The sequence below is a fragment of the Triplophysa rosa genome, linkage group LG24 (assembly GCF_024868665.1).
Source record: "Triplophysa rosa linkage group LG24, Trosa_1v2, whole genome shotgun sequence".
In the NCBI taxonomy this organism is placed as follows: Eukaryota; Metazoa; Chordata; class Actinopteri; order Cypriniformes; family Nemacheilidae; genus Triplophysa; species Triplophysa rosa.
In genome coordinates, this window is record NC_079913.1 from 12,653,604 (window position 1) to 12,725,692 (window position 72,089).

Genomic DNA, 72,089 nt, shown 5'->3' on the forward strand with positions numbered 1-72,089 from the left:
AGAATCGAAATACCAGTGTACACTATTATAGTTTCCATTAAAACAAATACTGTACAACTCCCATTGTAACTCTTAAGGGTACAATGCGGGATGTTTTGTATGATCTATTAACAGAAATGCAATATAACATAAAAAACTGTGTCTTTACATGTGTATAAAAACCTTACGTAATGAAAAGTTATGTTTTTATTACCTTAGAATAAACCAGTTGTATCTACATAGGGAGCGGGCCTATCTACATGGAATTTGTTATGTTGCGCAGCCATGTTTTGTACAGTAAGCTCTAACGGACAAACAGCTCTACAGAGCGCGTTTCGTATATGTTGGTCTTCTTCGTGTGTTTTTTTAGACGCAGCTTGCGTCATCACTGAGTTGAAGACGCACAAAGTAGTAAGTCGTAGTACAGAGAGGAGGAGGAGTAGTAGTCTAGCTGAAGCAATTGATTTTTCTGTCTTAGAAGTTTTGATAAAATGGAGGACCATGCGTATTGTGCCAAAGAGCCGACAGAGCGTGAATCTCCGTCATCAAAGAAGCGCAAACGTGATGCTGCCAGACGAATTAGAGACAAACGGCGGCAGAAATCCAGGATAAACATCGGTGTATCTATTACCAGATGGAAGGAACTGTTGAAAGACAAATGTTTTCAAGGCGACGCCGAAGTTGCCTGTTTTCTGCTAGACTGGTAAGATAATTCAACATTTTCAATATTTCCACTTTTTCAATGTTTACCAAACAACTGTTTTGTTGAAACGGTAATGTTAGCATTTTATACAAATGGCCATATAACCTCCGAATAATAATGTTTTTCCGTCCCTGCGGTACGTACTCCGGTTGTTCCTGACTTTACAAAGGGGGAGACAAACGTCTACTAACTTACACCTAACTGCCTATGTCGCTGTCAGATCAAACGCTTTGAACAGCGTTGCTATTTACGATTAGCTAACTTTAGTTACTTCACTACTCTCAGCGTGTACTAGATAGCACGCAAGAAATATATCTAATTATAGAATTGTAACAGTAACTTTCGCAATAGAATATATGTTAAATGATTAATTACGTTAATATATTGCCTTACCTTTGTAAAGAAACATCGCTGCTTGTATCACTGCTATCCGCTGTCTCAGTAGACGACATCTTTTTTTACTGTTGCGGCCACCGTCGTATTTTGAAAGGGAGGGGTGAGCAAATGACTCAGAGATTCGTTGCAAAACTCGTTGCAAAACTGCGCCTTTAAATCCATAACATTTTCTATTGTGTTATTGAATTATTAAAATAGTTCATAGGTTACATAGGCTGAGTTATTCATTTTTAAGTATGTGGGATTTTTTAAAACATTTAGAAAATGTGCTGAATGTTTAATTTCATCCAAGTGAAATTAGCAAAACAGTTCAATAGAATTTACATTTGTTTGAAACGCGGAGCCAGGCGTGAGTTGACACAGGGTGCGCGCGTGCGTCAAGCGTCGTCCGTATTGCCAGATGCCCCTGTGGAGACTTGCGGAGTGGAGTCGGACTCAAGTACTATAAACGTCATTACGAAACAGGCTGTGTGTGCGCGTCAAGTTTAAACGGCTCGTCCGCGAGATGCGCAACGTGGGGCAGAGACACGCGAGTATGACACAATTCTTCTGAATTGGACGGTTATTTTAGTATTTATTTGCCTAATATGATCGGTCTGACTCTGCAGATGCCATAATAACACACACACTCTCTCTCCTGCTTTCTGTTTGTTTGTTTTTTTAATGACGGACATTTACGCAGTTGGTTAGGGCAGTGCTGATTAGGCATAACGTTAACGGAGGTGTGCTCACTCAGTTGGTTAGCAAGAATGCCACTCAAAGCGGGCTTGGAACAGACGCGTTTCATATTTTTCACATCGCAGCCTCTTGCGATTAGCAAATCGCAATGTCTTACATCTCGCTTGCGATTCGATTAATCGCTCAGCCCTAAAATAGATACCGCTTAAAGCGATGGATTAGACCTATGAGCTCTAAATGGCAGGCGGACTCTTAATATCATGGGCGCAGTGAGTGACATGCGGATGGTGTGGCCTGTAATTAGAGCGTGCGCCGTGTGTTTGGCTAAAGATGAGTAATTACTCATCACTTGAAGTGGCTTGCCTCTGATAAAGCACTCATTCTCTATGGCTTATCAAGAGGTCAAAAGAAAATGGTGTGCATGAGGGGGGCTGCAAAGAGAGGGTGGAGAAAGATAAAATGGGATTGACAGCCAGCTAGTCCTGCTAAATGCTAATGCACCTGGTGACATTTAGCAGTGTCATTAAATGCCCTCCCCACCAACCGCCACCCTATCACATGCACACATTTATTTAGCCTTTATTTAGCCAGGAAAATCCCATTGAGACCAGGGAGACCTGGAAGAACATGCACACACACAGACGCATTAAGATTATGTCCTTAGTCGTGTTAGGAAAGCTACTTATATAAGTTAGTTCAACTACTGTCAAGCAACTCTTTTGAAAAGGTTGTTGGCTACTTCATGTTAGCAGATTGCTAACGGGTTGCTAACGGGTATCCTTATAAATACACAGCAAGAGTTTGTCTGTACAATTTAGTTTTACCCAAATTCCGTTTGCAGACATTGTGCCACTCGGCGGCCATGTTTCAACCACCTACGGTCATACTTGAAGGAGGGAAGACAAATATTTCTGAAATCGCTAAAACTCACAATTAAATAGCATATGTCTGACCAACCATTAAACCTGATATTAAATGTACCATAAAGCCGCGTGTCCACCGAAGCGTTTACGCCTGCGGCCGGCATGTTTTTTCAATTATTTTCAACGGTAACGCTGCGCTTTTAAAAAAGCCATCAGTTGACGTTTTTTTCCGCTCAGCGCTGGTGCTATTCGTTTTTCCCACGATCAGCGCCGGCGTTCGACTGGGCGCCCAGAGTTGAAAAATGCTCAACTTTAGGCAGAACGTTGCGCCTGCAGCAGGCGTTTTCAACCGAGCTCCTGCCGTTTTCAGCCCAAAGGTGGACACAGCCCATAACTTTGTACTAAAAACGGATTTTTCGATGTCGCTTCAGCAACTGCGTATGACAACAGGTTGGCAAGCAGCGCAAGTTGCTAAATGTCACTAGATGATGTCACATGCTAATAAACATATTAGCTTCAGGTCTGCTTCACTTCTCTACTCTCTGAGCTGTCACATATAGTAGTTTTTAGGGATGTAACGATTCACTCAGCTCATGATGCGATGCGATTCACGATTCTGATCTCACAATGAGATTTATTCACGGTTTATTTTTACAAAATGAGTTGAAACAAATTAGAAATGAACAACTTCCCTTGCATTATTTCTTAAATGCTTCACGTTTCTTTGTATAATTTTAATTTTTAATAGAAAAAGTATCTTTAATATAAACAAACTAATACTGTCTGTGCTTTTCTTGGATTTTTTTGCATTTAAGAAATACCAGCATGTCCACGTTTAAGTTTGCAGTGAACATGGCAGCCCCTGCTGTTCAAAAAATGTATTGCGATTCAGTTCACACTTCAACCGATTTGAATCGTCACACATTATAATCGATTTTCAACCGGCTCACGGTGAATCGTTACGTAGTTTTTAAACATAATACAGTCAAATGCACAATAAACATGTTCTTAATTACTTATTTTTCTGTTTCTGTTTGCAGACAACAAAAAAGTAATAGTAATTGAGTGAACTTGACTACTTAAAACTATACAACAGCAGTCACTTAACTGCTAAAATCTGTCTGTGTTCATGTTTATATATCAATACAAAATATGTATACAGATGTGAAGCTAAGGTTGTTTTTTTAAGTCGTTAAAATTTGTCGCTTTTTGGAAAATATGTCGCTAAAGGGGTCTGAAAAGTTGCTAAATCTAATGTCAAAGTCACTAAGTTGGCAACACTGTTGGCAAGCACCTCACAAGATTCTGTGTAGAGCCCCACCGGAAAGAATCATCAGTCTTTACCGATTGATGATTGGCTCTATTGGCGGGATATCATTCACTAGGAGTGGCCATTTTGAGCGTGGCAATCCCCCTGCATTCACAGTAATGTTAGTGGGACATCTTGTTAATATCTATTATCTCTGGTTTTACTAGCTGAACTACTGTTAGACTGAAAAACTATTAGTTAAAAAAGTTTGTAGCATCACCGCAATATCAGATTTTCACCACATGATTATTGTGGCCTGAAGAGTCCGTGATATTATAATTGCAATATCCATTTTTTTTCAATAATGCTATCAAATTCATCTTTAATTTGTTCCATTTATCTTTTTCAGTCACCAAATCACACTCAAAATATGAATGTAGTGAGGAAGAGAGAGAGAGTCTGTATTCATTGTTGGCCTGAGACAAAACTTTAAATGTGTGCTGAATATTTGAATACTATATGTGTAGTATTAACAATATATCAATAAACATGATTTTTAATAGCACAGTTATTATCAAAACCTGTATATTGTGACATCCCTAGTTACAGTACTTCCCAACATTGGTCCTTAATTGTTAAAGGGGCAAGTCAAAGTAGATTCACACAAACACCCATTCTTTAAAGAGTGATCCAAGTACAGATTAACGCCTGACTAATGTCTACCTGAGTTTAACAAGTGATCACTTGCTTTCTTCCCTATTTGCGCAGAGCATCTGCCATTTGAAGGTTTTTTTCTGTTTGCCTTAATAACAATGCCTCAGTAACAAGGCCTCACTTTAAAGTCGACTTTGATGTTTCAAGACTAGCAATTGTAGAAGGACTGAAAGCTTTAAAGACGTTGTGAGAAGAGCAGATTACAAGGTTGAGGGCTTCTGCTTTTCTTCACTGAGCTGATGGAACTCCCTTGCAATGGGGTTCAGGTAGGACTGTGTGTTGAAATAACGTAGAAACTGTGAATTTCAGAATGGTTTCAGGGAACTTGGGCCAACCGTTAAGAACAGAGGAATTCTGCAATGGCTGTACTGTACATGGTCATTCCTGTTATGCAGTACATCTTAATTTCTGTATTAAAACCATTACAAATGAATTTGATTGCATTAAAATAAAAATATTTTTGATACATATACTGCCGTTGTTCGGTTACGAACATTCTTCAAAATATCTTCTGTTGTGTTCTGCAGAAGGAAGAAAGTCATACACGTTTGAAATGACACGAGGGTGACTAAATGATGACATCATTTTCATTTCTGGGTGAACTATCCCTTTAAATATTCTACTCCGTATGTTAGGACAATAACGCTAGCAGGCATAAAAAATAACTGCATAGAAAGAGTGACCCTATTATCAATAGCGTGTTTTTGGCCCTGCCAGATTTGCTTTGCAGATTGTAATTCAGTAGAGAAATTTCAGTACAGAATCAGCAGAGAAAGTTACTTGCATAATAAAAGATGAAATAGCATTTCACACCTGAGAGAGACATCAGACGTCCTGTTTTTGATCATGTGTGACTGACTTGCGGCTTAATTGTGTTATTTTTACCTCACCGGTGCCGGAGGAAGCACCTGGTCGCTAATGTCACTCTTAATGGACTTTAATTAGTGAGGTATAGGGTAAGAAACAGAGAAAGAGAGACGTATTAGAGGTTGAATACAAAGATTGTGTTTATCGTCTGTCCAGCACTGGCTAATTGCTACTTTGCACGTTTACGCTGTCTTGCAGAAAGCAGGCAAATTGGTGTGTGTAGGTACTTTTTTGGAGCATCAAAGTCTCCCTTATTCCTTATAATGAGGCAAAAAGTAATCTCTGTGACCTTCATTTGCATTTTCCTGCGCAAATATTGAGGAAAATCTAAAGATTTCTGTGGAATGGATGAACACATAGTAAATTCCATTAAAAAGAAATAGTTTTACCACACTGTAAAAATGTAAATTTACATAGCAAAACCACAGTCAGAAGTATTCCGTCAAATATTTTTTTAGTTTCCTGTAAAATGACACGTTTCCCATCTTTCTAGTAAATCTGCAGTCTTTTTCTATCATTTGAAATTTTCGACTATGTTTAATTTATTTTTATTTTTGGGGGCACCAGAACTGGGGCACATATACCGTAAAAACAACAGTTTTTTCCCATAAAACTATGTTTTCTAGTAAATTTGCAGTCTTCTTCTGTAATTTCAAAATTACTGTTTTTTGGACATTATACATACAATTCTGTATAAAATAACAGTAAAATTACGTTTTTTTTTACAGTGCATGATTACAAGCCTGTGTGACTCCCCCCTTCCCCCTGTTGATAAATAAAGGGAGACTTTTTAAACAACTTTACGAGCATTTTTTCTTCAGTTGTTAAAAAAAGTTTTAAAAAATTGAACCTCTTAAAGGACCCTAATTCTTTAAATCTTATCTTAACCATTAAATCTCGCTGGTGGGTAAATATATTAAAAAAGCAGATTTTCCAGTGAGGTTTGGTTACAAAAGATGAAACAAATTATGTTTGACATGATGTTTATGATTGTCAATAAGAGCAATAATAAGCATTTTTTTCAGCTGAGATTGCCAAACTGTATTTGTTAAAGGTGCTATGTGTAATATTTACAAACCCGATTCCAAAAAAGTTGGGACACTGTACAAATTGTGAATAAAAAAGGAATGCAATAATTTACTAATCTCATAAACTTATATTTTATTCACAATAGAATATAGATAACATATCAAATGTTGAAAGTGAGACATTTTGAAATGTCATGCCAAATATTGGCTCATTTTGGATTTCATGAGAGCTACACATTCCAAAAAAGTTGGGACAGGTAGCAATAAGAGGCCGGAAAAGTTAAATGTACATATAAGGAACAGCTGGAGGACCAATTTGCAACTTATTAGGTCAATTGGCAACATGATTGGGTATAAAAAGAGCCTCTCAGAGTGGCAGTGTCTCTCAGAAGTCAAGATGGGCAGAGGATCACCAATTCCCCCAATGCTGCGGCGAAAAATAGTGGAGCAATATCAGAAAGGAGTTTCTCAGAGAAAAATTGCAAAGAGTTTGAAGTTATCATCATCTACAGTGCATAATATCATCCAAAGATTCAGAGAATCTGGAACAATCTCTGTGCGTAAGGGTCAAGGCCGGAAAACCATACTGGATGCCCGTGATCTTCGGGCCCTTAGACGGCACTGCATCACATACAGGAATGCTACTGTAATAGAAATCACAACATGGGCTCAGGAATACTTCCAGAAAACATTGTCGGTGAACACAATCCACCGTGCCATTCGCCGTTGCCGGCTAAAACTCTATAGGTCAAAAAAGAAGCCATATCTAAACATGATCCAGAAGCGCAGGCGTTTTCTCTGGGCCAAGGCTCATTTAAAATGGACTGTGGCAAAGTGGAAAACTGTTCTGTGGTCAGACGAATCAAAATTTGAAGTTCTTTTTGGAAAACTGGGACGCCATGTCATCCGGACTAAAGAGGACAAGGACAACCCAAGTTGTTATCAGAGCTCAGTTCAGAAGCATGCATCTCTGATGGTATGGGGTTGCATGAGTGCGTGTGGCATGGGCAGCTTACACATCTGGAAAGGCACCATCAATGCTGAAAGGTATATCCAAGTTCTAGAACAACATATGCTCCCATCCAGACGTCGTCTCTTTCAGGGAAGACCTTGCATTTTCCAACATGACAATGCCAGACCACATACTGCATCAATTACAACATCATGGCTGCGTAGAAGAAGGATCCGGGTACTGAAATGGCCAGCCTGCAGTCCAGATCTTTCACCCATAGAAAACATTTGGCGCATCATAAAGAGGAAGATGCGACAAAGAAGACCTAAGACAGTCGAGCAACTAGAAGCCTGTATTAGACAAGAATGGGACAACATTCCTATTCCTAAACTTGAGCAACTTGTCTCCTCAGTCCCCAGACGTTTGCAGACTGTTATAAAAAGAAGAGGGGATGCCACACAGTGGTAAACATGGCCTTGTCCCAACTTTTTTGAGATGTGTTGATGCCATGAAATTTAAAATCAACTTATTTTTCCCTTAAAATGATACATTCTCTCAGTTTAAACATTTGATATGTCATCTATGTTGTATTCTGAATAAAATATTGAAATTTGAAACTTCCACATCATTGCATTCTGTTTTTATTCACAATTTGTACAGTGTCCCAACTTTTTTGGAATCGGGTTTGTAGAAGGATGTACAGAAATAGAATACAATGTACAAAAATATACAAAATGTTTTGAGAGGTATATGAAGACCTTACATAATGAGGCGTTATGTTTTTTATTAGCTAAGAATGAGCTATTTCTATTTACATAAACGCAGGTCCCCTTACATTGAAGTCGCCATGTTTCTACAGAGCACATTTCCTCACTATGTTGCGTTTCTTACTGTGTTGCTCACCGTACTGCTTCGAAAAGGAGGAGTGGGCAGTGGACTGAACTGTTAGTTGCGATTCGCAACCTCACCGCTAGATGCCCCTAAAATTGACACATTGCTCTTTTAAGTGTGAATGACATTATCACATACTCAGAAATTACATAATTGTCAGCTGGCTGACCCGTGTTTGAGTTCGATCTGGGTCGTGTTCCAATTTCATACTTCCTCTCTGCCTCCTTATTAGGGCTGTCGCGATAAACCGACGATAAATATCACGTGATTTATGCACAGCTTTTGAGTGAAGTACGGTAAAATGCTGCTGCATCCGAAAGCCAGAGGGCGCTCTCGTGCGGAAACTCCAAATACGCACTGCAGAAGAAGACCATAATGGTCTAGAATCTAGGAAATGCCTATGGACATCTTTTTATCACCGTTACTCAAGCCTCCTCAGGTATTTTTATGATAATAAAGTATATTTATCATGATCATGTTTGACGGGTGTTGCTTTTTCAAATGCACATTATAAGCGAGTCAAACTCGCACTGCTTTTAGATCGAGCAGCATTTCCTACTGATCCCAGAGCCGTGCTTCACGGACAAGCTACGCATTAAAAAGAAAATAGACACAGCCAGCTTGATTTCAATGGGATTTAGTGGTATCGCAATAAATTATCGTGTAGCCCTACTCCTTATTCTGGGCCTGAAAACCCAGAAACCAATTTATATAGAATTATCATCTGAACAGAGAAATCAGACCTGACAGCTCAAATTATACAGTAGATAATTGTTCATTTTTCAGTGATCAAGTTTATCATTACAAATCGAGGTAAGGTGAGTAGACAGCGTTTACGTTTTTATACTATCTTAATAACTGATTGTTGTTAACTTTTAACCACAAATAAACTAATAGTCACATATGGGCGTATGTAAAACTTTTCAAATGATGGTTCTTTAAATTCCGTGGAATTACGCAAAGCTTCCTATTGAGTTCTCTGTGGGCTCGCAACTATAATCCTTCCATGCTCAGTGTTCTGCATCCTTTTGTGTCCGTTCTCTTCTGGTCTGTTCCTGAACATCTCTCTCCATAAAAGCCAGTCTTGCAGACACTGAGTGATGGCCAGCATCTATTCCCCTGTCTGGTGCTGACTGCCCCTGTAATTGACGAGGGAGGTACGTGTCCTGCAGAGGACATACACCTGCCCTACAGACAACAGATTTACAAACCATTTAACAGCCATTCTGTTACTCTTCAATGGTCAATCTGGCCTCAGGAGGTGACTTGATCTACACATGCAACAGTAGACGTATGTCAATGGTAGATTAAGGCCTACAGTTATTGATCCGATTCTCACGTTTGTGTGCGCTTGACAGTACCACGTTTTGTCTTGTCATGTTGTCATGCATGGCACACTGCAAAATCCCATTTAAACCTGCAAAGTTTTATGAAGACTCTAACTGTATAATTGCATTACCCCTGACTTTTAAAGCAACTGTGGTCCCATAGATTCAATTAACACTAAATGTACTAAATAATGTCTGACTACCTGTGTTTAAATTTGTAGCTTTTCACTGTTAATAAAACAGAAATTTGCTGTCTGAAGCACCAAAATCGAATTTATCCGTAGCCTTAAGCACTAGTACAGACTGCTCTGATTCTATCAATGTGTCCACACACAGGTATTAGTTCCAGAGACATGATTCTCCAGTAATAACACACATTAATGTTACTCCCACAAACATGTTCAAAATGTAAATTATTAAATCATTGCATGTCTTATAAAAAGTACAACCCCAAACTTTGCAGAGACATGTCTACCACCAGACAGAAAAAGCAATGTTAAACTGTTTAAAAGGCAACCTTGTGAAATGTTCCCATGGCCCCATAATATGATTTTTTTTATGGTCTTCTCACTCTTTTCGGTCTCTCTATCTCTCACTGTCAGTTAGGGGAGGATGGTTTAAGCTGATAACACTATGGGTCACTTGCAGTGTTATAGCCATCATCGATCTTGGCTCGGCGTCTCGCCAGCCACTGCTGATATGTGTGTGTGTGGTCTGTGTTTTGTCTGGAAACTGTGAATGTGTTGCACGTACAGCAGCGTTTTAAAACAAAACAGGCAAGAGAAATAATCGACCATACCTAAAAAAAATTAAGAAATGCTACAAAATATGAGCGTAAGCCACTCATTTTTAAGCCCTGTAGTCAGTGCTGGACTCGGAAGAAAAATCGGCCCTGGCTTTTTTGGCCCACATTGGCCCTCCACCATTTCTGTCAACGGGGGGGGGGGGGGTTGCGGGGGGGCTGCATGGTTAAGTCTGTCGACCGGGGGGGTGGCATGCATACGTGTCTTCTGCATTCGCATTGCGTGCATTCGCATTTATAATACGTCCGTCTGAGAGGCCCAAGCATCCGTTCCGGCCCCATACGTTAGTGGCCCACCGGGAAAACTCCCGGAATGCCAGATGGCCAGTCCGCCCCTCCCTGTAGTGATGCTGTTCAGTGATACAAAAGTATAAGGTTTCACAGCTCTCATAAGATCGGTTCATCATATTCACAGCTGGTCAGCACCGGGGTGTATACCAGGGCCTGAATGAGTCCAAGTGGTGGAAATGGATAGACTAACTGCAAAATAACACATGTAGTTGGATAACTGAATTTGTCCACCAGACATCACTGATGTACAGTGCATTGTTGAAGAGGTCTAGTTGTCAAAAGACAATAGTCTCGCGTAGCCAAACTTCATACAGGTCTAGGAACTTTGGCCGCGTTCTTTGGCTGGAGATCCTGTAAAATTCAACCAATCAGATGACAAATTCGAACGTGCTGAAGTGTTTCCAGAAAAGTGTGCCTTATGCATCAGACGTTTAGCCAACGGTCTGTGGGCGTGACATCTGAGGCTGAGCCTATAAGACAATAACTCAACCCATCACTTTGACATGAACATAATAAATGTGTGTGCATGCCTCTGAATTTAAAAGCAACGTGACCTCCATCCTTATTTAAAAGGAGCCATTCTTTTGCTGTTTTTGAGGCTTTGATTATGTTTTTTGGGTGTTTAACAATGGATGTTCATGTTTCTAATTTCAAAAAACGCTTTATATTTCATATATTTCAAGTCTATTGTTCACCTCTTCTCACAAAACGACTGGATTTCTTCCGGTCTATATAAAGTCCCTCCTTCCGAAACGCTCTGATTGGTAAAGCTGACCAGGCCTGTCGTGATTGGTTCCCCGCTCAGAGTGTGTGGGTGTGAAGATGTCCCACCCATACCATATCAGCGAGCTTCCGCTTCTCAAGCTGTTGTGATTGGTCGGTGCCCCTCTCAGTGCACGTGTATTCATAAACTTTGGCTTTTAGCAATAAACAGTAACAATCGCGTCAACTTCACTGTATCAGTTAAAAATATGCGCATCGATCGAAGTGTAACGTAGGTCTGCTAGTGTATGTGCAAGCGCCAATCATTGTTTGAGATTGCAAATTTTTTTCCTACTATGGCGAAGGAAATTACACCGGACCAAATGGCGTCAGACCGTATATATTAATTAACACTAATAACAGAATATGTTGGACCCGAAAACAAGCAGATTGACTAGAAGACTTTTGCAAGCAGGACATCAAAGGACGTTTCATAGAAGTGTTTTAGAGGTATGCGCACACACACACAATATCAGTGTATTACACAGAACAGCTTTCACAGCCGATGTTAAAGTCATGGAAGCTGTTATTTGACCGTTGGTTATCTTAGAATGTGTGTAGCTGAATTATTATTACCAGCTGTAGGACTGTGATGAAAGTGAAAGTAGTTTAGCGCGCAGCTCAGTCAAATGTTTACAATCTCTGATAAGCGGAGGTTATTTTGAGGAACTTTGAGCTCTATCATTTTGCAGGTATTGTTTATGCTCTAACAACAACATTACTCACTAACTAAAGGTTGAAAAATGCGATCGCGGGGAATGGGACCTTTAAAACTTACAACATAAACGTTACTGTGCATGCGTTCGTGAACTGCCCTTAACTTCCGGTACACATTCACAAATAATAGAGTGCCTGTAGGTTATTTCTGATAACAAGCGAAAGACACCGAGAAGAGCCTTCATTTGGCCAACTTGCCTCTTCAATATTTTCAATTTAAACTGCGATACAAAGCTAAACATGTCAATGTCCCATAATTTAATAATTTAATTTAATGCATCAAAACCCATTCAACAAATGGTTTATTTAATAAAATTAACATACAACCAAATTCAACAAATCATTTATTTAATATATAATTAATATATTATACAATAAAATAAAAATATAAATTAATGTTAACATAAATTAAATTAAATATAGACAGTTATATTATTAGGCACTAGCCAAACATAGACCGGAAGTTAACTGCAGTCGAGGCGCGCGTCCACGTCACTGTAAAAAATGATTCAGTGTCGTAGTATATTTCATGAATGAATTGAGTAGACTTTACTTAATACAATTGCATTCTTGTTATTTTAAACAAAATTTAAGTTAAAATTATAGCAAAAATCCCGTAATTCTAAATGCACAAATTATTGTGTGAATTCAACTTAATTTGATCATGTTCAACCCACTTAAACTTGTATAAAGGATCTTTACTTAATTATTTTGTGGTGGGACTACACTAATTCTTGTTGTTAATTTCACTAACTGAGCAGGGAATTTAGAGTTCCCAGCATGCAGCAGCATTAGAAGAGTCATTTTTGTGAAAAAGTGCTATTTTCAATAAAATTCAGTTGTCTTTAAGATTTAGAAGAGATTCTGTTTGTATTTTTGAGTTTCGTGGTTACCATCGTTCAGTAGAGTGGAGCTTGTGCTTAGGTTATGGGACTGGTTGCCCACTGGAGCTAAGCAGGGTTGAGCCTGGTTAGTACCTGGATGGGAGACCTGCTGGGAAAACTAGGTTGCTGCTGGAAGAGGTGTTAGTGAGGCCCGCAGGGGGTACTCTCCCTGTGGTCTGTGTGGGTCCTAATGCCCCAGTATAGTGACGGGGACACTATACTGTCAAAAAGCACCGTCCTTCAGATGAGACGTTAAACCGAGGTCCTGACTCTCTGTGGTCATTAAAAACCTTAGGATGTCCTTCGAATAAGAGTAGAGGTGTAACCACGGCATCCTGGCCCATTCGCCTCTATACATCATGGCCTCCTAATTATCCCCATATGTACTAATTGGCTTCGTAACTCTGTCTCCTCTCCACCAATAAGCTGGTGTGTGGTGGGCGTTCTGGCACAATATGGCTGCCGTCGCATCATCCAGGTGCTGCACATTGGTGGTGGTTGAGGAGATTCCCCCTTCAATGTAAAGCGCTTTGAGTGCCCAGAAAGCGCTATTTAAATGTAACAAATTATTATTATTATTAAATTAGTATTTCTTCTTCATTTTTTTTAAGTTTATCATGTGACGTGCTTAAATAATAATTCATGGAATATTGCATTACAAATAAGCTTTAAAGTACTTTAAAATATTTTGTGTAATATTGATACCATAATTTTTTAAGTAAATGTCTGTGTTATTTTTTACAGTGTATATGCAAAGTGCATTCATTTGTACCGTTATGTAGTCTCTGAACCCTCCCAGAAGTCCAGTGGCCTGTGTGTGTGCCTGTGCACACACGTGTTAAACTACAGTGACACTCTAACTCCAAGAGGCATGTTATGCGACTAGACTCTCCCAAGCCTTTAGCTACACATGTCTGTCTACTTCCATCTGATCAGTTGACAACCTAAATAAAAAACTCCCTCCCCCCAGTATGGCATGTCCAGGCCAGTATCCCGCTCCAGGATTACTTCTGCAAAGCCGGGCCACATAGAGCACAGAGATGGACCATTGGACGTTGACCGGACTTGCCATGACTAACAGGTCGACACATTATGTGCATGTAGCTCAGAGCTTGTTTTTAATGGGCTTTAATGGGTTTTACATGTTAGTCGTTACTGCTAAGTGGACTAATGTTGTCCAATGGGAGTTTTTAGTGCTTTTAGAAATATCTTTGACCCTCCTTAGCTTGTGGTACTATTTAAAGTTATAGTTCACCCAAACGTGATAATTGTATCATCATTTACTCACACTCTTATCATTTCAAACCTGTTTGACTGTCTTTCTTCCGCAGAACACAAAAGAAGATATTTTGAAAAATGTTAGTAACCGAACAACAGTGGTACCAATTCACTTCTATTGTACAGTATGGACACAAAACCAATGCAAGTCAATGTGTACCGCCGTTGTTTGGTTACCAACGTTCTTCAAAATATCTTCTGTGGAAGAAAGAAAGCCATACATGTTTGATATGACAAGAGGGCAAGGAAATGATGACAGAATTTTTATTTGTGGGTGAACTATTCCTTTAAGCAGTTACCTACTCATGTTGCCAGATCTTGCAAAAAAAAAAAACAAGGCCATAATCAACTGAAATGAATGTAAATGTTTATTTTAAAAATAAGACTTCATCATGACCACAACTCTGCCCACTTTTATAACTCCATAAACCTTTATAACTCAATAAGCGCTTTATGAGAAAAGGCCAAAAAAGTGAAACATGGCAACACTCTTACAGTTAAGTCTTTTATTGCAGCGCTAAAATGTCATTGTACCGAAAATGTACAACTTGTCTGTTTTTAGAAGGCTTTGTATCTGGCTGGTTTAGAGCTGTACTCCAGACTCCGATCAGACACATTTTTTTAGTTACACGAATTCGGAGCTCTGATAACTGTCAGATACTTTTAAAAAAAGGCTAAATAACTATACATTTTATTGCTTAAAGCTTACTTAAAAAGAGAACTATTATGCATAAAATGGGAACATTGCTCACAGCAGGCAATTTGATGTCGGACAGTAATTGTCTCGAAATGTATTGTTGAATTCAGTGAATGTGTTACATAAGCTGTGTTTTATTGGCTGTAGCAACATTGCTGTAAAGGGGATGAATTTAAAATACAGCTTTTCCAGAATGTCTTACTGTGCTGTTAGTTACTAACAGACTATTAGCATACTAAAGCACTTGTTAGTACTTTAAAGGGGATGAAATGGGTTTCAAAGCACTGACACTAATATTAACAAACGTAAGAAATGACAAAACCTACATATACTCATGACCTCAACTTATTAGCTAATTCCTTACAATACTGTATACCTATTCAACATTGTCTTTTTATTTTTAAAAATAAATCCACCTTTACGTCTCGCAGAACAGCGATTTGATTGATTATAACCCCAGATCACAGGGACATGTACCTATTAATCAACTTTGACTAACCCACTTAAACAAAAGAACTCTTTATTGTTATGAAGTTAACGCATATTTTTAGCCCTCATGTTTAATTCAATACACACATTTTATTTTTTATTTAGCCACTGTGTGCGACATAAACAAAATGAAATCATCGGAAAGTTTCCGGCTAACAAAATTTGCACATTTAATAAGCAAATTATTTTAATGAAAACCCCTCATGCCAAACCAATTAGTAATGAATTATAATCTTATGATAAACGATCCTCTGTTGACAGCCGGGGGGAATTGTGCAATCAAACATTAATTATTCATTTGATAATTAAGTTCATAGGTGTTTGGAGTGGAGGATTGGATGAGCAGAGAGGACGGGCCAGCGGTGGCAGACCTCTTTCAGCGCTGACCTGTTTTGTTCGCAGCACTGCCTGCTGGGATACGTTCTGCTGGCTATTTTTGGGAAGTTGGTTCTTGCTCTGACATGTTTAACGTTGCTGCATTTTAAGATGCAGATGCTTTTTTGTATATTACAAGTGGGATCTGCTTGTGATCTCTCTAATCGTGTTCATGTCATTTCATTGGGAAAGAAATGTTTAATGCACTAAAGTAGAAAGTTTACTGGCATTGGCATTATTATAATAATTAAATAATAACTAATATCTTTTTACTTTAGCACAAACTTCAAATGTAATTAATGTAATTATTATTTACATTATTTATGTAATGTATTATTATTTATTATTATGTAATTAATGCTAATATAATTTGTATTGTTATTTTATGGTCTAATAAGTGTATTAAATAAATGATTTGTTGAATTTTGTTGTATGTTCATTTTCTTAAATAAACAATTTGTTGAATGGGTCCTGTAGTTCGGTCGCATTTAAACAAACCGTATGGTACATTGACATCTAGTGGTTGAGCTTGGTATTGCAGTCTAAATTCAAAATATTGAAGAGACGAGTTTAGCCAAGTAACGGTTCCTGTCGGTTTCTTTTGCTTATTATCAGAAATAATCTACATGCACTCTATTGTTTGTGAATGTGTACCGGAAGTTCAGTTGGGGTCACAAAAGTGCCCATGAGCAGTAACTTTGTTTATGTTGTTAAGATGCAACCATCTATAGGAGGCACGCCTCAGATTCCTGGAGTCTTTCTTCCAAAAGCAAGAGCTGAAATTCTCCATTTGCTTTTAAAGGGAAACTCCACCCAAAAATGAAAATTCTGTCATGAATTACTTCCCCCAAGTTATTCCAAACTTGTATAAATGTCTTTGTCCTGCTGAACACAAAGAAAGATATTTGGAAAAATGTTAGCAACTGACATTTCTGGGACATCATTGACTACCATAGTAAGAACAATTAAAATGGGGGTCAAAGGTGCCCCAGAACTCGTTTTGCTTGAAATCTTCAAAATAGCTAATTTTGTGTTCAATAGAACGACGACGACAAAAAAAAAAAGACAACGTCCCCCCGATGGTAGTCAATGATGTCCCAGAAATGTCAGTTGTTAACATTGTAGCAAATATTTTTACATTTCAAGGAAATGTACACAGGTTTGGAACAACTGGAGGGTGAGTAAATGATGACAGAATTTTCGTTTTTGGGTGGAGTATCCCTTTAATATCAAGTGTTGTATGTTGAATTAATCTTTTACTTGTCACAATTTATAAATCTCTGTTTCCTTGCAATCCTCAATTATTCATTTTCCCTTTTCCACAATGACGCATCGTGCACCAATCTTGCGTGTTTATACAATCTGCGCTGTGATCCTTCGCGATCCATACTCAAAGCATGGCTCACCGGTGAACCAGTCAGACAGAAACTCATCCCCCATTAAAAAATAAAGGCGCTATAAATAAAATCAGCACGTCCCAGAACTGTCAGAGTGGGGTGAAAGGGCAGCCCATCCAACAAACACTATCACGCCTCACTATTGAACCTGTGTTGATCACACACCCAGCTGAAGGCAATGAGGAAAAAAATGAGATCACGCCAGATAATGGTGCTTTGGTGATCTGGGACAAAACAGGAAAGGGATATGAAAAGTAGACCACTGCATCATTTCTCTTCTCCTATGACCTTTATTTTGTAAATAATACCCCAACTGATCTCAACAAGCTGCAATATTTGAGTTATCATTTAGGTTTGTCGCACGAAATTTAATTTAAGGACAAGGGTTTGTTAAACCCCCAAGTATGTGCTGTGGTAAAAATGATGGTTGCAAACATCCCTAAGATAAGCAGTTGCCTCTAGTTTTCTCACATTACCTTATTAAAGAAATCAAAAATCTCTGTAATACTCCAGTCCCTTCTACGCAGGTTTGTGTGAAAACGCTATGATTTGGTCTTTCAAAGCCAGAAACTGCCATGCTTGCAAAGCTGGCAATTTCTTGACTGACTGTTATCCTCTGTTAAGCATCCATCTGCTGGTTGTTTCTCTCTCTTCCCATTTCTCACAGCGCAGAAGGGGGATCATCCAACATTATGAGGTCACAGCCCGAAAGATTTCCCTGCAGAAGGACTGGATACTTGTTTCTGAGCGAGTAGAAGAGCTAAAAGACTGCCGGAAAGAAAAAACATCCACTGGCTGTACATTTGCTCTATTGCGTGGTTGCTACATACTGAGCTGCAATGAGAACTCGAACGCGAACATGAATGTTGACCTTTCAGTGGGACACCAGGAAGCAGTGCCTTGCCCATGTAATCTGTCACATCCATTAACATCTACATAGACTACAACAGCAGAGCACCTGGAAACATTGATGCTTGCCTGCTACACCAAGCACTTTAACAACAGAATAATGTACAAATGCAAATGGACGCCAAGAAAACACCAGGAAGAAAAGTTCAAACTTTATGACTTGGTGTGGTGCAGTGCTTGAAGTGGGGAAAAAAGTGTTCGGATACTTTCTTGTGCATGTTGCTATATGCAAATTATTACCACATTTGAAATATCTAGAACGAAAAACTGCTGGTACAACATATTTATTTACTAAAGGAACCATTTGCCAAACAACTGATGTTAAATACAAATGTAACCAAACAAAAACAGTCAGTTCATTACCTGTGATAAAAGTTCGGCAGTGCAGTCTATTGAATTTGAATGATAATTGAATTCATCATATTTTATGCCGTACTTGCTATAAATTTATGTTACGTCTTAAGGCTTGTCAAGTCGAATACACATTACATTATGTGACAAACCACCAACGTTTTCCTTTAAAACACCCGAATTTGCAAAAGATAAGTAGTCTGCATCCAGTGTTGGGTAAGTTACTCTGAAAAAGTAATTAATTACTAGTTACTAATTACACATTCGATAATGTAATTAGATTACTGTACAAGTTACTCTCTTCAAAAAGTATTTAATTACTTATTACTAATTACTTTCATTATCCTACATCACCCTTGATGAGTTAAATGATTCAAGGATAGACATGAAACGGCTCTTTTAATTCATTCAAATAAATAATATAAAACTACATAACGTATTATTATTAATTACAAATGTGAGAATTATACATTAAAGCATGGATTTTAAAGTTAGATTTTGAATTTTGATGTCAATTCCTCTTCGGCACACACATATTACACGAAGTATTTAGTTTAATTACATCAGAAGTAACTAATTAAATTACAGAAAAAATAAGAGTAATCCCTTACTTTACTTTTTCAAGGGAAAAGTAGTTTAATTACAGTAACTAATTACTTAGTAATTAGTTACACCCAACACTGTCTGCATCTCTGAAATCGTACCATTTATCATTTTTATTGTAAAACCGTAGGCTTCGTTATGTTTGCCTTCTCACATATCACTACACAGTCACAGTCATTAGCGCCGGCTTGCAGACTGTCTTCTTCAATTTGATTGGCTGAACGTTCTACCTATGTTATTTGATTTGCTGGAATTCCGTAAACCCTGCTTGATTAGCCGATATGTTGAAATTGGGTAGCTCCACGCCAAAGACACTAGACGGAAAGTCTGCGATCTTTAGCCATAAAAACGTATCGGCTCATGCTAACGCTGTGGCTCTAGCGAGTCACCCATGCAATGACGCTTTGACTCGGAGTGGCAAAGTACCGGCAACATGTGAGAAATGCAGGTACGGAAGAAGTGAAGGTACGCTAAAGATTACTGCGTGCCAGTGCGTACGGGCCCACTTCAAGCACTGGTGTGGTGTAATGCTAAAAAACATGAAACTACTCGACAAGCACGTTTTTTTTGTGTGTGTGTTTACTGTTAATTTGGTATTGACATAGAAAAGTGTGGTAAAATGGATAAAAGTTCATTCAAAGCTAACAGACATAAACTAGGCTGCAAAACTCAAATAAAGCAATAAGTCCCAAGAAACCATTTACAGTGAACAGCTAGGGGCTAGGAGGCATGACGCAAAGCAATTATTTCATATATGCAGTAAGGGTTCATCAAATAAAACAGCAAAAAAATGATATTAATAAAAATAATATTGCTCCCATAGATGTATATCCAGATGCCGTACTCGAGTGCTCCAGGCACATAGACATGTCCGCCATTTTGAACTGTTGCTAGAATGCCACATGGCTGTGAAAACCACTGGGATTAAAATTCCCGAAAATGAGATACCCTTTCGTAGTTGTCATGTGTTAGTTTAGCAAATATAATGTTTTAGTTTACACAAACGTAATACGTTTTCATAAGCGTATAACTATTGTTGCAAACCGGCTCACACCATTCCAATATGGCGGACGACCTACATATAGCAGCCCATACTGTATGAACAGCTGATAGAGCAGCATCTAGTTATATATCTATGATTGCTCTGCCAACCATAAATGTAGTTCCTCCGAAACAAAAACAACAAAGCGGTTGTCAAACCACATAAACGCAGCAACATTCAGTACAATGGCACAGTGATACTTATGTAATGCGGTCAGATGTATGTTTTTAGGAATTTTACAACGGCTTATAACAAGGCACAATCAGAATCAAGCACCAGAACTAACAGTTTTATCATTTTAATTTCATGAGGTCTTAAGGGTTCAGGGCTGGTACTGGGGTGTAACTGGAGGGTTTTAGGTAAAACCACTACAAAAAGGGAATAAAGCACCACCAACATTGTGACCTTAAGCAAGATGTGTGACGCTAGATCATAAAAACAGTCCTGTATACAGAATAGGGACTGAATATATGTTCTGAAAGAAAGAATGAGGGATAGAATGAAAGAACATTTTATACACATACACCGGTTTTGTGCTGAACGTTGGAATGGAGATCTCTCAGTATGTTTAAACTTAGATAAGGTTAATAGTTTTTAGAGAACCACTTCTAACCACCAGACCTCAAGCACTGGAATCTCAAAAATGTGTGTTTTCAATAAACATCTCCACAAGCGAGATATACAGTATAAAGAACATACCGCTATTAACGGCCATGAAGGACGTACAGAGAAACAGCAAGAGGATGCCATTGGAAGAGCTGACTATAAAATATTTGCTCGGTGTTATTTTGTTTTATTCCGCTATGTATGCCACCCCTCGAGACAAGATTACTTCAAACCTGCTGGTAACCTTCAGCATTACAATGTAAATATTAATACAGCTCTTGGATTAACAGCGAAGGGTGAAGTCGTATTGTCCCTTTATAATTTGGTGATTTTAAGCCTCAGCATGCGCCATTTTTTAGACTTGTGGGATAGGAATTAGTGGCTCTCCTAAGTGAAATCAACAAAGCACAAAGACAAAAAACAAACAGTTGTGTACACAGTGCCCCACTTGTTTACTTATACCAGTATTTCAACTTGGGTCTAAGAATAATGCACATGGACCACAACAAAATGTAACCAGATATATTCAAAAACCTTTAGAAAGTGGACATGCCTAATGAACGTCTGCACCAGAAGCACTCACTTCCGACTATTCTCAAATTGTTATTTAATAAAAGGCAGCAGATAGTAGGAAATATGGGAAAAGAAGAAAAAGTATACACTGATATTTAGTATGATTTAATACAAAAACACTGTTCCTAGATCAGTTTATTCAAGTTACTATGCTGCGAGGGATGTCAAAAGCTTCGAAACCGGTAAAGGCGCTGCAACGGGGTAACAAGATTGTTCAAAGGGTCTGTGTGTTGCCATGTCGATATTACTATAAGCAGCCGACTAAAGAAGCACTGGTAGCTGTTGCTAGGCGCCTGGGAACTTTCACAGTACAGACTGTCTCAGTATGCCTCCAGTATAAGAACATTATGATCTCACGACAGCAAGATGAAAAGTACAGTAGAGGCAGATGAAAATCTGCATTGTGAGGCGGGCCTAATGCGAAATAAAGAATACGTGTTATTCTGAGAAAACCTTCATTTCATGACGCTCTCGAATACTCAAATCTGATTGGTCAGTCGCAAGGTTATTTTACTCGACTAAAATTACAACTTTGAAAACGCTTCCGTTCATTAAAATCAAATCAAATATCGATCGAAAAACGATTGAAAAAACTTTAACTAAATGAAAAATTGAAATGTGTTGCCTCAAAAATAAACTGAAATAAGTTTGAAGCACTAAAATTATAATAATGAACAAAAACTAAAATAACACCAAAATAAAAAATAATTAACCTTATATAGCAACACGAAAAAGGAACAAATGAATCATAAAATGAAAAAAGCATACACCAAAATTGCTAAAACTTTAACTAAAATGAACATAAAAATGAAAAATAAACGCTAATTGAAAATATTCCTAAAAAAAAAGAAACCACAATCAAATATATAATAACTCTGCCGTGACTTTCCAAAGTATGTTATTCCCCGATAACAACCTTACGACAATTAATAATTAATAACATCTGAAATACGCCTTATTTACGTTGTATAAATGTGATTTTCCTCACTGAAGGTTTGTATTAATTACATACGAGCTAAAAAAAATGTGGCAAGTGGCTGTGTAATATGCGGGATAACGTACATCGGTCAGGCTGTTATCACAGAGTAAACAGCAATAAATCCGGCGAATAAAAAATTGTTTCGGATTTTGGGTTCTAATGGTCAACGATGCACTTTAGGCAAGAAACAAGAATGAATTGCATTCTGAACACAGCATGCTCGACCGAATGTCATGTGGGTTGCAAAGAAACGAATGTCCGTCCCCCTTGTATCCCTGCTTTGGCCGAGGAGAAATCCAGGCATAAATGCTTACATGCCGTCATAAATCCCCAAACCTTTGATACTTTTGTCTCATTACTGAGAATCTATATGACCCTGGTGTAATGGGAGCATTCCGCGACACCGTCCTGACCCTTAAACGCGCACACGCAACCTCGTCCCCATTAAAGGTGCGACTGCTTATTGACAGCAGGGTGCAATCAGGCCTCCGAGATCTATGTGTAGCCGGGCGCCCATTACGGCTCAAACGCGGCTCACCCGTTGAGCAGTCAGTGAGGTACAAGCTGCAATCGCATTAGGGCCAGTGAAACCAATCAGTCTGGCCACCTCATGCTCACTCTTCCAGGCACTGCCACAGTAATTGCCGGCCAGCCAATTGGAGCTTATTAGAGAGTTTTGGACACTTAATTGCCTGGTGGTGGGAGTTGGATCAATAGCTCACTTATTAAAGGCATTCTTCCTGCGTGCGCATATATCCATAGGCACTTCCGTGAGACACGGAGAACGGGCCTGTGGAAGGTCTCAAAGGAGCGGGTGGCTTTAAAGAGCGCATGCTTGTTAATGCTCCTCGGACTTTCCTCGTTTACACCTCCCAGATTCCGTTGCCTTCGCTCGGGCTTTTCTTCCCTCCACCACCTTCTCCCCGACCTCGACTCTTGCCGAGGTGTTGAACAATCAACTGCAGGGCTGTTGAATTGTTGCGCTGAGCTGGAGAGATTTCGGCATGGCTGTAGGAGAACGGGGTAGTGAAGACAAAATTAATATCACTTTAAGAGTGGATTTTTCAGACAGCCGCCGGTCGCCGTGGTCAAATCAAAATTTTCGGATGAATTAGTCCTTATTAAGACTCCGTTACCTCTTTGCTTATTTAAAAATGTGAATTGGGTATCAGGAAATGAGCCCTTATTAAATCTACATGATCCACCAGTTCGGCTGAGCTGGTAAGAGGTTCAATGAATTCAGATGACTGATTTGAATATGAAATGTAGTGAGTTCAAACCAACACAGGCTATAATAAGAAGAGGCATTGGCATTTACATGAGACATTTCTTGTAATATACTGACATCTAGTGTTTGGAATGAAATAATACATACAACAGAAAGGCTGCTACAGAGGTTTATTCATATTTTGTAAATATTTCAAAGTATTACTGTGAATCCTTAGATTAGTGGAGTTGCAGAACGGTAGATAAAGAATTTTGTTTTAATAAATGGTATCAAAAAGTACTCTTAAAAGGAGAGTTCATCCAAAAATGAAAATTCTGTCATCATAGTACCCCCTTGTCATTTCAAACCTGTATTGCTTTCTCCTGCAGAACACAAAATAAGGTATTTGGAAGAATGTTGGTAACCCAACAACGACGGTACCCATTGACTTGCATTGCTTTTGTATCCATACAATTAAAGTAAATGGGTACCACTGTTGTTCAGTTACCAACATTATTAAAAATATCGTTTTATGTGTTCTGCAGAATAAAGTCAAGAGGGTGACTACGATGACAGAACTTTAATTTCTGGGTGAACTATCCCTTTATTTATTATTAGGTATTTTGAGGAGTTCTGTTTTCATTTGTTGTTTCAAAGCTGGATGCTCCAGTCATTTTATTTTAGGTTGTGACAGATGATACTAACAGGCACAGCTAAATGACTGAGGAGGGACTTGTTGAGGAGTTTTAAGGAATATATATGTACGTATGCCACATTCAACCACTTAAGATACATAGAAGTGTCCGCCATATTGGAACTGATCACCGATGTCACACAGTTTGCCAAGATGCCACAACCTCTAATAACATTTGATAATCATACATGCATATTGCTCTTGAATGCTCTGTATATATACATATATATGAAGAGTTTGGTTCCAAAATGAGATAAATCAAAAAGTCATGTCTTTTATTATGTTATCATGTTTTTATTGTGTTTTATTGTGTTAGTTAGCTGTATTTTTTTAGTTATTATAGCTTAAATCAAAACAAACCAACTGCAGTTTGATCGATATCAACTGGAATGCACAATAAAAAAATCATAATTTTTAAAAAATTGTCATCGCATTTTGGAACCAAACTCTTCATATATACAGGTGCTGGTCATATAATTAGAATATCATCAAAAAGTTGATTTATTTCACTAATTCCATTCAAAAAGTGAAACTTGTAATATTATATTCATTCATTACACACAGACTGATATATTTCAAATGTTTATTTCTTTTAATTTGATGATTATAACTGACAACTAATGAAAATCCCAAATTCAGTATCTCAGAAAATTAGAATATTACTTAAGACCAATACAAAGAAAGGATTTTTAGAAATCTTGGCCAACTGAAAAGTATGAACATGAAAAGTATGAGCATGTACAGCACTCAATACTTAGTTGGGGCTCCTTTTGCCTGAATTACTGCAGCAATGCGGCGTGGCATGGAGTCGATCAGTCTGTGGCACTGCTCAGGTGTTATGAGAGGCCAGGTTGCTCTGATAGTGGCCTTCAGCTCTTCTGCATTGTTGGGTCTGGCATATCGCATCTTCCTCTTCACAATACCCCATAGATTTTCTATGGGGTTAAGGTCAGGCGAGTTTGCTGGCCAATTAAGAACAGGGATACCATGGTCCTTAAACCAGGTACTGGTAGCTTTGGCACTGTGTGCAGGTGCCAAGTCCTGTTGGAAAATGAAATCTGCATCTCCATAAAGTTGGTCAGCAGCAGGAAGCATGAAGTGCTCTAAAACTTCCTGGTATACGGCTGCGTTGACCTTGGACCTCAGAAAACACAGTGGACCAACACCAGCAGATGACATGGCACCCCAAACCATCACTGACTGTGGAAACTTTACACTGGACCTCAAGCAACGTGGATTCTGTGCCTCTCCTCTCTTCCTCCAGACTCTGGGACCCTGATTTCCAAAGGAAATGCAAAATTTACTTTCATCAGAGAACATAACTTTGGACCACTCAGCAGCAGTCCAGTCCTTTTTGTCTTTAGCCCGGCGAGACGCTTCTGATGCTTCCTGCTGCTGACCAACTTTATGGAGATGCAGATTTCATTTTCCAACAGGACTTGGCACCTGCACACAGTGCCAAGCTACCAGTACCTGGTTTAAGGACCATGGTATCCCTGTTCTTAATTGGCAGCAAACTCGCCTGACCTTAACCCCATAGAAAATCTATGGGGTATTGTGAAGAGGAAGATGCGATATGCCAGACCCAACAATGCAGAAGAGCTGAAGGCCACTATCAGAGCAACCTGGCCTCTCATAACACCTGAGCAGTGCCACAGACTGATCGACTCCATGCCACGCCGCATTGCTGCAGTAATTCGGCAAAAGGAGCCCCAACTAAGTATTGAGTGCTGTACATGCTCATACTTTTCATGTTCATACTTTTCAGTTGGCCAAGATTTCTAAAATCCTTTCTTTGTATTGGTCTTAAGTAATATTCTAATTTTCTGAGATACTGAATTTGGGATTTTCATTAGTTGTCAGTTATAATCATCAAATTAAAAGAAATAAACATTTGAAATATATCAGTCTGTGTGTAATGAATGAATATAATATACAGTTTCACTTTTTGAATGGAATTAGTGAAATAAATCAACTTTTTGAGATATTCTAATTATATGACCAGCACCTGTATACTTAGTTAGAAATCAAGTAGTTAGTCTGTGTAAATTTCTATTCAGATTTTCAAAAAATCCAAATTACCATTTCGTTGCCACATATTGTGATGGGTTAAACTAAACTCAATAAACTAAGCTGATGAATGCCCAAAGTGAAATGCAGTCAGCATTGAAGTGTAATACGCACAGTCATAACGTGTTTTGCAGAGTTTATTAATTAATATTGAGTATTAATAGGGCTCTGACACATGCGACTAATTCTCGAATGATGCGCTACAAAAAATCAAGGTGAAAAATTCACATGAACGTCTGATGTGTCGTTTCACTGAAGTTGGGAAATAATTTTATACCCATTCCGAATCGTTACACAATTAAATGCAATGGAAAGTAATTTCTGTGCATATGTTTATTCGTTTTTAACAGCTTCATTGTTGTTAATTTGAATTTTCTATGAATATGAAGCATACTGACTGAAAGAACTAGCCGCCAAAACGCAATAGAAATTTTTTACTGGTAGAGACGTATAGCTGCAAACACGCAGTGTTATGGAGGACTAAACCTGCAAAAATTATAAATAAATAATGTATAAATAAATAAATATATAAACGAATAAATGTAATAATATGAAAATAAATACAGGAATGAATGGTTTGATAAAACAAAATAATTCGTTTTAGCTATTATTGATCTTAGCTTTAACTTTTCTTTTCATTTTTTAAATTGATTTATTATTTTTTGTGTCCATTTTTAATTATTTTTAATTATTATTATTTTTTATTTTTAGATTATTTTATTTATCATTTCCTTTTATTTTTACATTTATTTATTTATACGTTTATTTATTTTTATATTTATTTATTATCGCATGTATTTATTTCCACTTTTATTTATTTATTCTTGTATTTATTCTTACTTTTCTGTGTCTTGTATGATAATTAGATGGGTTGGTCTTGCCTACTATTGGTTCAGCGTAGATTGAAGCGTTTGATCGATTACTCTTGACTTGTTTTGGACTAACGTCACGTCACTCACTGATCGTTTGCTTCGTGTATAACGTTAAGTAACTATGCGGGCGCACAATTAGCTAGAGAGTTACAGCATTTAGCCAATGAAGTCGATAACCATGCATCAAATGACGTGTGTCATTCAGATTAGATGCACTTATTGATGATTTATTACAGATGACGGCGAGATAAATGACAAAGTTCTCCCTCGGTTGTTAGCCTCTTTGCAGCACATTCAAAGTCTGTGCGAGTCAGAGGGTGCTATGGTGGTGTTACAGTTCAACTGGTGAAAATCATAAAGCACAAAATGTAATAAGGTTTAACTACACAGATGAGCTTGTAAACCGAAGTCGCAAGCTAACGCTTTGTCAAAGTGATAGTTATAAGCAGCCTTTCGGTTAGAAAAAGCGTAAAGATTTAATGTAACATAATGTAAATGAATTGAGACATAGTGAACTTAAGTCACAAGTTAACACGGTAGTAATGAGCATCGTTCTTTCACTACAGGGGCCATCAAATGGAAACCATTCCTTCTAAAAAGACGTGGTTACTAAACGGTACTCGTAAACTACATTCCATAAGAGATAAATAACACAGAGGTCACAAGTTAAAACGGGCATATTCCCTTGATTCATCCAGCTGCATATTGTTGTGTGACATCTTGATATTATTGCAAAGATCCGCAGCAGCTAGCATTGCGAAATAGCTTAGTGTATTGTTACCGTAGTGACACGCTGCCTCCTTTATTGTATGGGTACGAATCCCGTGTCAAATCGCTTTATTTATTTTTTCACCTCGCTTCAGCCGTTACGGGCGATCATACCAATAATTTGCAACTTAACAAGAATGTCAAAATCATGTAACAAGAAAGTCTGTGTTTATTAGACATCTTAATATCAAGTCGTCTTGTGCTTTCAGAATCGACGAATCTGCTGAGGTCGTTCATGCACCTCTTTGGCAGAGGACCTGTAACCGGAACTTGGTCACCACCTTAGCACCCCCTGACTCGCACAGATTTTGAAGAACTTTGTCATTTATCTCTCCGTCAATCTGTAATAAATCCTCAATAAATGCATCTAATCTGAATGACACATAGTCATTTGATGCATGGTTATCGACTTCATTGGCTAAATGCTGTAACTCTCTAGCTAATTGTGCGCACGCCATAAACGTTATACACGAAGCAAACGATCAGTGAGTGACGTGACGTTAGTCCAAAACAAGTCAAGAGTAATCGATCAAACGCTTCAATCTACGCTGAACCAATAGTAGGCAAGACCAACCCATCTAATTATCATACAAGACACAGAAAAGTAAGAATAAATACAAGAATAAATAAATAAAAGTGGAAATAAATACATGCGATAATAAATAAATATAAAAATAAATAAACGTATAAATAAATAAATGTAAAAATAAAAGGAAATGATAAATAAAATAATCTAAAAATAAAAAATAATAATAATTAAAAATAATTAAAAATGGACACAAAAAATAATAAATCAATTTAAAAAATGAAAAGAAAAGTTAAAGCTAAGATCAATAATAGCTAAAACGAATAATTTTGTTTTATCAAACCATTCATTCCTGTATTTATTTTCATATTATTACATTTATTCGTTTATATATTTATTTATTTATACATTCATTTATTTATAATTTTTGCAGGTTTAGTCCTCCATAGATGTTGAGTTGTGGGCAGTTTAAAATATGTATTTATTAATCCTTATTGACTTAAAGTACAGTTTACAAGCATATAAATACATATTAGGCTGTTATTCATGACGAAGGAGCTATTTAAAGAAAACATATTTTTATGTTTTATTTGATATTTTATTTTGATTATTATTTATTATTTGACGTAAAAGTCCGAATTTGAGGATAAACTGAAATTCCCAGAATTTCAACATCTGTTTCTGTTTACAAATGCAAAGGCTGCAATTGGATTATTTAAGGTAAACGAATACGCCCTTTTCACATGACGTCACGCATCTTCCGTTCTGCCGCGAAGCAGTGTATCATTACTTCCGCTAGCACTCCAGTTCATAAGGTGGCGATAATGCACCTATAAGCTGGTTTGCCAACTGCCAGTAAAACTCAAGAAGAAGAAGTTACTTCCGCTAGCGCCTCAGAATGGAGTTTACCAAGTCCCTTGCACATCTGCCACAAATACGGCTAGATGATGTACAACGTTGTGACAAGCAGAGTGGGACGAGAGCGATGCTCGACAAGATCAAAGCTAGAGAAAGGATACAAATTCTTCGTTGAACAGTACCTGCTTGATTATGAAGGTGTTTTCTTTTCTTTTTGTGTTAGCGAAGGTGCTAGGATAAGTAGGAATACGTGTTCTGTCAGTTTTTTTCTCACTATTGTTAAATTCCAGCACGACGGCAAAACGGAAGTTCTTCTTCTTGTTGTTGTTGTTTGTTGCAAGACGGATGTTATGATGCACTGCTTTGCGAAAAGGCGGAAGTTAAGTGACGTCATTGTGAAAAGGGCTTATTGAAGGTGGTTGCCAGTGAAGGGAACTGCACGTTCTTATACTGCCATATTCATTATGTTATTTTTTATTCTTAATTCTACCAATGAAAGTTTCATAGTGTACTGCAAAGTGTAGCATCTTAATGTTTTTTTAAGATATGCTTGAGGGTCCCTGGGTTGACTGTGTAAACACCAGATTACTTACCATTTGATACATTGAAGAGACAAAGACCCCTAGTGTGGCAAAGACCATCCCCAGGAGATTAAACTTCATGTCGTATAAATCCAGAGTGATTGGTACCTGTTTATTAGAAAAACAACCACATGTGAAAAAGTGTAAAACTAGAGCTTCACATAGTGACTCATAATCTTGCAAATACAAATCTACATTCAACCAAGACTTTCTTTAATTAACACGTGAATTTAGTGTGAACACAGTTCATGATGCGCGCACGTGAATACTATAAAAGCAAGTCGTGACGTAATATTTAACAAAAAGTGATACACTTTATAATAATATTATTAACAAACATTATTCTAGTACATATAGCAAAACTTTAGTTAAAAAACATTCGAAACAGAAATGCCAAGCAGTTTTGTACATTTCAGTGAACATTTGTTCAATAAGCAGCATCATGGCCTGATACAAAATAAACCGAATCTGCACTTACTAGTGTGCGTTTAATCTTTGTGGAGAACGTCTTCGTCTGGATTGCTATAATCACTGGTGTTGTCATGGCCTTGGCCAGCAGATATAGTGTCGTTCTGCAGGGACAGATTAGTAAATACAACAGAGCCACAGAAAGTCAAAAAACAGGATGATTTTAGAGGGTCTCACAGTCACACTCTTGGGAGAAAATATATCCACCTTTGTCATTAAAAGCGACGCTCGTTACGCAGGTGTGACGCTACACGTAACTCACTGCAACTGCTCGCCATCTGCTGGAAGAAAAACGCACGCCAGGTGCCATATTGAACAAATTAAGAGTTTATTTGCAAAAAATTATGTTTTTATTAAGTTATGATTTTATTGTGTTGGCTTTATTTTTTAGTTATTATAAGTTAATCAAAACAACCCAATTGCAGTTTAATTGATATTAGCCTATTGGAATGGATGTAAAAAACGGAGTTATCTGTTTTTGAAAATTAACTTTTCAAATACAGAACAACACATTTAATAAGAAAACATCTGTTAAGTTCATATAAACTAAAAATAATTATTGACATAAAACATTTAAATAGCCTATTTTTGTGCCTTTTATAGAAAACCTATAATGCTCTGTAGAATTGACAGGGTATTATACATAAGTATTGCTTAAATGTATAAAAAGAAAGCCAAAAATAAATGAATGAATAATGTACTGAAGCTGAGAGTTTTTTTTATTATTCTTAAAAACCGGAGGACAACCAGGAATACGAGCGTGATATTATTTGGTCACATTTCACTTGGGGACCAATTTGGCCACAGTGTAGGTCTTATGCAAAACATTATGTATGTAACATATGTTAATTAGCTAATAAATATAACGTATTTCGTCGCGACTAAATGATGCTGTAAGCGACCCTTTGTCGTCAACATAAAATTTATGAAACGAAACATAAAACACATTAAATAGGCTAACTCAAGCATAAGAGTTCTATATAATTTGCACATCTTAAAATGTATTTGAACAATATGTGAATAGATTAACAAATCCAGAAAAACCTGTGATTTTATTGACCAAAAAGAGATTTTTTATGTAGGCTACATTTAGCAGAGAAAATCTCTACAGCATTTCTTTTTCATTTAAGACTTCCAGTGGATTTTATGGGTCTTTAAAAAGCTTTACCTCTTTTTATTGTCCATTTATAAAAAAATAATTAGCCAAGGCAAAAAATAAAGTCAGACAGTTGACAGTTTATTGGTTTCCATGACAACAAATATCATAACGAAAAGTTTGCCAGGGGTCCATCAGTCTTAAGTTTTTTGTCGTAAATTAGACCGATCTAAGATTTTAAGCAACTGACTGAAAACAGATTTACGCAACCGGCCCCAGAATTCGACGTTAGACATACTGTTGACGGAAATAGAAACGTTTTTTTATGGTAAGGTCAATGAACATGTTCCTGTCGAACAACATAAACGTTATTGCCATCCGAACAACTGAAGAATAAAAAGGCAAAGCTTCAAATTTGTCTTCACACACAAAAAAATGGCAAGACACGCTCTCAATGGCTGTGATCGATAAGAATCTAAAAGAAAGCAATAAGCCCCAAGCAGCAGTGGGTTACAGTGCATTTTAAAACAGCTAAGGGCGCTGTGGCAGGACGCCAAGCGGGCTTGGAACCTGCTCAACCAATCAGAATCAAGCACCAGAAGTGACCGTTTTATAATGCTCTTTAGAACTCTGCTCAGCCAATCAGAATCTAGGACCAGATCTGGACGTTTGATAAACACCATTATGACTCAGGGAATTACTCACTGAAAAGACGTGACGAAGGTTGTGAGAGTAGCTACGAGATGGCGGCGTTTTGCTTTTCTCTGGTTCTTTGTACTTTGTTTTTCTTGCTGAAACTGAAAATGGGTAAGAGGAAGAGAGCGTACAGCGTGTCTTTGGGCCGCTCGAGGCTTTGTGCTGAGCCCGAGACCGAAAACATGCACTTGGAGGCGAAGGTCGAGCGGCAGCAGACGTGCGGGAAGTCATCGTTTCCAGCTCCTGTGCCCAACCTCGGCTGTGATATTGAAGAGCCCATGGATTGGACAGACAGCAGTGGAGCAACACGGAGGAGTACCTTGATGTCGCTCGCTAATGCAGACTTATATACCCGCCAGATCCCTACGCTCTGCAAACGGACGACGTCTTGTGGTGCCATCCCAAAAAGGTAAAAAATCTCTCTCAGGCACCTTCTCGGGATCGGTTCCACATTTATGGAATGATCTGCCCGCTGCTACAAGATCAGCAGATTCTGTAGCCATCTTTAAGAACCGCCTGAAAGCACATCTCTTCCGTCAACACCTGACTGATCAGTTCTGACTTCTATCTCTTTCCTACTCTTTCAAAAAAAAAACTTAGCTCTGTATACTGTGGTAGGCTATATGAGACCAATTTTCTTTTTTTGCAGTTATGCTTTTTGTTGTCCTTATGTTGTTCCAATTGCTTCCATTGTTTATCTCATCTGTAAGTCACTTTGGATAAAAGCGTCTGCTAAATGACTAAATGTAAATGTGATGTCCACCACCAGCAAGTCAAAAGCTTCATCGTCCAGAGCGATTCCGAGACCACACACCTACATTTACAGGAGCACCGTGATGTCCACCAAGATCAGGTCAAACGCTTCATCGTCCAGAGGGATTTTAGGATGTACCTTAGTTCGCAAGAGCCCAAGAACCTGACCCATGGATCCCTGGCTCTTGGATTGAACAGACAGCAGTGGAGGAACACAGCTGAGCGCCTTGATGTCCACCAACAACCAGTCAAAAGCTTAATCGTCCAGAGCGATTTTAAGATGTAGCCTAATTCACAAGAGTCAGAGAACCTGGCCCATGGAATGGACAGACAGCAGTGGAGGAACACGACTGAACACGGCTCCACCAACATCAAGTCATCGCATGATGGCACGTTGTTGGACGACCAGCTAGTGTAAGTGGATCTCGGTTGTACTTCTTGTACTTTGTCTTGTCTAATCGTATAGAGTTGAGCTCATTTGGTTTGTGTTTTAAAGGTCCATTGGCCACTTTAAAACCTTGAAGAGCGTCACGTTGAGCCGAAGGTCATGGCTCAGGACATTGAGAGGCACTACCCGGTATCCAAACCCTTTTAACACTTAACAAATCTTTAGTGAATGCTGAAATGTTCTTGTGTAACTGACTGGATCTTGTCTGTTAAACAGGGGGCGAGTCTGTACGTGTGTAATCTGCCCTATAGCTTCAGTGAGCAGCAGCTGTACAGAGCGTTCTCACCCTTTGGAAGCGTCGTCAGTGCCAAGGTATGACGCTTAATGTTTTATTGTGATTAGTAAACAACAATTAAAGTGAAAGACTTCAACGAGTGCTTCTCTCTGTTCAGTGGATGATGGAGGCCGGCCTGAGAAGCAGGACAGCAGCAGCGAATCACTTCCTGCTGGACAGTTTACGTCTGCTGTTCCTCAAGTGAGATGAGCCACTATTACAGGTTACTTGAGATTGAAATCCAATAACAATTCATGTAATTAGCTGAACTTCATTTGATGCATTTGACAGGTTCAAAAACGCCTTGACGTTCACCCTGCAAACCAGCTGGCGCTCCAGCCCATCAGTCGACAGACAGCAGCGTGCGTCCTCGCTCAGGGTCAGTGGCCTCTTTATATCGTTCTCATTCTGTAAATGATGCTTCGTCAGCCGTTCATATTCACATTATTATTCACTCCGAAGGATTTATAGAGGATGTACATCTTGACCTGTCTACAGGTGAGAGTCTCCCGCTGGATGGTGTTCATACTCAGCCTCCGCACCTGCTGGTCTCTCAGGTGCTTCTGGAATACTGGGTCAGTATCTGATCTCACTTCCACATCCTGAATGACGAGATTACAGAATACAAGTTAGGAATAGTATTAAAATAATAGAGTGATGTATGTTGGTGTGTGCAGGCAAGTCAAGCAGAGTTGGATGTGTTGCGTCCCATGCGACTGCTCGCCCTGCCTGCACCCAGTGATGATGCTGAAGTTATCGCTCACTGTGAGTAGAGTCACGTTTTATTAATCAGACTTTCATAACGTTTCTCTCGGATTATCACTTTAGATTGAATATATCCAAGACAAACAAACGCTCTTAGAGAGCTTGTATTGCTTCATACGACTGTCTTTTCTCTTGTTTCCTGCAGTATCTCAGATTCCTAAAATTCTGCCTGATGGTGCAACAGCTCCTGTCAAAACAGAAGCTCAACAGGTAGAAATCTCTTTATGAAACTTTGGATCATTCAAAGTTTGACTTGAATTAAACAAGTGCTTACACATCTTTGTCTTTACTGTAACAGCTGGGTGAGTCTTCACATCAGTCACCATCCATGTGGGGGCGCTGGTTCTGGATGACATTAAATAGATGTTTGACGTCCAGAAGCCTGAGCTGCCCCACCAGCTGGAGCATCACCAATGTACAGACAACACGCAGACATCGTAAGTGTTGGAATTCTGCTGTTAAAATATAGCAATGCATGAATCTATGCTATGAGGTCGTGCTTTAGCAGATAAAGTTGTAATGTTGCGTTAAATATAAAGTTTGTGCTTGTTTTAGTGTAACCACTCATGTTTGTGTTTTTCCAGACAAACGGATCTATGGCAGAACAAGACAAACATGAAGCCTTGATGAACATGTCAAAGCTGTTCATTGTAAATAATTGTACATATGTAAATAAAAATGGAATAAGAATGAATTCGAGTCTGAATTTTTCTAAGCTTGGACGTTGTATTGATCCGGGTGCTTTTGTAAACAATATAGATACAGAAAAGTATTTTATCAGCAAACGCATCACTTGACTTTTTATACATTTTTATTTACCATCTTGAACACTTTACATTGCTCATAAAATGTTCCTGTGACTCAGTTTTGTTAGTAGTGCGAAGGTCAGGAATTTGATTCTCAGGGAACACATGTTGATAAAATCTACAACTTCATGCAACCTGAAGTCACTTTGGATTTAAAGCAAACCAATGCATTAATGTAAAAAGGCAAACGTGTAATTTAAGAGATAAGCTTGGACGTCAATTCTTTATACAACACAAAATAATGCAATTAAAATGCTGAAAATTAAATAAAAACGTATTAATAAAAGTTAAGAAATATAAATCTGTAAATCCTTCCATATCATCATTTTGTGTAGAATTTGAAATTGGCCTAATTCTTTAAACATTAAAAATTGCATTAAACAAAAAGTCTAATAACTAGTTTTAGTAATGAAAAATAAACGAATTAATAAATTAGATGATTAATAAATGAATATAAATAATTAATTAATCATATGGTTAGTTCGTGGACCATGCGCAGCTAGGGAGAAAGCGTTCATTGAGCCTACGTCACTACGTATTAGTTCCGCTGCTCGTTGTTGTTCTTTTTAGGCCAGTTGGGTCTTTTATTTTAATTTGATCATTTTAGTTTTTACTGTACGACTCCAAAGCAACAACACTATCCGGCGATTTATTCATTTGTTACTAATCTATTACTAAAGCTATTTCTCATTTGTATTATTTTTAATTAACACGGTTAATATTAAAAAATAGATTTTGTCTAATTACAAAACGACGTATGTTGTCATCAGAGTATCACCTAAAACACGTACCAACATTTACAGGAGCACTGTGATGTCCACCAAGATCAGGTCAAAGCTTCATTGTCCAGATGTTCACCGTCCAGAGGTATTTTAAGATGAACCTAGTTCGCAAGAGCCCGAGAACCTGGCCCTTGGATCCCTGGCTCTTGGATTGAACAGACAGCAGTGGAGGAACACAGCTGAGCGCCTTGATGTCCACCAACAACCAGTCAAATGCCTCAATGTCCAGAAGACCATGTAACTTCACTTACAAGAGCCTGAGCAGAGCACCTTGATGTCCACCATCAACTCAAACGCTTCATCGTCCAGAGGGATTTTAAGATGTATGTCAGACTTTCCTATCTACTACTTTCCGAATCATGATGTGAAAACAAGACAAAAAAAAAGCACAAACACCAGTTACTGTATATTGTCAAGAGTAAAGGCCTGGAATAAATAAATTGCAGTAAAACTCGTAGTACTAATAATATTTTTATACAATTTACTTTATCCTACAGATATTATATACGTATATACACTACAGTATTAAACGCATTTTATATATAATTATTTCAATTCAAACACTGAACCAGATTTGAGCATCTTTTCTCTTGCAAGATGACAAGCAGAGCCATCAATCTTTTACATTAAAGAGTATCTTACCAGCATCTTTTACATGAATATTCAGAAAAACACAAGTTGTCTTTAAAACCTGACAGACCGACTTACAGAAACAGATCTAAAACAGCCGTCTGGTAGCATTAAACAAACCACACATTGTTTCTAAACAACACACATTTTTTTATTAGATTACAAAATACAGGTGTTTCCCCAAACGGGATTGTGGACAACAGAATCACAAGAAAAAAACACACACTGTCTAGGGTTGTATTTCATATCCAAGTGGATCTAGCCCTTTATCCAGCAGGAGCAGTGAGGATTCACTCATCTTCTGGAGAAACTTCTGCAGCTCCTCTTTAGAGAAAACCTGAAGGACAAAAAGGAAGTTCGGATGCAGAACTGGACATCAGTGATCGTAAGCCTTAAATCAAAATTTCCCCACGTTTTATTCACCCTCAAGGCATCCTAAGTGAATATGACTTCAAATAGCACACTATATTAGGGTATAGGGGGCTGTTTCGGACACAGCCGTTATTGTCAATGGATCAAAGATTTCACGAGTCACTATGGAAACTGCTGGGAAGCTTAAAGTTTTTGACTATGAACATTATAACGTTATAAATCAGCTATTTTTCACAGAAAACATAAATCTGCATCAGTGTATAAAGTGTGAGAAAACCATAAATATCACATTTATTTTATATGTTTTTAAAACTATAAAGGCTATTAATTAGATATTGAATCAAATATTAAAGTAGTTTAGATACATGTACTATTTTTACTGAAATATTTAAAATATTTACTCATCGTGGCTATCTTTTCTTGTTACATAAAGTTCAGATACGTTGATATGTTTTTAAGATGTAACTTTTATTTTAACATGTGTCTACCAGTGTATTTTATCAAAATTGCATTGTGTTTATGTATTTGATCACATTTCTAATTGTGTAGGCTGTATTGAACCCCTTTTTGTTCTTTCTCGCTCTCTTCCTTCAAAAATTCGACCGGTAAAACGTGCTGGCTTCTCGTGCTTGACATTGGCCAACTTGTTATAAAACGAGTATGATATAGTATTTCTGTGCTTGATACACTCCCCCAGCACTCCATCTTGTTTCGGAAAGTTTTTAACAAGTCTGAATCCATGTTTCGAAACATTCTCCCAGAAAAGCATGCCCACGGCAAGGCGAAAGAAATAGCCCGCCCACGCGACAACCGACGAGCGATAGAAAGAGCCGCTTATCAAGATTGGCCTGTGGGCCTGCAGCTGCAGCTCGTTACTCTTGCGATAGTGAGAGAAGTTGAGGTGTGTTTGTTTGTATACGTCGTTTCAGTGATGGATGTTATATAAACGGTGGATATGACGCTGGATTTGGGGATCGTTTGAAACTGATAGATGGCGCGGTCCCAGTGCTAAAAGACATGAACTCCACGTGGTAAGTGAAACTAAGTCATATGTCTGTGTTTTGTTGGCAATCCGCGCGTACGTGCATAATGTAAAAAAACACAAAGGGATTAATGCGATGATGTATTGTCTGCTCGTGCCGTAGTTCCTCCAGTAGCTCGTCTTTTTCCAGAAATAATCGTACAGCTGTATCTCTCTTTTATAAATTTGATCAAACTAAATACTCTTCCAAGATACCACGTATGCAATACTACTGTATTGTTACCCAAGATTAATATGAGATTGGCAGAAACTGCGTGTGTTACCCGATCTTTAATGTTTTTTTATCAGATATGCTTGAGGGTCCCTGGGTTGACTGTGTAAATACCAGATGACTTACCACTTGATACATTGATGTGATAACTCCAGAGTGATTGCTACCTGTTTATAAGAAAAACAACCACATACAAAAGTGAAAACTACAGCAACTGTCACAAAGTGACTCATAATCTTGCAAATACAAATCTGCATTCAACCAAGACTTTCTTTTATCAGCACGTGAATTTAGCATAGTTCATGATGTGCACATGCCATGTGAATGCTAGAAAAGCAAGTCAAGACGTAATATTCACCAAAACAGGAGTTATATAAACTTTATAACAATAATGTTAACAAACATTAATTTAGTACATATATAAAATATTTAGTTAAAAAGTTGCGCAGATTCGTACATTTCAATTACCTTTGGTTTAATAAGCATTATGGTCTGATACAAAACGAATCAGCACTTACTATTGTAAGTTTGATCTTTGTGGAGAAAGTCTTCATTTGTATTACATCGTCTGGAATCACGGGTGTTGTCATGGCCTTGGCCTGTTGATATAGTGTTGTTCTGCAGAGACAGATTAGTAAATACAACAAAGCCACAGAAACTCAAAACAAGCAGGATGATTTTGGAGGGTCAGAGAGATTCTTGGGAGAAAATATAGCAATCTTCGTCATGAAAAACGACGCTCGCTACGCAGAGGTGACACGCAATGTCACGTCACTTCTACTGCTCGCCATCTGCTGGAAGAAAAACGCATGTCAGGTGTCGATGTATTGATGCAGTTTGATTGATAGTAGCCTAATTGGAATGCACGTAAAAAAACGGAGTTATCTGTTTTTTCAAATGAACATTTAAAATACAGAACAACACTTTTAACAAGAAAACAGCAGGCAGGTTTGTATAAACTAAAAGTATTTTTAAATATAGTTTGTGCCTTTTATAGAAAACCTATAATGCTCTGTAAAATTGACAGGTATTACACATGAAAAGCACAAACACCAGTTACTGTATATTGTCAATATTAAAGGCCTGGTATAAATAAATTGCAGTAATACTCGTAGTATTTATATAAAAGTTATTTTATCCTACAGATATTATATAGTAAAATGCATATAGGCTATAAAGTGTCATCTACAAAAACATGACTAAAAAAGAAATACGTAACAAAATAAATAGCCTAAAATGAAAAGAAATTGTAACCAGCCCCGAAAAAATCCTACCAGCCTATTATCATGCGCATGTGTAGGGATGATCTTATCTGTGTGTTGCATCTTATAACCTGTAATTTGATTATCATGTTTTTGCTCTGTTCCTTCGAAACGCAAGGTGCAGACATGTTTGACATGCATTACACCTAACCTCCACTGGATGGCAGTGTTACTCAAGCCAAAAGTCAGCTGGCTTTCTTAAAAACACAGAAGGCGTCCATACAAGGTACATCAGTTCTCATTAGAAAACGATGGTACGATGTTATATAAAAGCCCGCTTTAAGATCAAACCTATTGTAGAAAGCTCACGTGTCAATAGGATAAAAACGTAGTTGAGACACATTTTTGTGTTTGTTTACAACAAATATTTGAAGCCGACAATCTGGCATCGTGATGTTTTGTGTAGGCCTAATTAAGTGTCAGCATGGAAGTGCATGACACACAGTGTGTAAACCTTAACCAATTATAAATACAATAAAATAGAAAATTGTATTATAAGTTGATTTTCTTTGGATATTGTAAATTGAAGTATGTGGGCTGAAGAGGGATGCCACTCATTAAGACTTGTGTCAACAAGTAAAAGCTGTCTCTGTGGCTCATGATGCTTCGCAGGTGGTAGGCAAGTAGCTCAGGAAGCTCTGCACATAAAGATGGGTGGGGACCGGCCCTGATCCCTGCGATTAGATAATCCAATTCATTACATCAATTATATCATCTCAGAGAAAAGGGGAAAACTGAATTTGGGATGATCTTTGTAAAACCGGGAAGGTTAATGAATGGGGCTACAGTTTATGGTTCACAGCAGCAAAGAGACCAAGAGTAAATCAGTCAATCACATACAGTACAGTCAGTGTAATATATACTTTCAACATATTTGTGTTATGTAATGTGTACTTTAACAGAAACTTTGATCTTAAGCGTCACTAAAACACATCTAGGTTTTCCAAATAAGGTTACATAAAAATTCTATGTAAAACAGGCTGCACTGAACATCATAAAAAATATAACCCATTATTATGCCGTTGGAAAAGCTGCACTTGCGTATCAGTCACTTTGTAAAGTATTTCTTTGCAGTGTGTTCAAAGTCGCACAAAGTAAAGGGAAAACTTCCAAAAGCCATTACACACAGAAAGTGTGGCATAATTATCTAAATATTACATATGCATTCACATACAATACGTACACTCGTGTTCTCCTGGATTTAAACCTTGTTGAAATTCTCACAACAGCACTAACTGTATATGAGAACGCATAAAAGATGGAGAAAACAGAATGCAAAAATCTATACACTATACACAACATCATTATAACTTGGGATGCTTGTTTGAGAAAGCAACTATTGCACATACTTCAAAATTCAGTGCATATCTAACATCATTTGTGCTATGGACTCCCTATGTTGTGGTAGTGATTTTACTGTTTTATAAACAGTTTTCAAGTTTTTGAAGAGAATAGGCCTATATAATGGGTTTAAAAAGACTGTGATGCAAAAATGAACTGAAAGAAGGCTTTGAGCCATCTCACAAGATAATAATATACTGTAAACAAAGATAATATGTATTAACAAGATGCTACAATGAATGGAGAGGAATGGGCACTCACTAAATCCTTGGTGTTTCGAGTCAGACGTGATCACCCAAACGTGTTTTTTCGTCAATTTTAACAATCATAGGTAGTTTAGATAGTTAGAGTAAGGTTAGGGTTAGGGTGTGGGTTAGGGTAAAGGTTTCGTAAGACTTGAAACACCAAAGATTTAGTCAAAACCAACAAGCCACGCCCACGGATCTGACTCGAAACACCAAGGATTAAGTGAGTGCCGAGACGAATGCAACGCTCAATATGGCCGCTCTAGCGAAAAAAGCCCCGCCTTCCAGTAGAACGATCCAATCGTCAATCGATAAAGACTGACGATTGGCTGGGGCGGAGCTTATGTGAGGCCCCAGACCTCGAAAAATGTGATTTTTAACGCTATTTAAGCTTAGCATACCAAAGTTATGCTACTGTCCATATGTCCATACTGTTAATCATTGATCGGAAATATGCTATTTCATTGTGGTTTTTGCCAGCGATTTAGAAATATCTGCCTTCCACCATTCAAGTAGATAGGACTGTTGACTTGCAATGACATAAATGACCGCCCAGAGGCGTTGCAAACATGGCCATCGAGTGGCACGACTTCCGTAAACATACTTTGATAAATAACACTTGAAGCTGGTTCTATGTACATGGGCCAGTAAACGACCAACCGGGTCATTTTAGATTGTGTTACCAGTCACAACCTAAAACCTGCTATATGTAAAAACATAACTTGACAATAAGATTGAAAACTAACTGCTCAACCAGTAGCCAAGATGCTGGAAAAGGTACACTGAAAAAAAATCTGTCGGATTAACATGAAAAAATTATGTACATCGGTTGCACATAATAATGTTGTTTACTCAGCATAATTTCAAGTTGTTAAACAAGCATGATTTTTATGTTTTATATGTTTATGTTTCATATTTTCATTTAACGCTCTCAACATAAATGTTTTAGGTTAATTGACATACAATTTTCTTTTATCTCTATTATTTTTTGCAGTAAAATATCCAAAAACCACTGGGCTAGTGTTATATATTTTGTTCAGATGAGTGCTTGCAATATCTCAAATGTTTCCAACTACTTGTAAATCGTGAGAAAATCGCCATTCTAAACGGCACTCACTAAATCCTTGGTGTTTCGAGTCAGACGTGATCACCCAAACGTGTTTTTTCGTCAATTTTAACAATCATAGGTAGTTTAGATGGTTAGAGTAAGGTTAGGGTTAGGGTGTGGGTTAGGGTAAAGGTTTCGTAAGACTTGAAACACCAAAGATTTAGTCAAAACCAACAAGCCACGCCCACGGATCTGACTCGAAACACCAAGGATTAAGTGCTGTCGGTACACGATCCGTCCACGCATGCGCATAATGACGTAGTAGATAATTCTGTTTAGCGACGACACTGCACGATCTGTTCCACGCTTGAGCACCTTTGTACCGCGACTTTCACTACTGTCCACCTCTGGTCTCATGTCACTTCTGTGTGCACACTATGCGTTGAAATACTCTGTAACGTTTCCCCAGACTTGTTTGTAGTTCTTTCTTCATGTAAGTGCAGATAGTCTAGGCGGAAATGCATATTATGTTCCTTATTGTGTTCTGTAAACACCATTGAAGGGATTATTCCTCATTTAGATTATATAGGTAGATATATTAGCCTATATATAGACCCATACTAATACAAAATGAGTCGATTTAAAGTTAACTAATATTAGCAGCTTTTAATAAAAACCGTCTTTGACAATACTACTGACCTCAGATCGAAACACAGCAAGTTAAGTAGGCCTAATGCCATGCAGCAATGAATCGCAAAGGGGAGTATGGAGGAAACTGAAGGTTTGCAGTGACAGACTCTCAAGACTCAGACTTTATTCTATTATTTTGGATTGGCAACCACGTAAACACATCGTAATGCATAGCGTAAGCTACATTTTAAAACATCAAAATAGACCCGCCATGAACTATTAAATGAAAAACACAATGTAGCCTACAAAAATATGCCGCCAGTTGTGCCGTCTGGCCGTCAAGTGTTTCATCGCATGCTTGATACCAATAGTGTAGGGAAACCGTGACGTTGTTTTCTACGTCATTATGCGCATGCGCAGAACGGATCGTGCAGGCATCCCGGATCGTGTACCGACAAGTGCCATTCTAAACAGTGACACGAGGCTGTGCAGTCGCCCGTCAATGGCGTCATATCCGCGTTCCCCTTTGTTACCGCCTTTACTGACGTAGAAACCGCATGACAACAGTGTCGTGGACAAACGCGTAAGTAGTGTCTAGCAAGCCACTAGCTTTTTTCGAACAGTCACTTATTTATGGACCACAATTATTCGCAACAATTATAAAACTTTACCTCATCTGCTAGCATGATTTCTCGTTCCCGTCTGATTGATGGCCATCAGCGGTGGAGTTGAAGACATCAGATCCCATCATTCCACGCTCCTTCACAGCGTCATCAAGCTACGGCATTGTTGTTGTTTTGATCGTGCGCCCTCTAGCGGCGGTTTTTACAAACTGCACCTTTAGTTAACAGCGCTTAACAGAACTTCCAATTAATAAATGGAACCGCCCACGACCTAAGCAAAGGCAACGCTTTTCTGAACAATGGTAACTACAAAACTGAAAAATATGAATAACTCTTCTAAATCTCAAAGATAAATGAACATTAAACACTAAGAAGTATTTCTCTTTACTGAAAAACACATAAAACAACACTTAATTAATAAAATAACTCTTAAAATGCAGTCTTACGCAAAGCATGCTGGGAAATATAAATCCTCTGCCTAGTTGTAAGAAATATATGTGAACACAACACAAATCATTTATGTAGTGCCAACATGAATGGATTAAATTACATAACTGAACCAAATCTTACAAAAATTGTGTTGATTTAATTTATTTAAATTAATCAAATTTGATAAGCAGCAAAACTCATATTTTTCAGGTAGAGTAACATGGACTGGTGTGTATAATTCAAAATGGGAAAAGAAATGAACACAGAAGCTGCAGAGCTCACTTTGTGCCTTATCTCATCCCAAGGAATTTTCTTAGTAAAGATAATCTGTAGTGCAAAATCCTCTTTGAAAGTACTTGCAGTCGTTTATTCTTAAAGTCCAGAAGAGAAGCTCAAGTGTGTTCCTATTTAAACGGAGAATGGCCATGAGCAGGAACACATGAAGGTTTTTGAACAGATCGCAGCATCAAGAACACTTAAGCTCTTGCAGTAAAGACACATTTTTCAAGAATTTGAAACGGAAAGAAAGAGATAGGGGCCTAGAGGTCAGACAAACACACAAAAATAATCTGTCAGGTGAAAGTGCTAGTGGCATGCGCGGAATCAACATGCATAGTTTAGAATTGATCAGATGTCTGTTAGATATGCACGCCGACTGATTGGAATGTGTCAGTCACGTTGCGAGCATCTGATTGAGACCTGATGGCTAAATGAGGCGCGACGATGCCATATTTTTGACTGGTGAACGTGTGTTTGTGCGACAATATTCTTGAATGGATGCATCACTGGAGGAAATCAGAAGAGTTCCAGTGCCCATCCGCCCGGCGACAGCCAGTCTCATGACATCCCAGCGGCAAGCAGTGGGGGGACGAGGGGAGAAGTGGTACAGAGAGAAGAGATTAAACGGAATGATAAAAGAATGAGTTGGGGAGAGAGAGAAAGCTGATAAGCAAAGAGAGAGTTGTGGAGAGGTAATTCATCGATGCGCTGAAACAGGAGACAGCGGCCGGGGATGGGCAGACAATTCCATTTTTTCTTTGTTATTATCAGAAAACATTTATTACTCCTGACCACTTCCCCAAGCTCACCAACTGACCACAACCCAGCTCCTTTGCTTGAGAGATGAAACAGGTCTGTAGGAAGAGCATTCGCAGCAGGCCAAAGAGAAAACAGTGTGTTGTTGGTAATAAAATGTTGAACTGACCAGTGGGCGACTGCAGTCTTGAGCGTAGCGTTCTCGCTAAGACGTTATCGGGATCTGACAGGAAGATCATCTGAGGCATTCGTATCAGAAGCCTCTACAACTCATGCCGTGGCCTGCACCATCAATCACTTGCTGCTAATACCGTAAACAGAGCTAGCAAAGCTAACCAAGCTTGCATGGTCATTCTAGTAACACAAAACAAGGCCAAAGAACAAACATGTTGTTTGTTTTTTATTGATACACAATACGCAATATTGTGCGGTATTTTCTCACCAATTCAGAGTTATGTAAGCGCATACCTTCAAGTCTACCTAACTTAACAATGTCTTGAAAATAATGCAAGTCTGGTAACCCTAGTTTTTGACAGACTGATAATATCATAGTTTTACTACAAATATCAGAATTAAACTATTGTTGCTGTAGTAAAATGATAGTTCATTTTCGTGAGACTTGGTCTGTAAAATAAATTCTATTGTTTTTATACGTCATACACACTTTGTGTTAGCATTAAATGACAAAAAAGATGGCTTGCGGTTTCTAATCGAGCCACTGAGAGTGACTGTAATTTTGACATCTTCCTTACTTACTTCCATCTCTCTCTATATCTTTTTGTTTTGCATTCTTTTGGGAATACAGTGGTGTGTTTTTACTTCTACCATCTGAGAAAACTGTAATGCAAAAAAAGTATATTTGCTACGGTCTTCCATAAACCTCTATAGAAGATTACCCCACCATGCTTTACTTGCACATTCTGAACCCAGAATTCTATATACTTGCCTTTCAAAAATGAAGCAGCATAGTAATCATAATTTACTTTCTTTTTTGAAGCTGACTTTGGACTTTGATTTTCACCTTGGGACGGTAGAACAGGCAGAAATCAACTTTCTTTTGAAGCAAGGACATGAACCATACCATCAAACCAGAATATCAGAATATAAAGAGACTTGGGGGCTATTTTGACCTGGACGAGTCACCACCCAAAATATGATAGAAACCATGCAGCAATGCCCTAGAAACACCCTAGCAATGCCCTAGAAATGACCAGCTACCCCATGATAACTGAATTGCAACGGGCTCAAAGATTTTACAGTATCAACTATAAATGACTGTATGATATAATCAACATCACTTTATCAAACTAACATATGCTGTGCTACTTACTGCACAGAAATGAACTTGAAATTATTAGCAATGAAACACTTTTTTCAAACCCTACATAGGTATCTATTAAAAAAATACAAAAAGCTACGACTTAGCATACAGATTTACAGCAATGTTACTATTGTAAGAAATCTTGGGGGGGAATTATTTTCGTAGTTATTTAAAACAATTCACGTCCTGAAAAAATGTTATAGAAATAAACTGAAATCAACTGAGTGGAATGTACATCATATGAACGTGAAGCATAAACACACATTAGAGGGAAATATTAAAAACAAAAAGAAACAACCGGAACAGAATTATGCGAGGCGTGTTCATTTATTATTGATGTGTGATGAATAGCCAGGTCTCCGGTGCACCATATTGAGTTTCACTCCCTCTTTGCTGCCTTTAAATATTCTTCTAGACTGAGAGCTTCAAAGTTAACTTCAATTACAGTCGTGATTAGATCTACACAAGCCTCCATTAGCGGATATTTAAGCTTCAGGCCCAGAAAGCCCTCATCGCGGACTGGGTCAAACACAAGAATACGCCATATTGATTTACTTACCACTAGTGTTTTTTCTGGGGTTTTGTCTGTTCAAGAATTATTCTATCAGGGTTTCCCTCTGTAAGAAATGTAAACTGACTGCTTGTTTCTGATTGTTTGAGATTTCTGATTGTCAGAGGTTTCGCTGTGTACTGGTTGTGGTGCAACCGTTGACAAAGTTGTCACACAAAGTCTCATTTCCTAAAGGACTGACATGCTGATGTCATGATGTTCTGTAGGCCTATTGATAATATTTGTCAATTAACCATTATCTTACAATGATGACTTTAATTACATTTTCTTTCATTAGGCCATAAGCATGAGTCTCCTGCTGTCTACATTAGTCGTCGATGACTGAAGTCAAAGTGTGAAGTCTTTAATAGATCATTTTAGTGACAAAATGTAAAATATTGCATAAGAATGCACTACTCTAAAGTTTTCGACCCTCAAAAACAGAGACTTTTTGAAATGCAACAGACCCCTTTTTAGTTTGAATTCTCATGGGAATTCGTGACTATTTTACGAGGTGGCTTATTCGTATGAATACGATCTTATTTATGAGTGTTATTACAATTTGTTTTCATGCTACTGACTTTAGGTTTAGGGGTTGGGTTAGGGCAGGGGTGTCAGGATTATTTTTTTCTAATAATTGTTCATTAAATTGTACGATTGACATACGAATTTACCACCTCATAAAATAGTTACAAATTGAAGCCATTGTGTGTTCCTTCACTGATCCGTCCATCCTCTATCATATGACCATTATGCTACTGGAAGATGACAACGATCAGCCTCAACAATCGTGTAAAAAATGTCATACATAACACCTCATCGCCTGTCCACATGAAGACGTCCTTGTTTTTCCTCGCCATCATGGTCATTGTTGTACATACCGGTCTATGACTAGTACCCAACTGTGTGAACAACCAACTTCTTGTTTACACATTCTTAGTGAAAGGCTTTGCTGTTTTGTGATGATATCAGAAAATCTGTGTCGTCAGAACTAGTGATAGATCGATATATTGCAGTGGCCGATATATCGGCCAATATTTGGAAGTTTTTAATTATCGGCAGATATATTTTTACGAATGGATGATATTTTCTGTTTGGCCGCCATACAGCACATTAGCATTTTATTCATAAAAATGCCACACATATGTAAAGCAGGCATTTGACACTTAGTAATGTAATAAGACTATAGTAAAATAGGTCATGTAAGGTGGATCAGACACAAAAATTGTATATATCAATAATATATTTAAATTGCTATATTTTACTCATATTAAGCCACGTTTAATATGAGTACGTTTAACTAATATAACGTCAAGTGTGGACCTCTTTATGTGTTCAAGTCTGTTTACGTAATACTATTATTATTGTTCATGTAGTTTAATCAATTTTCGGTATGTCTCTCATTTACGTATTTAATTGCATTTTGTTATATCCGCTATTTATCGGCCAATCGGCCACAGTGCTTTCTTAATATCGGTATCGGCATCAGCCATTACAAAAAACCCATATCGGTCGACAACTAGTCAGAACATAACTTTCGTTCAGTTCATGTGTGATTAGTCATGATTGAGTATGATTTAAAGCTCAGTTGATTGGCTCAATGATGCACACTAATTGGAGATGTCATTAGAGATGAATGGAGTTGAATGAGAACAAAAGGTAGACCCCCTTGAGCTTTAAAATCAGAACTTTCCTACCTGTATTGACATGTTTCTTAAAATATGAAAGAAGGCAGGCATTTCAAATTGTCACTTTGTTAATAGCCAACAGCTGTTCATAACACAGCTGTGAATCATGAGTTGCTACTTGCTTTCCTGCTTGCTAATTGCTTCTTTTCCTAGAGCATTTTATTAGACACAAATGTAGATACTGACGTCAAGATGAGTTGTCAATATTCAACCGTTGGGTTAAATTAACCCATCAAATGGTTTATATTTGACACAATGATGGGTTAAAACAACCCAGCATTTTGGGTTGAAACAACCAAGCATAGTTTAATTCATAACCCAACGGTTGGGTTTGTCCATTTTTGACCCAATGCTGGGTTGAAGATAACCCAACCTTTTTTATAGCGCAATTTTTGTCAACTTAAAAGAGCACATTAGCATCCAGATGCTGACATGAACTAATAGCCACAAATATCCAATTTTGATTTCAATGAGACTTAAAAAAGTGTGCAGAATAAGGTCGCACCAAAAAACAGGCCCTCAAGGAAGCCAATCCAATGGGAGACAACAGGAAGGAAACAGAGATGGTGAGAAAAGAAGACGGAGAGTGAGAGAAGGGGAGATGGAGGAAGAGAGAAGGGGAATGAGATTAAAAAAGGGAGGGAGAGAGGCAGAGGGCCGCTGAAGCGGGAGAGGAGGGGAAGATATATGAGCGTCCTGAATGATTGTGACAAGCATAGACCATATCAGCCACTGTTTGTTTGCACACCACGTCTCTCGCGCTCTATCCCCCCACATCACATTAAAGCGACCTGTCTCACTCTCTCTGTCTCTCTGACTCTCTCTCTCTCCCCATCTCATCACCTGACACACAGCCAGATGTTATAGACTGATAAAGGCCCCTGGCCCTTCCCTTCACAACCGGTACCTACACACATTTATAAAGCATACTGTAAATATAATCACACACACTCATGATCACCTGATCGAGCCCAGAATCAAATGCATTATGATGCTTCAGCCATTTATTAAAGAGGGAGAAAAGATGTGACCAGTATAGAAGAGTGACTAACTAAAGTCGCGACGCTACTGACTTAACATTTCCTCTAGTAGTGTGACTAAAAAAGTTTGTCAAAAGAATGGACATTTTTTGTATGCTGGAGCGACAGAAATATACTGTAAAATATTTTTTTCCTGTAAAATTACAGTATATATAATAAATAGTTTTCCCCGTTTTTCTTGTACTTTTGCTCTTTTTGTGTAATGTTACGGTTTTTGACCATATTTCAAAAATAAACTAAACAAAATCCTGCTAAAAAATGACATTTTCAGGCAGTTGGGGCACAAGAAATAAACTGTAAAATAACAGTTTTCCCTTTTAAAGTTAAATGTTTCACTGTTTTGTAAATTTACGTTTTTTTCCGGAAATTTTACGGTTTTTGAGCGCATTTCAAAAAGTTCTGAATTCTGTTGTTTTTGACATTACACGCAAAAAATCTTTAAAATAACTGAAAAAATCTATAAAATTACGTTTTTTTTAAATGTAGCTTAACATAAATATACAAATTTAGTTTTTTGTAAGCTTGAGCTACTTTTAATGAGTAGCTTGGGAGGCTATAGTTTCAAAGTATGCCCCCAACACAGAGCAATATGAGCAGAAAATGTATAAAAAAGAATTGGGAGAGATATTGCGATTCAAAGCAAGCAAGCAAAGATGGGACCATCACACAAGAAAAGACAGAAAGGGAAACGATATAAATGGGTTCACCGTGAGCTTCCTGGCTCTTCAATCATTTTTCTTTGTCATAATCGGTTTATTCCATAACTGCTTCTCCTCACATCATCATTAGTCGCTGATAATGACATTATTCAATAGGGGAAGGAGAATTATGCTGTCGCCGCGCTATCAGATGAGTTTTTTTTTTCTGTTCACGGCCATTTCCGCGGGCCTCTCATGCTACGCTTTCAACCGATAGAGCTTGTTTGCGATAGTAATTACAATTTAATGACCGCCATGTCCGTTGCTGTTATTGCTGGAAAATAACGTCATTATATCACTTTTTCATGCATTTGCCACAGAGTGGGTGTGTTCCGTAAATACTGCGGAATAAATTGGAGTGTCTGAAAATAAGTGAACTTGATTACTCTGATTAGATTGTGATGTCACAATGCAAGTGCTTCTAGAGGGGTTGGCAATAACTGTGGTGGTGTAGCAGGATATTTGCAGTAAATCAAGTTTGATAAGGCTTTAAGATGAAGAAACGGCAATACTGGCAAAGCAAGTTTTTACCTTTTCTGAAGAAAATAACCGTATTTTTTGCTTAAAATTATTTAGACATTTTTGTAAATAAGGACAAGTGATACATAGAATAATTATTTTCAGCTGTATGCATACAGAACATTGTTCTTGTTGCATAAAAGAGTACAGAACAGTACTCTACTCTCAGCCAGTCTTGTCTTCCAAGCTTACCACAGCGAGCAGGATGCAGTTCATGGCCTGACCTGATGGTAGAGCGGAGAATGGGAAGTGGGGACCTGACAAGAGCTGAGATGATAGAGCTGGATAAAGAAGGACGCGGTCTCTTGACATGTCTTCACCACAAAATTTCAAATGCTATTAGATTATTAATGATAATCTTAAACTATAATTTATTTTATTATTAAGTTTATTTATTTTATTTAGCCTTGTTGTGCAAGCTCTCTGGAGCTTGTGCAGAGGCAGCAGCTTTTGCCAGAGGGGAACTGGAATCCCCTGGTTGGGCCTGGGTTCTCCTGAGGTTTTTTTTCTCGATTAGAGTTTTGGGTTCCTCGCCACCGTTTGCATACTGTTTTTGCACTATCTGCCTGACCGGGGGGCTGCTTTAGAATTTTAAAGTTTTACTTAATTAATATTGCATATAGGAATTTATAGTCTGTTATATTTGACCTGTGCTTCTCTCTCCTTTATCCTATATGTGTGCTCTCACTGAGCGTGTGTGTGCGTACTTGTCTGTGTACGTACGTGTGTGTGTTTGTGTTGTGTGTGTGTGCGTGCGCATCCGTGTGTGTGTCTCTATGTCTATGTGTGTTAGTACGTGTGCATATTGTGTGTGTGGAGTGTTTTGTATGTGGGTATGTCTGTCTTCTGTGTTTTCAACCTTTTCTTGTTTTTGCAGGTACAACTTTAATTATTTTGCTTATAGTCAATCTGTCTCATGTACAGCTGCTTTGTAACAATGAAAATTGTAAAAGCGCTATATAAATAAAGTTGAGTTGAGTTGAGAACCTTTAACATCCAAAGAACCTGTTTCACAAAAGTTCTGTATAGTCGAAAAGATAAAGAAGGAATGGTTGTTTTAAGCACCTTTGACTGGATGGTTCTTTGAGAAACCAAAAATGGCTCTTCTGGCATCACAATGGAACGATCTTTTGCAGCACTTTTCTTTTTAAGAGCATGGACAAATACGTCTATGGAATTTATTCAAAATCAAGAGTAAGGGTAAAGTCAATCATTTATAAAAGAATGTTTACATTATATTTGAATTTTTTTTATTTTTTTTAAGGGACTAGCCATTTAAAACCCCTTATGGTCAACCACCTACCTCAAGGCCACGTGATGTGGTTTAGATTTTGTTCTCTAATGTTCCAGTATTTTTTCTCACTTTTATCACCTACCGTGCAAATTAAAAATTGTTTTTGATCATTTGAGGTAATATTCATACCATTCACAAAATGAATAAGGTATGAATAACAGTAAGTATTGCTTGCCTAAATGATAAAATGAGAAATGATTGCATGCATTTTGTTTAAACTTACATCATCACATTAAGAGCAGCATCTTCGCTAGATCCAGATTAAATAAAAAAAAGATGAGATTTGAAATTAGCACAAATAGTAAAATCTTTGTTCAGGATTGGTGATAATCAGGCTATGAGTACAAGCTATATGGATCCAAACATGACAAAGGATTAAGACGAACCCTCTTACGCAACACCGACGCTAATGGCCGAAACACCCAAACACCACAAACATGCGAGTCTCTCTGAACAACGCACATACGTTAAACCTTTAGAAGACATTTTGTGCGTCCCAATCAATGCGACAAAGATGATAACAAGCATTCAGCCTCTGTCGGAGGCCCCAGCTCTCCTCTATCGGCCAAAGTCATCAGCAAAATTTTCTACACTCGGGGGGACACACGCCAAGGCGCAGCGTGACAAATACGGCAGGGGGTGCATCAAGAAGATAAGCTCTAAATAATGCCACTCTGACACGAGAGAGAGAGAATGGGCAGATGAGGCCACGCCATGCCATTCTGACAACACAGAGATGTTTCAGGCCCCGTTAAATGTATTAAAACGCTTAATGCAGGCATGCAGATGGAATCCGTGGGGGAATCGGGGGCGTAGAGTGTTTTATCCCATCTTCCGATGGCCCTTTTTGTTTTCCGTAGGCAATTAACTGCGGAGTGAACGGCAAAGGAGAATCAGAGTGACAGTGTGAAGAGAACATGTCAAAAAGGCCCTACGGAGAAAAGATAGGCTGAAAGAGAGACAGATTCTGCTTGCATGTGTCCCAAGAGCTGTGAAAAAGAAAGAAAGTGAAAAAGATAGATAAATATGGACCAGATAAAAGGTGTTTATTCGATTAGGAGGGGTACATGGGATCCACAATGCCAGTATTGTTTAGGATGTGCTAAGTGCGTGTGTGTTTCCGCCTTTGATGTTCTGTTTAGTCTCACACATCGCCATGCTGGGATAAACTGGAACTTTGTTCACACATTCAAGCATGACAAAACTATCCCACCAAAGTTAAACTCACAATTATCTTCGTATAAATCTAGCGGCTAGGGAATATATAAATCAGACAACATTCCACAATGCGCTTCAAACTCAACATCCAAATCAAAGCTCAGTAACACACACACACCGTTACATACCATAGACTTCTGTTGTTTTTGTATTTTGTACATCTGATTTATACAGATGAATAAGAAAAACACTATATCCTACAGTAACAGTAAAGTTTTTTCAGAGGAAAGTTTTATAAAGAGAAAAGGAGTTAGATTTGCATCGTTCGTTGTTTCAGAAGTGTAAACCGGTTTAAAGGGACAGTTCACCCAAAAATAAAAAAGTTCTGTCATCATTTACTCACCTTCGAGTTGTTCCAAATCTGTAAATTCCTTGTTCTGATGAACACAGAAGAATGCTTATAACCAAACAGTTATAGGACCCCATTGAATACCATAGTAGGAAAAAATACTTTATAATCTATTTTGTTCTGTTGAACACAAAAGTAGATATTTTGAAGAATGTAGGACAGCAAACAGTTTGGGGAAACTTTTGACTAGTCAGCGGGGTCCAAGAACTGTTCGGTTTTCAAGCATTCATCCAAATATCTTTCTTCTGTGTTCATCAGGTTTGAAACAACTGGAGAGAGAGTAATTCATGAAAGAATTTTCATTTTTGGGTAACTATCCCTTTAAACTGTTTAAAAATAGGATAATCAAAATACAAAAATGTTTGTTTTAATTATTTGTTTTATAATTATAATTAATTTAATTTATTAGTCTGTTTCAACATTCTTATCAGCAACGTCGTCATCATTACATTTTATGAGATAATATGATTGTTTTTTTTGTTCTTCTCTCAGATTCTCTCAGAACTTTCACTTTAAAAATGTGAGAAATGATTATAAAAAATAGAATCACATATTAAAACTATGATAAAAAGAGTGACTATTTATTATTATTATTATATGATTATTTATTGTGCGAACATTATTCTGTGGCAAAAACGTGCTGTGGTAGGGTTTGTGCATAACAGGAAGGAAGGATGTGATAACTCAAAAAATGTACACATCAAGTAATGACTTTACATTTTTTACATTTTTGGGGAATATTTTTGTAAATTCTTTCCAAACAGGCTATTTACTATTATTGCTAGCCTTAGCAAGACAATAGTATCTGCCATTTTATAAAAAAAAACTTTGAATGTCATTTTGAATGAAATGCATAAGAATGTATGAATTTCTTAAAGGCCATTGGGCCAAAGGTGCCCATCGTTTACTAATATGATCAGAGACATTACATACCATGTGTCTCACCCAAATATTATAATAGTTGTGCTTTCATATAAAAGCATATAATTAAAAGTAGAAATATGCCATCTATGATTTGTGATTTCCCCACCACTACATTTCTCTCTCTCTCTCTCTCTCTCTCTCTCTGCCACTCTGTATTAACATGTTGTGGATAATGGCAGGTTAGACATCCTCTCACAACCTGTGTTTCTATCAGAGAGTTACTGTGTCCTTCCGAGTCACAATTAATTAAATTCCTTTTAAACTTGACTCAAAGAGACATCAGTGGGATGGATCAGAAGCAAACAAGAGGAAGAGCAAAAGACATAAACAGAATAAACCCAAGTAATCTATCTCTTGTCCCAATCTGCTTTGGCAGAGAGTGAGGAGCTCTAATGCCAGATCAGGCCAACACCAAACACAAAAAATCCTTATCACTTCTTACCGCACAGATTAAACACGACCTTGTCGCATCGTGTTCAGATACCGCTTTGCCGCCACTGGCTATGAGGACTTTGTGTGTGTTTAGATATCTGTGTATTTGTGGTTTACTGTCTCCCAAAATCCATTAATGTTTTCAGACTAGAATATTTGATATATAAGAACTAAGTACATTTTTAATTTGATAGTTTCAGAGCCATTTTCACTGTCTTTGAAACAGCTTGCATCCAAATGTGAACGGTGTCTTTTTTTCTTTTCTTTTTTTCTAAATTTTGCAGGTGTCTTACAGTAACCAAAGGTACATTATAGTTCATGTCATTAACTATGGCATGTTCAGCAATGAGAAAGTGTCCAAACATTTGTCTTTAATCTGAACATTATATTGCTTTTCATGATTTAAAACTTAAAAGCACCCGTTTGGAAAATGCCCTTGAAAATTGTGTGGTTGCAGTGTCTTTGTTTTACCTTCAATATGTGATTTAAGAGATTTTTGTATGTCATGTAAAGGATATTGTACAGGCAGCCGGTTGAAATAAGGTCTTATTTCGCGATAACAGCCGGCTGCTTGTACACACTTGTTACACGGCTACTTGCCACATGAGAAAAAACTGGACATGAAATGTGAATTTGAAATATTTTATTAGCTCATTTTTACCTAATGCAGATCTTCCATGAGGAAAAGCAGTTTACTTTCAGTTTTAAGGTAAGAAACGACATTCAAATGTCACGAAGAGGCAATTTGTTTGAATCATTTGTAAATATAATGTCATATATGTTATTAAAAGACATATTTGTATTTAATTTGTCAAAAAAACCTGTCAAAATGATTTGCTGCATCCGGGTTACCGTGTGTTATTAGTTTTGAGAGATTGTTATCTGGGAATAACGAACCTGCAAATGGCCAATCAGAATCAAGCATTCCAACGAGCTGTGTAATAAATCATTTTTAATTTCTATAGCATTATTTTGAAAATCTTTTTTATACTTTTTCTATAGAAAGTTTTGTGTTAACAACTGTGTCTACAGGCCAATAGAAGGAGCTCCTTGTGTACACAGGCATTATGGCATGTCTTTATGTTATGTTTTTATGTCAAGTTACAAAGCTGGTTACAATTGACGTACTGTTGAAATCTTAAATATTTCATGAATCTTAAACTTGCAAAATCCCAACTCTCAGTTTATTTCCAAGTTTAAATAATCAATAAGTTAACCAATCCAACCAGCCAGCCAAAGTTTGTTAGTTTAGAATATGGACCATTCATTAGAATAGTAGTTGGGTTTTAGAGGACAGCTGTAAGAACTGAAGGGAGAGAGAGAGGAATGAAGAGAGTGGAAAATAGAATAAATTTGACAGACGTTTTAAAAGCAGAGTGGAAAGAAAACCCTTTTTTAAAAAACCTACTGGAACCACAATCTCCTTTCCCACCCGACTGTGTGCGTGTGTGATTTACCAACAAAGAGAAGCGTACCAGCCCGGCCAGGCCCAGATATACACCTACACCCACACATACACAACTTCACAGGACTTCCCCAACACACATGGAATCCTTAAACCCACAAAAACAGGGATAGCCAACGGGCACTCTCACATACAGACTCATACAACACCATTATCATCTATGACAGTACCATCACCACACCAGCAACAACTTTAGAGCAGATAGACCAACATACTCTATTGCAATATAAACAGTTGAGCTGGAAATTTGATATACTTCTAAAGATACTAATATGCTGTTTGATTTTGGTTATACGGCACATGTTGTTCATAGAATACTACAGAAAAATTGCGTGCAAACCCAGATCAGACTCCGACAGCAGAGTATACCCAAAAGCAAAATGCACATGGATGCATACTGTATTATTGTGTCCTTGATTCAAGTTGCGTATTATTTGTGATAATCTCTTACTGTCCTTGAGGATTACAGATGAATGTATTGCTAATACGCAATAATCCTCCCCTCAATACACACGGTCTCCCTATATAACATCACTGTATGCTTTATGACCTCAAAGGGTCATTCCCTTTCACAATGATGTTGATGCTAAAGGGTTTCTTGGTCTATTATTTGCTTTCATTTTATGACTTAGTATCTTAAAACCCACTCTTCATATTTTTCACCCCACATTTTTCACCGCTTCATCTCCCTTTTGCTCTGGGGTCTTAGATCGGGACATATCTTTCCTGGTCCCTCAATAACATACAACAAAACACAAGGGTCTACTGATAAAAACACACAAACAGAGAGATAGCAGAGATTTATGAGTTTATCCGCCCCCTTTCGCCCTGAGTTTAATCATTGCTTTTGTTCCTCTCAAGTTTTCGGGAATGTTGCAGCTTTGCACAAACATTGACTTTGAATTTCACAACTGTTTTGCGGGTTTAAATATATTGTATTATACAATAAAGTATATTATACCTGCATGGGTAGTTGACGAATAAATCGTACATGTGTCCTGTGGTGTGACATTAACAGTTTGATTTCTAATTTTTGCTATATTACATTGTTTTATATTATTAATATTTATATTTACCATATACATTTGCATAATATATCTTCATTGTCGTTGTTTTTTCTATATTTTCGCCATCACACCATAGGACACATTTGCATATTAGTATGTCAACTACCCATATAAAATAATAAATTTTTTATATGAAAATAATATAATAATAAAATTATTTTATGAAATAAAATTAATAAAATACTTAATAAAAATTTTAATTTTATAAAAAATATAATTTTATAATTATATTTTTTAATATAAATTAATAAAATAATTATATGAAAAACACATAAATAATATTTTTGATAAGATTATTTGATAACAAAGCTTTTTGTGTGTGTATGTTATCTTGGTGCAGCTCTGTATCTCTTACACAGACAGACAGCCCATTTCCCCCCATTATTTTTAATAACAAAGCTTTTTTTGCCCGTAAGGTCTCGTAAATGGCACTGAAATATTCTTTGGTTAAAGAAGAAATGTTTTTTTTCCCCGCGCTAACACACAAAATTCACAAAGTTCTCAGGACAGTTTGACAGGCAGACAAATGCACATTTTCTAAACTATTGCCAAACTATTGCGCAATTCTTAATAAGTTTGTAAAAAACAAATGTCTCTCATTTTTATGATCCTGGTAGAAGAACTTTTATCATCATTTTTAACATAAAAAAGAAAGACATTGCACCTGAATGTTAAACCAAATAACAAGTTGTCAAACACTGTCACGGTCCCACCGTCTTGTTTATGAAATTCTAGTCGTGTGGTGGGATCGGGGCAGAGTCCTTAGGTTATGTGTGGAGAGAAACATATTGTTGTCCGTTTGACAATAATATACGTTCTCTCCAGTGTCTTGTCATTGGTCCCATTCCTCTCGTTTCATCGTAATCTTTCCCTGAGTGTTTAATGTCTCACACCTGCCCCATGTCGTTATCCCTCGTTTGTGTTTCCTATAAATACCCTCTTGTTTCTTTGTCTTGTGCTCGTGCATTGTATGTGTTTGGTGCCTGTACTGTGTGATACTGTATCGTGGTCATGCTCTTGCCCGTGTTCCTGTTCCTGTTCCTGTTCCTGTTCCTGTTCCTGTTCCTGTTCCTGTTCCTGTTCCTGTTCCTGTTCCTGTTCCTGTTCCTGTTCCTGTTCCTGTTCGTGTTTTGTGAGTTTTGTGAGTTTTGTGCCTCGTATGATTTAAGACGTTTGGTCGTGTCTTTGTGTGTAGTTTATTTGTCTTGTTTTCATTTTGCCCCCTCGTGGGAAGTCTCTTGTTTTAGTTATAACTCTTAGTTTTGTTTTTCCCCCATCGAGGGTGTTTTGTGTTGTGTTTGTGAATAAAGTCTTTTGTTAACCCCTTCACTGCCTGCCTGCGCTTGGGTTCTTTCTGCCAGATCGTGACAAACACAAGAAAAAAAGTACATACTTCAAGCAGTTTCTTTAGTTGTAGACTTACATATCATACAAATAAGAGCTGGATTCATTCAAAAACACATTTAGACATGCAAAGGACAAGACATGTTCACACTCAAGAAACAGCATAAAAGTTTTCCAAGCCGCTCTGTACTTTCGCAAAATCCTGCATATAAATTACAGAAACATCTGCGGAGTGGACTGCAAACGTGTGCTTCATATACACGCTCAAAAACTTGCAAATTGTTCATATACCCATGATGCCAAATACCCATGATGCAGTGCAGTATCAGAGCTGTCGCACACGCTCAGCGCTGACCGGAACAGCGTATGTTAGCGCGGCAACGATTCGCTCTCTGAGGCATCAGCCCCACACCAGTTATCGGGGCCTAGCACAACTCTCATTGCCACGCCAGCATGAGGGAAAGTTAGGCACTGCAGAGGATTGTGGGGATCAACATTTGTCCGCCGTCTTTTGCTGTCACTCATCATTACGGCTACCACCATCAATGTAAGGCGTGGATGTGTGTGAGTGCGAGTATATGTGTCCGATGTGCCAAAGAAGAAACCGCTCGCTGAATGTGTGGTCTTGGTGCAATTGGCTTTACCGTTTCCCTTACACACACAGATACACATAAACATGCGCTTTTTTGCCCCATCTCTACAGGCTGTTTACGGAAGCTTCGGCACTAAGTAGCATTTAGCGCTGAACATTGTAGACGGTGAGGGGGCAGTGCTAGAGCCCGAAGGCATTACAGTCTTTTATGTCTGTGAGAAATGAGACGTAGGTTGAAGAAACGTGTGTGTGTGTGTTCGGGGGGGGGATGGGGGGGGTTACGTGAACGTAAAATGGCCTCCAACCACTCAGTCGAAAACAAAACTCTCTTTTCTGGACCACCAACGAGACCAACACCCTGCGTGATTTCCTCCGCACTATACTCTTTAATTGGTGTTAACCAGATTACCGGCGTCAAAGACTACAAATGTTGATGGAGCAACAACCCCTGTGGCGAAATCCCCCTTGCAATGCAAGAAATAAAGGTTTCGTAAACACAAACAAAGAAATGAAAGCTGAAATATGCACTGACAATCGCACAAATACAAAGACCAAGGCTAGTGGTTCAATACGAACAAAGCACTTGGAATTGATACGTTCAGAATAACATCTTAATAACATCTCATCTCGTGAACATTCAGCAGACAAAAACGTCGCAGCGTTTTGTGAAGAAAAGCCCAGAGGAGCTTGTGTTGATAGTCTCTGCGGAATTGAAACAATAATTACAGATTCGTTATTTTCCGCCTTGTGGGTTTGGAAAAAGTTACATGAACAAATAAAAGCGATAACAAGGACAGAGTGGGATATGAAAGTAAGACAGAGTGGGTGTGCTTACGTATATGGATTTGTAGTGTGGCCGCCAAAGTGTGAAACTGCGGTCTACTGGTCGATCGATGGCCTACACATTGACATTGTTCTCAAAAACAAGCAACTACACTCAAAACACAACCAAGACACCAATACATGCGACACAAACTCTAAGCTTTAATGTGTATTTGAGTAACACAGGATAATCAGCATAAAAATATTATATGGGGCTTCATTTCATTCAATGGTTATAAAAAGTGAATACACCAATATGGAGACAAACCTTACTATGAGTTTGTTGCCTGTACCCAGGTTTAAAGGGGGTGACTGAATTGATCAGTTTCACTCTCAAGAGAATCTTAACTTGGCAAAACTTCAAAGCATTCATTATTCACTATCATTATTTACAAAAATTAACTTTATTATACGGTTTTATATATTTTAATTGTCTTTACAGCCTTCTTCGCAACAAACAACAAAAGCGTCATGATAGTACTGTACTCAGCTTTGAAGAAAGTTTATGAATAACATTCACTGTAGAATCCTTAAAGTGATAGTTCACCCAAAAATGAAACTTCCGTCATCATTTGCTCACCCTCTTGTCCTTTCAAACCTGTATGACTTTCTTTCTTCCACACAACACAAAAGAAGCTATTTTTAAAAAGTGGCACCCATTCACTTCTATTGTATGGACACAAAACCAATTCAAGTGAATGGGTGCCAGTTACCAAAATTCTTCAAAATATATATTTTTTGTGTTCTGCAGAAGGAAGAAAGTCATCCAAGTTTGAAATGACAAGAGGTTTTTATTTCAATATATTATTAAAGATGCATTGAAAATGTTGTGGCGTTGTGTAAACTAATGTTCAGCTTTAAGAATTTAAGGAGGCTTGGCAAAAATAACACACAACACATGTGTTGAGACAAAGCCCAGAAAGAATGACTATAAAATATTACACAAAATAAAGAGGATCAACAAATAATATTATAGTTAATGCATTGCTTTATTTCCTGAGCTTTTTGTTCTTCTAATTGTCGTGTATAGTCAATAATAGTCACATATTGCCTGAAATGTTGCGAAAACATAAAAAAAAGCTTTTGTACCATTTGTACCATACACCTCATATTTTGGTGGTTAACTCGAGAGGGCATTAAAAGCAAATATTGTCCAAATATAATGGAAGACCTGGAAACCACAACTTCCCAAAGATGGCTGATGGTAATTGTTTAAAAATGAAATGTTAAGATGGTATTACAAGAAAAACCTCCATTCCATGGAGCTATAGGTCGAATTCTGACCAAAAGAGGAGGGTCTCTACGGACCAAACAGAGTCTGCCAAAATAAACCCTCGCAAAATTCAGGAAAGAGCCCCCTTTTCCACAGGAAATCAAACTGCCTGTCAACCAGTCGCCCCTGACATCCACTGCCCCGTCTCCCAGGTTACTGCGTATTGTTTACTCACTCGGAAGGGGTCAAAGGTCATCCAGACCAAATCTATTTCCTCTTTCGTTTCATTCTTTCTTCCCCCGAGCCAGGGAGGAATAAAAGCAAAGGGCGAGCAGGGGGGGTTCTGAATTAAAAATATATATAGAAAGAGAACGAACGATCAGACGGGCGAGATAAGAACCGTGGGCAGGAGGAAGAGGAGGAGAGAGAGGAAGGAGAAGGGGGGGTGGGTAGGCGGCTTCAGGGGTGTGTATTCAACTCTGCGCTGCCTCCTCTTATGCTAATGCAGCCAATTTCCCCTTTTATTTCATTTCTCGAGCTGAAATCTGCGATCTTTGATAAGGTTGCCACGGCGACCGCCTCTCGGGCGGGCGGATGCGGGCAGGCATGTGATGGAGATGTGCGTGTGTGCGAGCGCAGGAGCAGTAGGGATGAATAATTTAAAATGGCAGCAGCCCAGAGAGATAAGAACCAGAGAGCTGCTACACACACACTCTCGGAGCTCAGCGGACAAAGGCAGGTGACCCCACAAGGTCGGCTGGGGGTGTGTGAGGTGGGTTGATGATAGAGGGATGAAAGATGGAGGTAGAGAGAGAGACGGAGAGGACAACTCTCTCTGGAGAGGGACGGACTGAGGGTTCAAGTATTGATTTGAGACTTTGGAGTCGCTGGGCCTGTTGTGTTTTCGCAAAGAGATTCGTTTTCAACAATCTACTGTTGATACACATTTACCACTCACCTGTGGACCGAAAGCTAGTACAGCTTAAGCAATGCTAAAAAAGCACTCCGAATGCTTTGACCTGGCATGCGCGTATAGGAAAATAATTTTAATATACCTCAAAATTGTTGCTCTTAGCAATACAGCAACGAAACTGAATGGCGTACAGGAAGAAACCCCAGTGTGAGACTACAGGGGTCTTTTTTCAAGGAAACCTTATTTTCTTAATCTTCGCTTAATTTTATCTCGCAATGCCCTGAAAAAAAACAAGATTCTTTGATTTCATATGGATTCCGGCTTCTTAGATTTTCTCCTAAGAGGGGAAACATTTTCACATGGTCTATAGAGTTTGAAAACAGATCTCAAAAGTCAGAAATCTCAATATGAGATCTTATTCAAAACTCCCCATAAATTCTTCAAAGCGTGTCTGAGCCATGTATATGTATGGCAGCAGTTATCTAATTTTTGTACGTTTGCATATTATAACTTTAGAAACAACAAAAGAAAATAGACAAAGTTCATACTTCAATGAAACGCCACTAAAAACCCATAACTAAAATTTTGTCTTCATTTACGGAGGCGTTACCTCCGAGGAAAAAAACACTTTCTAACTTGATGGCGCCACACCCTCTGTGTAACCCGGTGAATTAAGGTTCATCGCTACAGTTGAACACTTAGAATTCGTGAACACACCCACACAAACTTACCCAAGCATTTTGTGTGTGTTTGTGTGTGTGTGTGTGAGTGTGTGTATGAGACATGCAGGTCTATTCTGTTCTGACTCCAACCTGTCTGCACATTGCTGTTTTTCTTGCACCACACACACACACATCTGCAGGTCGTGTGCAGGTGAGCAGTTCAATCAGAGGTGTATGAGGCCGCCGCCTCTACCTGCAAAGCCGGCCAATCGTAAACGTGCCACACAGGGTGAATTCTGGGAGCCCGTACGCATGATCCTCATCCAAGCATGACTAGATCATCCGTGCTGGCGCCAGCCAGACCATAACACTACCTGCAGCACACTTGTTGCGTACGCGCACGCTAGGCACTATTTTACCCAAAATACTCAATGCGGACTTATTTTTTATAAGCTTGTGAATCAAATAGAAAGACATCTGTGCCTATACAATTAAAATGATATTCTAAAGAAAGTTCTTTGTATAAACTTTACAATAATTTGAAAGCTGTTATGTATAGCAGGTCTTTGACACATCCTTTCATGTGGTCTGATCTGAGAGGTTCTTTGCGTGTCCGTTGGATTCCATCAACTCTGCAAATCTTAAAAGCAGATTTGTACAGAAAAGATCACCATCAGCGTATTATGTCTTCTTGTGACGTGCCTGACATTCCAACCAATGTTCCTGTCCCCTAAACCATCACAATACAACCTGTACACACACACACCGTTATTTAGCAGCAGACTTGTTGCATTCAGGTTGATCCCATTTGCTTCGTGTTCGGAATTGGGTCAAGATCAAGATGCAGTATGCCGCGTTCGCCGCGTGGTGGCACTAGGCACATTTGAAACGCACCCCAAGCAGGTTTAGTATTTCCATAAACTGATAAAAACCAAACAGTGCACATTCAAGCAAACAGATACTCTAGATAACAACAGTGATACAAAAAAATACGACATTGCTCCTCTTGAAAATAACACCAGATGAACTTCAGAATTGATCTGACTGCTGACAAACATGATAATCCTCAAATTGCGCATGGTGTGTGGTTTAAAATCTGTCGAAATCAATGTGCTTCACACATTTCAGTTAAATAAATGATTGTTAACAGCGAACACAACATGTTCCTTTTATGCTTTACAAACGACCAATAATATGTAAATTAATGTAAATAAAATGAAGACCATTCCTAATAATGAAACGTAAACAGAAACTATATTTAGCTGAGTTAAGGACGGTTTGGAAGATAAGGTTACGCAAGACGAGAGATGCTGTTCCAAAAAACGCAGAAGGACGCAAATATTATGCATCTCTATTTGGATGTTGCATAAAATGCCCCTTATTGTGCATATATAATTTAAAGATAATCAGAGGTGTTTAATCGAATTATTTCGAATAAAATCTAAATTAATTAATACAACTATAGAAACGTGATGTTTTCGTCTCTTAGTAAAAGTGATCAGTCTTGGATTTACATCAAATCATTTCAATGCGTTCTCATTATATTTGTCTGTATAATTATTACGTTTTGCAATCACTTTCTATTGGAGCATACAGTGTGAAAAGCAATTGTAGGCAAGCAATTAAATCAGATGTTAATTAAATCTGATCTTGTGTTTGTACATTAATTAAGCCGCAATTTTAATCTAGTAAACCCCGACAGTCTAATAAGAGATGTGGAAATGTGTGCAGGCACAGAATTAGCTCATTTCATGCCTGCAAATGCTGCTTTTTATTTGTTCATCTCATCAGAGCGAAAACCCAGCACGGCACAATTCAAGCCTTCCCATCGCAATTATCAGACAAGTTAACATAAGGTCAACCATTATCTGACTTCATTATTGCCTGCCTAATTTCTCAAACCTGGAACACTGCGCTGGAAATAAACCTGGAGCAAGGATTTACAAAAAAAAGCGTAGCCCATAAATGATTTACAACAAGAACGGATTATGAAAATGAAAGTGTGTGAGTGTATTTTATCAGGTTATCAGACGAAAAAATGTTGGTGTCCAAAACGCGCTCCCGTTCCTGGTAGTAAAGAGACACAGAAGAGATTAGTGTGAGAATTTCCCCTGTGGTCAGCATCTTCACACACTCACACAGACAGATCTCATAAAACCAGAGGAAAAACACTGCGCATTAGACTAATTACAAACTCATTCGAAGTTGGAAAAATATTGATCGTCATGCATTTCTGCTGGGGGTGAACTAGAAATATGGCAGGTGCCGATGTAAACTGTTTGTTGGCGGTGGAGAATTTTAAATTACAGTTCAATCACGGGAGGGTGGGCGAAGGGAGGGGTCTTCTTCTCTCTGATCCCCTCTCTGCACGCTTAGTTAATATTTCACTGCATGGGCGAGAATACGCCAGCTAGGGTGCATTTCACCCCCTGAATGAGAAGCAATCTCGCTCAGCCGACTCGAACAATAATTAGAATGGAGATTAAATAAAAATAATTAGAAAAAGTTCATCTAGTTTTGATGTATTAATTATTCAGTCGCGCTTTATTCCGAGTCTAATTATCTGCTTCAGTGAAAATGCAGAGATTTGCGTGACTCATAAAAATTACATTCGTGTAATTATGTCAGCAATTTGCGGGCGACTCAACTAAGCGACGCGTCAGCTTTCTTTCTTCGCCGTTCCCCGCCAGTTTTAAGCAACTTACTTCCAACTACTTATAACTTATAAGTTAATACACTTCCCTTTCAACGCTGCCATCAAAAATAATGGAAGGCGAGTCAGGATTATTGACTCTAGAAATGGCAAGGCGTTCCCTTCCGTCTATTCTCCGACACTTGTACCTCTCCGACTACAATGAAAACAAGACGAGCTCCATCCTTTCTTGGTCAGTAGATGATCATTTGCATATAAATGGGAAATATTTATTGTGACCGAACATTAAAAAAGGGAAGGCGAGATGAAGTAGTGTTTTCGTTTTTCAAACCTAAGGAGGCGGCCTGTGATATGTATGTATTAAAGAGTTGTTGGGAGATGAAGAAAAGGGAGGGAAAAGAAGTGCGCGAGGATCTGTGTGAGGGTTTATCGCGCTGCGGGACGCGTGAATGAAGCGAGGTTGTGTTGGCGAGGCGCTGGAGATCGCGCTATCTCTGACTGCTCTGGTGTACACACAAACATACCAACCTCAATATCAACTCCAGCTCACACTCCAACACTTTACATCACTGTTCATATTACAATGCAAGGACAGACTAATGGTGATGAAGAACGTAGCCTATTTAATGAAAATTTATACTGTGTGGAATGTGGAGAAATTTCTTAAACACATCTGGTTTTAAAAAAAAACAAACTATGCTCTTTTTAATTTTTCTGTATATAGGCCTTATATAATGTAATATAACAGGGTGAATTTATAACTGGAGATTTAATGATATTGAGATGACTATCAAAATCTGAATATAATAATGATATGATAATATAATATAAACATGGTGTTTAAACATAATACTGTTTCATTTATTTATTTAATTTTGAATCGTTATTATTTAATATTAGTTATATGTTTTATCATTATGAATTATTTTATTTTTAATATGCCTTAATTATTTGCATTTTGCATTATAATAAATCAGACACTTTTCCCCTAAGCAACTCAGAGACATTATTGTAAAAGATCTTCAGTTCTTTAGATTCATTTGAGCTTGACTTGAAAATATTATTTAGTCATGTTTTGTTATGCTTGTTATGTTATGAAAACAGGCTACTACAAATTATGAAAAAGAGGTATTTTCTGATCGCATGTGTAAAAAAATCTGGTGAAAGGTGCAAAGCAAGCAGCAAAGCTTGATGAAATCACACATGATTCTGCAAGAGCACCATGCAGGCAAAAGCCCTTTTTATTTACTCAGAGCCTGATAAAACTAAAGTGTAGATGGAAAGCATATCAACATATTACACATTTTAATTTCCCTTTTCTCTAGTTCCCCTCATGCATGGAACCAAATCTCCCAGCATCACCACATTCCCCTGTGGGACACCGTGAAAAGATGAATGTGCCCGTGTTGGTCAAATCTACAGTCTATAACTTGACAGTCAGATGAGGGTACCACAGGCGTGAGTGCTTACTGTACTTGATAATGTGTGTGTGTGGCCAGGCGGGCACGTGGATCGGCGTGAAATTCCAGCATTGCGTTTTATCAGAGTTACGGTGCTGTGATAATAATGTTAGGAAAAGATGTAGTGGAGAAAAGTATGACAGAAAGGTGATGACTGAAACAACTCTGGCCGCTTAAACTGGCTTTAAAGTGCTCCCTTATTCAGCCAGACAGTCTCTCTCTCCTTCTCCCTCCTGCATTATCTAACATCAGTCCTGCGGCACGTGAGCCAAAAGTTATCGTGTTTTAATCAATGCCTGCAACGATACTGCGTAATACAAACATTATAAATAAACCGCAAAAGAGGAAAGCAGCCTCATTCTTTTCCCACGGAGGAACAGAACACATAGGTGTGCATGTATGTTTTGTACACCCACAATATTAATGACATCTAATTCATTCTTATTTAAATCAACTGATTTGTCAGTTAATGTTGAGCTATAAAATGTACATGAAATTCAGTTTAAAGAAATGACAATTCTTATATTTAAAGTTTTGTTAGTTGTTACTTTGAATGTGCTAAAGTGCAACTAACTTACGTTTTCAGTTTTAATAAGTTTGAATGAGAATGCAGTAAAGAAAGAGAGAGAGAACGGAAGAAAGAAAGAAAGAAAGAAAGAAAGAAAGAAAGAAAGAAAGAAAGAAAGAAAGAAAGAAAGAAAAGAAAGAACACGCAGGTGAATGATCAAAACTGGAATATGTTGGTAATAGTGGGAAGGTGAAAAGATGTCAAACACAGCAAAGTGAATGAGGGCTGATGGGACTTCTAAGGTAGGGCCCTCCTTTCCCAACCACGCACACACACACGCACGCACGCACGCACATTCTCAGCACACAGAAATTTGCTAATAAAATAAATCTAGTTATTTCTAATGGTTAGCAATGCTGATCCGACACACGTTCTAAGAAGTAATACTCATTTTACTTCTTGGCAAAAGTGACCTGAGTCCATCTCTACCTTGTTTTCCACCTATCATTTCCCCCCCTCTGAATGCTGTTGAGAAGTGAGTGTTAGGACAGCCACAGCACTCTAAAACTTCATTCTCTTCCCCATGTTAATGTCAAACACTTATACCACACGTTTAATCCAAAGCACATGTTGAACTTCCCAAAAAACACAACCTCCGTCTCATGTACCTCTTTTTACACACACACACACAAGCATGCACCTCACTGGCCCGCCAAGAATAACACTGCCCTATCGGCATGGATCAAACCACAGCGCAGAAAATCATTACTGAAATTAAATAGCCTTTTCCTCGCATGGAAAAGAAAATTCATAGAGTTCGCCCCATCTGAGCGGCCATCTAAGAACCGTCTTCCTGTTGTTTGAACATGCATTCTGTATTGTGTTGATACAACGCCCTCCATCCCCGGAAAAATGGAAGCATGCGATGCAAGAACTCCGTCCGCCTGGGGTTTTTATGACGGGTCCTGAGGAGGAGGATAAAATGAAAGACAGAGACTGAAAGAAAGGGAATATGTTTTCTGTAGTCCATTTTCTTTGGCGGCGACTGGACTTGCAGTTGGGCAGGCAATCGAAAAACGGCCTATCAATTACTCACCCCTCTCCCCACTTACGATTCCTCCCCAGGGTCCTAAGGACAACAGGCTAACCCTGCTAACGTGAGAAGTGTTCCCGGGGTGGACATTAATTTACTAATGCATTTGTTGCGTGTCCCGTGGGGGTGGCACTGAAGAGTGGCCCTCCTGGGACTCCGTAGTCTTTCTCATAACAGGACCCAGGCGCCAATCAAAAAAGGGAGGTAGGGGCTACCGATGTAAAGGCAGACTAGATGGTATCATGTCGACCAAACCATCAACGCACCAACACAAATCCTCGAATGACGCAAATAAGCCATTATTAATATCGCATCCTGTGGTGTCAGGGGCGGGTTAGAGTGTTTGCTTTTGTTTCTGTCTGATGCGAAGCTGGCGAAGTCATCGATAAGTCTATTTCTGAGCGTTGTGTGTAATCAGGATTGACATGTGCGGTTTGTTGTTGCATCAGCCTCGTAAACATTTTTGGAAACATTTGTCAGCCTAAATACACAAGTGTCAGTCACCCATCCGACCCGCAATGCCATGGGGGGAAAACATTGCCAAAATGGCTCTCGAAAGAGGAATTTCAGATCTGAAGTATTTGCAATTGCACGTGTGATTAAGATATTTAAGTGGCGGAGGAATGGAAAGTTATTTGGAGGGTATCAAAAGGCTATCAATTGGTTATTATGCGGTTATAGAAAGTTTAGTACCAAGTAGGACTTAACAGCGGATAAAGAAAATCGTTTATAGTTTAAGGGAGGTCACATAGAGGCTATAAGAGGGTCAATTTCAGGTCATTTAAGGGGTCACATGCCTGTTAGACATCGGCGCCTAATAGTCCTAAAATTCTATCACGTATCTACAATGAAAATGATTTTAAGATAAATAAAACTCCACAAACACACACATACACCCACCCACTCACTCCAAGATGATGTGGACATATGACCCCAACTCTAATTAATGCATTAGAGAGGGCAAAGGTTACTTAAACAGCTTTTTGTCTGGGTTAAAACGGGAGGTGTCTATGTGCAAGCGTTTGTGTGCGGTGGTTTCTTTGTAAATTGCTCTGATCTGACATTGTGGTTTGTTGGACCGGGGGGCCGCACAGGCGGCCGCAACCCACTTCATCCTCTCCTGCTTGGGTAGGAGGAGATGCGGCGCCTGCTTACTGTTCAAACAACTTTTCAAACTCTGGAACAAGGCTGAAGTATAAAAACCACTCTGAATTTTGATCAAAAAATAACACCAAGTTTTCTCTCCATTGACACAACCCCCTGTTGAGCGCGACCCCTAAAAGCTTCCCCAACTTCAGAGGGTCCATAAACAGTTCCTCTTTTCACCATAAATCAACTTTGCCGTGTGGCTCCTTCTCATTCTTTTCCCGTCCTTTTTCTTTGAGGAGGAGAGGTTGTAATGGATATGCAGGATTACAGCTATGACCCCCCTCCAGCCTCAGAAACGCCTCCCCTTCTTTTCGGCACAGGGCAAAATGGAGATGGAAGTTGTGTTTGGACAGAGGACTGTGCAAGGAAAAGTGATACAGACACACGCACAAGCTTTACTTACTGAAACCATTTCTCTTTATTTACACTAATGGTGGCGTGAATGGTGCATTATGGGGCCTTTCAAGTGCTGAGTGGAAGTGTCAGACTGTGCATTTGTGCGCGTGACTGTCTACTGGTCATTAATGTCTCCTTTTTGCTTTGCCCCAAGCGCTGTTCAACATTTAGTTAGTACTTGGATATTTCTTTCACGTTTAAGCCATTTAGGAAATGCGAGTTGACCTCTCCCTTCCTACAAATCATGTAGAGCCTGTTAACTAAAGACTCGTATAAACACACGCCACACATTGTTAGACTCCTTTTCTCCTATGTTTTCATTTCACATCTCTCAGAAATACTTAATTGTGATTAACCACATACAGTTAATATTTTGTATACTCTATACGGTCTCTACGCATAGAATAATTTGATCTCAAATCAGTGTTGTCTTATTCGTACAATAAATCCTCGAAGAATTATTTATACAGAATTGATGTCGTGATATATTATGAATATTTAAAAATCCATAAAAAACGAGCTGGAGCAACAGAAATATAGCATAAAATAATATTTGAAGAGTTTATTTCAAAAACTCCGTTTTTTAAATTGTTCAAAAATATGTTTTTATTGTGCTTTATTGTGTTAGTTAGCTGTATATTTTTAGTCATTATGGCTTAAATCAAAACAAACCAACTGCAGTTCAGAGTTATCTCTTTTGGGAAATAAGTTCTTCATTTATTATAATAAATTGTGGTCCACTTTTTTCTAGTAAATTTGCGGCCCTTTTTTGTTGTTGTTGTAATTTTATGTTTTTTGACTGTATTTAAAAAAACGGTAAAAAAAAATTCTGGCAGCTGGGGCGTCAGAAATATACTGTAAAATAACAGTTTTTCCCTGTAGCATTACAAGTTACAAGTCCCTGTTCTCTTGTAAATGCGCAGTCTTTCCGGTTTTTTTACCGTATTTCAAATGAAAAAATTCTGTAAAATTACATTTTTTTACAGTGAGTCAGCTCAACTGCAACATCAAATTTCAGTAAGTTATACTATTGCAATAAATATTTTGTATATAAATATCCAACATATACCAAGAACAGCATTACATAAAATTGCAATGGGCCTTTTTCAGACTTTGCTGTTGTTGTTTTCAATCATGTTTTAGAAGATACACTGAAATTGTATCATTGTAAATCCAAAAAATGTTCTTTGTTTACTTTACTAACAATTATCTTCAAATTAACAGTGTGTATTTAAGACGTGTGTATATTATTATTTCAATTTAATCAAATCTACTTCAGATAAAAAAAACTCACTTTCACTTTTCATTTTTCACTTTCTCATCTTTGTACAGGGTTTTATGCCACATTTCCTGTGTTTCTTTGAAGTGCCGCCCAGTCTCACACTGGTGGTCTTCTTGTTTTGAACAAACACTAAACAAAGCGTGAAAATACATGTGAAATGACACTTGCGTACACACACAAACCAAACCGTACATGTGTAGGTAGCATTGATTTGCATAGCCTGTAGGATGAGATTGCAGTAGAAGGGTAAACCCTCCATCACAGACATAACGGAAGCACAGGTCTTTGACACTGTGGGCCAAACGCGCAATTTCACGCTATCTGTTTAAAAGGAGCCTGACCCTACCTCTGCATTTAGATACATTGCTTTTAGATATTTGTGCACTACAAGGTCCTGCGCTTCCATCACTCGTCGTGCAGTTCAAAGAGAAGAGGGATACGATGGAGAGATGGGTGGAGAGTGAAAAGAATAAACAGTGTTGAATTCTAAACAGTTTTGTTA

The 72,089-nt window shown here is 38.1% G+C and overlaps 1 protein-coding gene across 1 annotated transcript; it reads left to right on the forward strand.

The window, feature by feature from the left end:
* Positions 1–33,314: 33,314 nt before the first annotated feature.
* Positions 33,315–35,173, forward strand: LOC130547498 (uncharacterized). The gene is made up of 10 exons (XM_057323462.1): positions 33,315–33,406; positions 33,489–33,559; positions 33,705–33,752; positions 33,833–33,915; positions 34,006–34,093; positions 34,177–34,289; positions 34,392–34,479; positions 34,625–34,689; positions 34,778–34,916; positions 35,064–35,173. Exons 1-10 carry the CDS (start codon positions 33,315–33,317, stop codon positions 35,096–35,098), a joined length of 822 nt encoding a protein of 273 aa, XP_057179445.1. The 3' UTR covers positions 35,099–35,173.
* Positions 35,174–72,089: the final 36,916 nt, after the last annotated feature.

What these genes read in the sequence shown, in the direction of transcription:
- LOC130547498 (XM_057323462.1), top strand. Translation starts at nt 33,315, where the DNA reads ATGGACAGACAGCAGTGGAGGAACACGACTGAACACGGCTCCACCAAC. An exon ending in ATGGCTCAGGACATTGAGAG is followed by an intron (nt 33,560 to 33,704) that starts GCACTACCCGGT and finishes TTCAGTGAGCAG; the next exon opens with CAGCTGTACAGAGCGTTCTC. An exon ending in AGGTGCTTCTGGAATACTGG is followed by an intron (nt 34,290 to 34,391) that starts GTCAGTATCTGA and finishes TGGTGTGTGCAG; the next exon opens with GCAAGTCAAGCAGAGTTGGA.